Source organism: Chenopodium quinoa, unplaced genomic scaffold (assembly GCF_001683475.1).
Source record: "Chenopodium quinoa cultivar QQ74 unplaced genomic scaffold, ASM168347v1, whole genome shotgun sequence".
NCBI lineage: Eukaryota > Viridiplantae > Streptophyta > Magnoliopsida > Caryophyllales > Amaranthaceae > Chenopodium > Chenopodium quinoa.
Window position 1 is genome coordinate 951359 of NW_018744835.1, and position 71848 is coordinate 1023206.

At 35.8% G+C, this 71848-nt stretch overlaps 5 protein-coding genes and 2 long non-coding RNA genes across 13 annotated transcripts in view; 4 read left to right on the forward strand and 3 right to left on the reverse strand.

Annotated features, from left to right (window-relative positions):
* Positions 1 to 300: 300 nt before the first annotated feature.
* Positions 301 to 23507, reverse strand: LOC110704372 (chalcone synthase 2-like). Its single transcript, XM_021882153.1, has 3 exons — positions 23223 to 23507; positions 14332 to 14587; positions 301 to 1416 (listed from the first exon to the last, which is right to left on the reverse strand). Exons 1-3 carry the CDS (start codon positions 23505 to 23507, stop codon positions 419 to 421), a joined length of 1539 nt encoding a protein of 512 aa, XP_021737845.1. The 3' UTR covers positions 301 to 418.
* Positions 23508 to 23749: 242 nt separating this feature from the next.
* On the forward strand, positions 23750 to 25553 carry LOC110704345. The gene is made up of 3 exons (XR_002507914.1): positions 23750 to 24153; positions 24314 to 24410; positions 25255 to 25553. It is a non-coding gene; the product is annotated as an uncharacterized LOC110704345 (long non-coding RNA).
* A 346-nt stretch (positions 25554 to 25899) lies between these two features.
* LOC110704446 lies at positions 25900 to 27498 on the reverse strand. The gene is made up of 2 exons (XR_002507946.1): positions 27075 to 27498; positions 25900 to 26260 (listed from the first exon to the last, which is right to left on the reverse strand). It is a non-coding gene; the product is annotated as an uncharacterized LOC110704446 (long non-coding RNA).
* A 20155-nt stretch (positions 27499 to 47653) lies between these two features.
* Positions 47654 to 50177, forward strand: LOC110704346 (probable 2-oxoglutarate-dependent dioxygenase ANS). Its single transcript, XM_021882130.1, has 4 exons — positions 47654 to 48063; positions 48408 to 48655; positions 48973 to 49300; positions 49681 to 50177. Exons 1-4 carry the CDS (start codon positions 47782 to 47784, stop codon positions 49915 to 49917), a joined length of 1095 nt encoding a protein of 364 aa, XP_021737822.1. The 5' UTR covers positions 47654 to 47781; the 3' UTR covers positions 49918 to 50177.
* Positions 50178 to 59825: 9648 nt separating this feature from the next.
* LOC110704447 (protein SRG1-like) lies at positions 59826 to 68443 on the forward strand. The gene is made up of 4 exons (XM_021882230.1): positions 59826 to 60829; positions 61146 to 61393; positions 67465 to 67792; positions 67982 to 68443. Exons 1-4 carry the CDS (start codon positions 60698 to 60700, stop codon positions 68219 to 68221), a joined length of 948 nt encoding a protein of 315 aa, XP_021737922.1. The 5' UTR covers positions 59826 to 60697; the 3' UTR covers positions 68222 to 68443.
* On the reverse strand, positions 62739 to 67222 carry LOC110704448. Of its 7 annotated transcripts, none has more exons than XR_002507947.1 (4): positions 66671 to 67222; positions 65955 to 66009; positions 65193 to 65872; positions 62739 to 65110 (listed from the first exon to the last, which is right to left on the reverse strand). XR_002507947.1 is itself a non-coding variant. In XM_021882231.1 (3 exons), exons 2-3 carry the CDS (start codon positions 65287 to 65289, stop codon positions 64611 to 64613), a joined length of 597 nt encoding a protein of 198 aa, XP_021737923.1. In that variant the 5' UTR covers positions 65290 to 66009; positions 66671 to 66867; the 3' UTR covers positions 62739 to 64610. The 7 variants fall into 7 exon arrangements, 3 of the variants coding, with proteins under 3 accessions (XP_021737923.1, XP_021737925.1, XP_021737924.1); XR_002507949.1 differs by having other exon boundaries at positions 62739 to 63846; positions 64076 to 65110; positions 65193 to 66009; XR_002507950.1 differs by having other exon boundaries at positions 62739 to 63856; positions 64076 to 65110; positions 65193 to 66009.
* A 1942-nt stretch (positions 68444 to 70385) lies between the features above and the next one.
* LOC110704450 (protein RETICULATA-RELATED 1, chloroplastic-like) overlaps positions 70386 to 71848 on the forward strand; it is a 7505-nt gene continuing 6042 nt past the window's right edge. Inside the window, exons 1-2 of the mRNA XM_021882236.1 lie at positions 70386 to 70669; positions 71826 to 71848. The exon at positions 71826 to 71848 is cut by the window's right edge and continues 494 nt beyond it. Of these exons, the coding sequence (XP_021737928.1) occupies positions 71842 to 71848 (7 nt within the window). The 5' untranslated portion in view covers positions 70386 to 70669; positions 71826 to 71841. The remainder of the gene's footprint in view (positions 70670 to 71825) is intronic.

The following is a 71848-nucleotide window of genomic DNA, read 5'->3' on the forward strand; positions in this document are numbered from 1 at the left end:
AATGGTGAACATTATGTTTGGTGTGGAAGAGGAAGTATCACCCCCAACTTTGGGCATGGTATTTGGGAGTTGGGATGAGTTGGATACCTATTTATGAAGTTATGCTAGGCAAAAGGGTTTTGATATAGTGAGGGCTGCTTCTGGGTGGGTGGATGTGAAGAAGGAATTGGAAAGGAGAAGTGTTGTAAGTAGAGAAGGAATGCTAAGTGGACTTGTGACTGTTATGGTTACGCTTCAAGGAAGCGTAAACAGGATGCACTTAAGGAAGGGTTTTTGCAAGATGAGGAGACAATTCAGTAATGGAAGACTAAAAAACACAGAGAAGTATTATTATCGAATACAAAATCCCAAACATAATAAAAACACTTGAAATCACTTAGCAAAGGTTAACATTATTGTTGATTGAGCTATAGTATACTTAATCGAGCAAGGGAACACTCCTTAGAGCAAGGGCTTCAATGGTGAGTCCGGGACCAAACCCGAACATAACACCCCATTCACACCCTAACCCGGTTGTCGATTTTCCATCTTGGAGTGACTTCTTTCTCATTTCATCCATCATAAATAGCACACCAACACTAGACATGTTACCATACTCACTTAGTACATGTCTTGTGACTTTGAGCTTTTCTTTATCGAGTTTAAGCTCGGACTCAATGCTATTAAGCACGGCTGGACCACCATTGTGCGCGATCCAAAAAATCGAGTTCCAATCATTGATACCAATAGGCTTAAAAATATTGACAAGACTTTCCTCAATGTAGTCCGAGATCAAACAAGGGAGGTCCTTACGTAGGTGGAACGTTTGTCCCATGTTAATGATCTCGGAGTAGGCCGCACCATTTGTGTTAGGTATAGTCCTTTGTGTGCCCGAAATGAGTTGGAAACACGGCCTTTCGATAGAGTAATCTAGCTCGGCTCCTACAATGATGGCAGCCGCACCATCACCAAAAAGTGCTTGCCCTATTAAAGAGTCAATTTGGGTTTCAGAAGGGCCATGAAAATTAACAGCTGTGATCTCAGCACACACTATCAGTATACGGGCCCCTTTATTATTCTCCGCTATGTCTTTGGCATGGCGGAGGATATGGGGCCCTGCATGACAACCTACAAGGTACATGACAGTCCTATGTACCGAGGGGTCTAGTTCGAGGGCCTTAGCTAGCTCATAGTCAGCTCCGGGCATGGATAGAGCCAACGTGTTGTACACGATAAGGTGGGTGATCTTGGACTTAGGTTGCCCCCATTCTTTGATGGCCTTAAGCGCAGCTTCCTTACCGAGCTTCGGAAGGTAGTCGATAGTCATTTCACGACGAGCATCGTGTGATACTTCTCCATAAGTTAACATGCTTGGATTCTCCTTCAAAATCTCCTCAGTCAAGAAAATGTGACGTTTCCTTATCATGGACTTTTCACCTGACAATTACATTTTCATACATTTTAATTAGAATCTTTAGGACCACATATCAGTACGCTACTTAGCCTAATTAGCTTGTTTGGACATTTTTTGTTTTTGATTTGATTTTTTGAAAAAAAAAAAAACCGGGAAAAGGTGTTTATATCTTTTTTATTGTCAATTTTCAAAATTATCATAATTTTAATAAGTTTAACTTATTTTACATTCAAAATATAACTTATATCATAGGATTTTGAAAACCAAAAAATAGAAAATCACAGCGATACCAGACGAACCCTAAGCTAATTTAAGTATTTTTCGGTGATTAATCTCTGATTCTCTATATTATTTCACATCGTTTTATGATACTCTTATGCATAGTAATTAATTTGATGACCCATACATGCTCATATATATTTTTAAACAAACTATTAATCAAAATAAGGTGAGGTAATTCTTGATAAGCCTTCATTCTCAATAAAGACAAATAACATCAATCACACCGATGTATATTGTTAACAAGACATCGATCTTTCATTAATATAATAAATAAAAGGACTGCAATAAATAACGGTTATGATATTAATTTGCAGTTTTAAGGGTTGTAAATATAATTGTATGACAATATGAGCTGATTAGTGTAAGTAATGTTTGATGTATGTAATATTGTCACTTAAAAATCCTTTAAGTAGATTATTCTTATGAGTTCATTGCATATAATACTTTTTTTGTATTATGCAATGAATATTAACAAATCACACGTGTTGTTGAGTGAAAGTTACAAGTATGCATGACTGGTCGACAAGAAGTTTCTACGTAGTTTTATTTTGAGAGTATAAATTATCAAAAGATCGAAAGAAACGGTGTAGAAATACTCCTAAAAGAAAAGAAAAAATATATTTCACGGCCCTATGTTTTTTTTCTCCCATTTTTTATGAACAAAGATCATATGTACTGATTGAACAAACACCTTTCACAAAGTACTTTGTGTAAGTTCACTGATCATCAGTGCTTGAGAGTTGGAGATCGAAGAAGGTAAGGAGTAATCCTAACTCCCAAACAAAAATTCGAGGAGAGTGTGTGTTCCAATATTTTAATCAAGTTTATCTGGTGAGAATTACTCTTATATACGTGGTGTTTGGGTCCAATTTAGTCCAATTGGGCCTGGTCACTGAATGATCCAATTAAAAGCCCAAGGTTAAGGTTCAACTCTCCAAATGTGCTAAAGTCAAAAATCAACATCCTCAAAGCCATGTCAAGGTCAGTCAACGGCCCAATCAGCTTGGCCCAGCCCAACTGACTTCCGGGCCCAATCCGCCTCCTTCATTAGCCAAGGTATAAAAGCCAACAATTTGGTCAATTCTTGGTAAGACAAAAAAGCCTCAAGCAACTAAACTCTTGCACAGCTTTCTCTCTCTAATATACTGACTTAAGCATCGGAGGGGCCTTCCTCGGCGTCCCCCCCGAGGCTAGTTTACGTGTATTTGTTGTGCAGGAAACCCTCGGCTCCTGCGTCGTTCGGACCGAGACCAAGTTCCCTCAAGATAAAAGGATCTTCCGAGATTCGATTGTTTTCATCCGAAACAATTTGGCGCCGTCTGTGGGGAACGCTACTAAATTTCGCGTCAGTCATCAAACACTCCGGCAGTCGCCATGACTAAGAGTGGAAAGAGTTCCAAGAAGGCTAAGAAGGGAGGAGGCCGGATTACGGTGAGGGAACGCCAGCCGGTTTATCCCTCCCCGGAGCAAGCCTCTTCCGAATCGGAGGCCCCCATTTCTCCGGAAAGGGAAGCCTCAAGAGGTCCTAGCCTCCAGGAGGAGAACACCTCGCACCACACTCGGCAGCCGGGGCCATCCCCGAGACCGAGTGGCTCAGGTGCGAGGAACTCCCCGCCGCGCCATAGCGTGCAATCCAGGTCACATCCGCGGGAGACTCCTCCCTCCGGACCCTCCACCGAGGAAGTGGCCAGAGCAGTGGCCATCTGCATGGAGTTCCTTAAAGCTCAAGGGGCTCCAATCCAGATGCCTGATGATCACCAGCCGAGAAACCTGAAAAGGAGGATCGGTCAGGATGATGGTGGACAAGTTCCACCACATAGAGAGCTCGGCCAGAGGTGGCGAGGGGACACCCGAAACTCCAGTAAGGAGAGGAGGAGGAACCCTCAACCCTCTGACCACTCTGAAGCTCAGAATTCCATGGGGCCCTCCAAGGACCCGGAATTCGCCCGCCAAAGCGTTCACGAACGCTTGGGTTCGAGGGAGGTGAGTGTGCATAGCCGCCTCACCTTCCCAGAGGATACCGGACCCCACCCAACCTTGTCTCAGCCGGGGACGAAAACCACTTCCACCTCTGAGAGAGGAGGGAGCGAGGTCCCTGAGGCCGGGTACAAGGGGAAGGCGGTCATGGTTCCATCGAACTCGCCCTTCCAGAAGTGGATTCTGGAAGAGCATGTGCCAACGGTCAAAATCCCGGCACATATTACTTACGATGGTACCTCAGATCCTAAGGATCACATTGCCTCTTACGAGGGGCACATGTATCTGAACCCGAGGTCTGAGGCTACCTGGTGTAAATACTTTCCTACGACCCTCAAAGGTGTTGCCCAATCCTGGATCACCAAAGGGCTCAAGGAAGGCTCCATAACCGGTTGGAACGACCTCTCCAACAAGTTCAAGAGCAAATTCTCTACGGCCAACCGCCGAGAGAATACCACTGCAGAGCTAATGAGTCTGCAGCAGGCGGAGGACGAGAGCCTCCGCGACTATCTGACTCGCTTCAGCAACGAGTCATCCGGAATCACAAGCCTGGATCAAGGCCTGGCCGTGTTCGCGCTACGGAACGGCCTCCAAGCTGGAAAGTTCCTGGACTTCATGGTCATGCATCCCCCGCAGACCCTGGAGGAAGCCTTGGAAGCATCGGATAGGTTCATCCGAGCCGAGGAGTGGAACAGATCCAGGTCTCAGTCTCGTCCGAGAATTGAGAAGCCGAAAGGGCAGCAGCCCGAAGTCTCGGCGCAGAGGAAAGGGAAGGCTAAGGCCTCAGAACCGTCCTCTGCTGCCGAGCCGAAGAAGGAAAGACACTTTCCCTACACGGGAAGGTACGATTCATACACTCCACTCTCCCTTCCCCGTGCTAAGATTTTCAGCACGACGAAGGACGAGGGGAGATTCAAAAAACCTCGTCCGTTGCCTCCCTGGCATCAGACGAGGGGAAAGGACCAGTGGTGCGAGTTCCATGACTCACCCGGACATCGCACCGAGGACTGCGTCCAGCTGAAGGACCAGATTGAGGATCTGGTCCGCAAGGGGTACCTGAGCCAATACCTCGCGGACAGGCGCGAGGAGAAAAAAGCTGAAAAAGATTCTCGGCAGGACCTCAACTTCGCTCGGAAGAAGGATAAGGGACCTCAGGGCAAGGAGTCCCTCGACATCCTGGTTATTTCCGGGGGAATCTCGCGAGGCACAGCCAAACGCCAACTGAGGGGTCTAACCCATCAGATTCATCAGGCTGAGCTTCGGCAGTCCCAGTCACCGGCGCCGAACATCCTGTTCACAGCCGAAGACTGTGAGGGGGTGGTATACCCCCACGATGACCCACTAGTAATCATTCTGGGCATCGCCAACCGCAACGTCTGGCGGACCCTCGTCGACGGCGGTAGCGGGGCGAACATCCTCTTCCGAGGAGCGTTCGACCAGCTGAGGATGGGAGCCGAGCACCTGGCCCCCGCACCCTACCCGGTGTCTGGATTCAACGGCTCTTCCTCGTATCCTGACGGGAAGATTACACTTCCTGTCACCATCGGCGAAGGCCGAGCAGCTAGGAATATCATGGCCGAATTTTTGGTCGTAGATGCTCCATCTGCATACAACGTGATCATGGGGAGACCCCTCATTCACGGCATTCAAGGAGTCGTCTCCACGTATCATCAAATCATGATATACGTTTCAGACGAGGGACGCTCCGAGAAAATAAAGGGCAGTCAAAAAGAAGCCCGCCGATGCAATCACCTCAAGCCATCCACGTCTCGCCGAGGCGACCGTGGCGATGGGGAGGAAAAGCACCGGGACCGAAACGCCAAAAAGCCGAGAGGCTCAGACGTTTCGGTTAATGAAGCCCCAGACAACGAGAAATCTGATGGGGGCCAAAAGGCTGACTCCGCCTCAGAGCCGAACGACTCTGATGGCCAGCCGCGGTCAGGAAAGTCTGCTAATATTGATAGCAGGCCGGAATTCGAGGAATCCAACTCTAAGAGCATGGAAACGGATGACCTGACCGAGTCAATAGAACTGACCGTAGGAGATCCGAACAGATGTGTTAGCGTCGGGTCGTCACTGGAGCCAAACACCCGTGCGGCACTCGTCCAACTCCTACGGGCCAGTGGAGACGTGTTCGCCTTCTCAGCCGCAGAAATGCCCGGGATTGATCCGGACTTCGTCTCCCATAGGCTTAATGTCGACCCCTCCAGTCGACCCATTAAGCAGAAAAAGCGGAACTACTCCGCCGAAAAGAACCAGAACATCGCAGCTGAGGTCGATAAGCTCCTAGATGCTGGGTTCATTGAACCCTGTCAGTATCCGGAGTGGCTGGCCAATGTTGTAATGGTTCAGAAGGCAAATGGTAACTGGAGGATGTGCGTTGACTTCACGGACCTGAATAGGGCATGTCCCAAGGACTCCTATCCGCTGCCGAGGATCGACCAACTGGTCGACTCGACAAGCGGGCATGCTCTGCTCAGTTTCATGGACGCATTCTCGGGATACCATCAGATCTTCATGCACCCCGAGGACCGAGCTAAAACAGCGTTCATAACAAGTTCCGGGTTGTACAATTACAGAATGATGCCCTTCGGATTGAAAAATGCGGGGGCAACATATCAGAGGTTGGTTGATCAGGTTTTCGCCGAGCAAAAAGGCCGAAACATGGAGGTTTATGTTGACGACTCAATCGTCAAAAGCATAAAAGAAAAAGATCATGTCACGGACCTAGCCGAAACCTTCGCCACCCTCAGAAAATACAAAATGAAGCTGAATCCGAAGAAATGTGTCTTCGGCGTGAAGTCAGGCAAGTTCCTCGGCTTCATGGTCAGCAAGAGGGGGATTGATGCAAACCCCGCCAAAGTACAAGCTGCTTTAGACCTCCCCGAGCCGAAGACAAAAAGGGATATTCAGCGTCTAGCCGGGAGAATGGCTGCCTTGTCCAGGTTCATCTCACGAGCCTCAGACAAAGGGCTCCCTTTCTTCAAGGCGCTGAAGCTCCAAAATTCAAAAGGCATTGAATGGGGAGACGAACAAAAGTCAGCCTTTCAGCAGCTCCGTGAACACCTGGCTCAACTCCCAACACTGGCAAGGCCAGTCGTAGGAGACATCCTATACTTATACGTGGCGGTCAGTCCAGCCACGGTAAGCGCGGTGCTGCTAAGGGAAGAAGAAAAAGTTCAACAGCCGATCTATTTCGTCAGCCACACCCTGACGGATGCCGAGACGCGCTACCCATTGTTAGAAAAAGTGGCTTATGCAGTGGTGGTGGCTGCTCGGAAGTTGCGACCCTATTTTGATTCTCATCAAATAGCGGTTCTAACTGATCAGCCGTTAGAGAAAGTCCTCGGCAAGGTTGAAAAATCCGGTAGACTAGCAAAGTGGGCTTTCGAGCTCACCGAGTTCAGTATCGGTTATCAGCCGAGAACAGCCATCAAGGCGCAAGCCTTGGCAGACTTCTTGGCCGAGTGCTCCTATCAGGAGACTCTGGATGCAAGGAGGAAAATCTGGACCGTCTTCACGGATGGGTCCTCCACCGTGAACGGTTCGGGGGCAGGGGTCGTCATCACCTCTCCCGAAGGCAAAACCTTCGAGTATGCACTAAAATTTTCATTCAAAGCCTCTAACAACGAGGCCGAATATGAAGCAGCCATTGCTGGCTTAGACCTGTGCATATCGTTGGAAGCCGAGCATGTCTACCTCAAGACAGATTCTCAGCTGGTCGCCAATCAGATCCGGGGGGAGTATGAGGCTAAAGAGCCTTCAATGGCAGCTTACCTCACAAGGATCAAATCGACAATTGCGAAGCTGAGATCTTTCGAAGTAGAGCTGATCCCAAGGGGTCAAAATGCTCAAGCGGACGCACTCTCCAAACTTGCAAGCTCAACTCTGACTGAGTTAAGCCGTTCTGTCTATGTGGAGGTGCGCCGAGAAAAGAGTGTAGCCGAAGCAATATCAATCTGCTGCGCTGCACTCGAGCCGAGCTGGATGGATGACATCCTGGCTTATAAACTCAGGGACGAGCTCCCCGAGGATAGGAATTCGGCCTCCAAGATAAAGCGGATCAGTTCACGATTCCTCGTCTTCGGCGGCCAACTCCTCAGAAAATCCTTCTCCGCTCCATTATTGAAATGCGTGGGTCCAACGGATGCCGACTATATTCTCCGAGAGATTCACCTCGGCATCTGCGGAAACCACATAGGAGGGAGAACCTTAGCCCACAAAGCTCTCAGGGCAGGGTATTTTTGGCCTACAATGATCTCGGATGCAAAGAACATGGTCAGAAAATGCGAGAAATGCCAAAAATTTGCACCGGTAATCCATCGGCCATGCCTAGATCTCCAGCCAATTCTTAATCCTCTTCCATTTGCACAATGGGGGTTGGATATTCTGGGACCCTTTCCCGAGGCCCCATACAAAAGAAAGTGGCTGATAGTCGGAATCGACTATTTCAGCAAATGGATTGAAGCGGAAGCTGCTTCAAGCATATCTGAGCAAACTGTCAGACAGTTCATCTGGCAGAACATAATAACTCGGTTCGGCATCCCAAAAGTTTTTGTGTTCGACCACGGCAGACAGTTTGACAACCTGCCCTTGCGCCGATACACTGATCAATTCGGGATAAAATTGGCTTACTCCGCGGTTTGCCACCCTCAGAGTAATGGCCAAGCCGAAGCCGCAAATAAACAGATCCTTAACGCTCTCAGAAAAAGAGTAGAGGATCAAAAGTCCAAGTGGGTAGAGGAACTTCCGGGAACCCTCTGGTCACTCCGGACAACCGAGAAGGAGGCAACGGGGCATTCACCTTTTCAGCTGGTGTATGGATCCGAAGCAGTGCTTCCAGTGGAAGTGGGCTCAGAAAGCCTACGAGTGAATCTCTTCTCAGCCGAGGAAAATGAGCAGCTCATGAAAGAGTCCCTCGACTTCCTTGACGAGATTAGAGATCTAGCCCGAGAAAGGATGGCTGCACACAAGCTCAGAATGAGCAAGTCCTACAACCGAAGAGTCTATCAACGACCTCTCAGAGTTGGGGATTTAGTTTTGAGGAATGCTGCAGCTGTTCAAAAAAGTCGCATTCATGGCAAACTCTCAGCATCTTGGGAGGGACCTTATGAAATTTATCAAGAGCTTCAGCCCGGTACCTTCAGACTCAAACAAATGGATGGCACCGAGCTGAAAAACCATTGGAATGCCGATGTGCTCAAAAAATACTATGTGTAAATCCTTCGGATAGTACAATCTATGTTTCATTCGGCGCTGTCCGGGGTATTGCATAATGATGCCTTGTACCTCGGCAAGCCGTAAAACCTGCCAAAAAAAGATACAAGCCCGAAGTATTGCATAGTGATGCCTTGTACTTCGGAGAATCTGTTCCTTTGGGCAAAAAGGCCATAGACTTATCCGAAACATAGCCTAAAAAATAGGAACTGATAAAGCCCCGAAGTATTGCATAGTGATGCCTTGTACTTCGGATGAATCAGTTCCGGGTGGTAGTTGCAACTCTGAAGTATTGCATGATGATGCCTCGTACTTCAGATAAACTGCTGCCCCGGCATGGTGTTTCGGATAGTTGTTCCCTTGGATGAATTGAAGAAAGTGTCACAAGAGTACCATCTCTAGAGTGAAAACTCTCAGGTGGGAAATCAGTACTTTAAAAACAGATGTAGAAAATAAAGCAAAGTGTTCAAAGATCCTCGGCTTAGCCGAGAAAAATTATCAGCCATTCCAGAATTCAGAAGACCTCATCTTCAGATTTCTGGGGGGGCAGAGGGAAATAGAGAAATGGCACAACTGATCTAATACCCTTCAGCTCAGCCGAAGTTTGATACTTATGTCAGTTTTTTCACAAGTTGAAAACATCCGAGTACAAACGGCAAAAAGAAGTCTCAGCAGAAATGATTCTCGCTAGCCGAAGTTCTGCACTTAGCAAATATTTGAAAGATCATTCAAAGAAAGCAGTAAAGTGCGAAGACTGGTAAAGCGAAGAAAAAAAAAATACACAAGAAAGCTGAGAAAGTGAACTTCTTTGAAATAAAAATGTTGAATTACAAAAATAGTCGGCAGCCGCCCACAAGCGGAAAGTAACAGCTGCCGAAATACGTACAGGCAAAATAAAAATATAATAAGCTGTTGTACGATAAGGCAAGCTGAAGCAAAAAAAAACAAAAGGCAAAAACTCAGAAAGCGGCAAGTCTAAAGTTAAGCACATGATGAACCGCAAGATTCTGAAGACGACTGCCCGAGTTCCTATGCTTCAGCCGGAGGATCAGACTGATCAGCGTTGAGTCCCATGGTGGCCTCAGCCCCAGCAGCAGAAGAGGCGGGCTTTGCACTTTGCCGAGCCTCCCTTTCCCTCTGCTCAGCTTCCAACTCCAGTCTTTCAGCTTCCTCTTCGGCTTCCTCAGCCTTAAGAATTTCAGCTTCAGCTGGAGTTGCATACTTCATGTGAGGGTCTTCGGGATTCTGGACCCACTCAGCACATTTAGACCAGTCCAGCTTCGGCTCAGCATGAAGGCAGAGTCTTCGGCATACTCGGAATCCGTTTCTGAAACCCATCTCATATTCCTCTTGGGTGTAAACACGGACTTTGAGTAAAGCCTCAGCATCAGCCAGCTTCTTCTGGGTCTCCTCCAAGTCCTCCTTGGATTTCTTCAGCTGTTCAGCGACTTTGGAGGAGGACCCCTTCAGCTCATTCAGCTCTTGCTGAATTTGGAAAGCCTTTGTCTGAGCTTGGGCCACTTCAACTTTCTGGATCAGCAGTTGATCCTCAGCCTCTTGGAATTTAGCTCTTTGAGCTTCAGCAGCAGCAGCAGCCTCTGAGAGTTGGACGTCTTTGGCCAAGAGCAACTCTTCAGCAGCCATTCGGCTGGCTTCAAGAGCCTCTAGACGCTGCTGCACTTCAGCTTGTGCAGCAGTTCCTTCTTGAATTCGGCTCTCAATAGCAGCCTTGAATTTGGAGACGTCCACTCCCATATGCTCCTGGAGGAATTTTTCCCCTTCCATCAGTGGGGGAAAAACCTCCATCTCCATAGCATCGCAGAAGGTTTTCAGAGCTTCGGCAGCTTTTTTACCGTACTCCTCAACCTCCTGCTGCTTCTCTTCAGCTGCTGCTTGCTTCAGCTTAGCAAGCTTAACTTCCTCTTCAGCCACCTTCCTTTCGTGCACAGCAGCGTCTACCCTATCTTGTAGGGTATCAATCAGCTCTACAGTGAGAGTCTGATTGTGCACGAACTGAAAACAGGAAGACAAAAAAAATAAGTAATAAGAAAAAAATAGAGCTGAATTTCGGAGGAAATGAAGGAAAATTACCTGCATCATCAGCAGTTGGTTAGACCTGGCTGGGTCAGGAACTGATCTACTGGATTCGCCCATCCCAGCAGTGGCCTTCAGCGACCAGATCCTTGCCCTGTCTACTTCGGACATGCCAGCAAAATTGCCGAAGTAGGCTGCAGCTCCTTCTCGGTTTTGACCCCATATGAGGTCCCAGATGTGATCTGGGATTGGAATTCGGGGGGCCGAGAAACCCATTTCTCCAGAATGCAGAGTCTGGAAAGAAGGGAAGGACGACGATGGAGCTTGATTAGCTTTGGTTGTCTCAGCATCGTCCTTCTCAGAGGAGTCAAGTACTATGACCTCTTCTTCAGGGGTGAGGACGAAAGCCTCAACCTCTCTTGCGATATCTGCCGTGAAGCCTTCAGCACTTGACATCATGGCATCTTTATTTCCGTGCTCAGCAGCACTCTCCTTGATTTCTTCTTGGACCCCTCCCTTAGGTTCGGGAGTCCTCTGATCCACCTCCATCTCAGGAGGTGGCGGAGGGGTCTTTTGAGGAGATTGGGGTGTTGGCTGGGGAACCCTCGGCGATCCATTGCCTTCCTCAGGTTCCCTTATTGCGACGCCGATGGTCATCGGCCTCTGCTGAAAGTCATGAGGGCCGATGATGGCCATCCTTCGGCGCCTTTTCAGAAGGGGCTGCTCGTCCATATCTGAGTCTGAAGACTCTTGTATTTGATCTTCGGGACGAACAGGAGCTTTGCCTTCTCTGTGTCTGTTACTCTCTTCAGACTGTAACAGACAGGGGGGAAGAAGAGTGTGAGTAAAAAAAAAAAAAAAAGAAGAAAGACAAAGTTAAGTCTAAAGGCTCACCGAGGTCTTCAGCAAAGCCTCGTCTTCTTCAGCTGCCCTAGCCGCAGCTTCTTCAGCAACTCTGGAGGACCCTTCTCCACCTTCACAAGCTTCAATAACCCGTGCAACCTCTTCGGCTGTACGGGCAGCTTCAGCTTCTTCTTCCAGCAGCTGAAACAAGGGATCTCTCTTCTTCCACCAAGGCTTCTGCCTCTGATACAGAGCAACAGCCTCAATTTGGAAGTGGGAAGAGTCTAGGTGAACCTCTCGGCGCCTTGGTTCAGTGATAGGGGGAGCCCGATCAGTTACGACTCGTTCTCGGTTGACGCCAAGGCGAGCGTAATCAATGCCGACGTTGGTCTCGTCCCGTTCTGAAAAAGAAAAGGGGAGAAGTCAATTCAGTTAGTTCGGCACATCACAAGAAAGCAAAATGAAAGAAGAAAAGAGATAATTAAAAGGCCTCGGCCCCAGCCGAAGAAGATTACCATCCCTAAACTTTCGGCTGAGGCCGACAGCTGCCAGCATATTCTCTTGGAAAACGTAGTGCGTATCGGGGAGCCAAGTCTCCGGGATATGCTGCATTCGGCCGCTGCCTCCCCGGTTCGGCAGCTTGCCGAAGATGTTCTGCTGATTAAGGTTCGGGTCTGGCCCGCTATCTTCGGGAGGACCTAAACTTCCCATATCAGGATCCGGCTCGGCAAGATACCGGGGAGCGCTGAAAACGTAAGGGTGGCTCGGCTCCGTGGGTGCCCTAACCCAAATCCATTGACCTCTCCAGTCCTTGTCTGAAGAGTCGTTCGGCCACATGGTTAGGAACGGGGGCCGAGACTCAATCCGATACCACCCAGAGCCATGGCATCCGTGCCCACTTTGAATGTTTGGCACTAGCCGATGGAGCCTTTTGAAGCAATGCAGGTTCGGCACGTACCTGAAGAATTTGCAGACCCATAAGTACGTCACTACCCTTCGGATGCTGGTGGGGGTCAGCTGGCACAGGGAAATGTTGTAATGGATCAGCAAGTCTCGGACGAAAACGTCCAAAGGGAACCTCAGCCCATACTGAAGCTGTCTCGTGTACACCCCCACATACCCCGGGGGTGGACGATGGATTCTATCGGATGCTGAGGGCATTCGGCACCAATATCCATCAGCTTCAAAAATGCCGTAGTGCAACTCAATTTGCTCGGCAAATCGATATTGATCGGCGTTCTCTACCCACCATGAGTAGGGGCGGTTCTTTATCATGGCCGAAGCGACTTCGGCATTCTCCCACTCTGAAAACCCAGGGAGGATATCCCAAAGGACAGCGGGAATTTCATCGTCCCGTCCAGAAGCACTCGGCTCATCCGTTCTTTGAGGAGGAGCCGAGGAAAGGGGAGTCGCCCTAATCCCATCAGCAGGGTCAGACTCCGGCCTTCGACCATTCCAGGTCCCAATCCTATTCCTAGGATCGGGAATCGGCCTTGCTCTTCTTGGAGCACGGGCTCTACCTCTAACTCCTCTTGCCATGGACTATTTCGAAGGAAAAAGTCGAAAAAGGGGAAAGAGTGCAAAGTCGAAGAAAAATGAAATAAAATCAAAGGAATTTACCTTGATCTGAAGCAAAAGTCGCCGATTTACGAATTGGTAGTGACAAGTCTCAGCTTCTAAGCTTAATGCTCGGGGAATTTGCGAAGTTTTGATGCGGGCTCTTGAGCGTTCTTGAGAATTCTGGGTTTGTGTTGATGAATGAGTGGGGAGAGAAGACGCGCCTCTATTTATATCTCCAGAAATGGGAATTCAAGGAGTCTGCGTTTCAATTTCTCTCAAGCACCCCACTAAGTAACCGTTAAACACACGACCTTGCAGTTAAATCGCCCACTACCCGTCCAACTTCCGCAATTATCCACATTAACTGTTGTTATCTCATTAATCATGGGTTAATTACGGTTTAAATTCACATTTTTGGATTAACAAATCATTCACTTCCCTCCTTTTCTGATTAAATCAAACCCGACCCGTCATCCTTCCAAATCGGGTCTGGGGGGCAAGTTGTTTGGGTCCAATTTAGTCCAATTGGGCCTGGTCACTGAATGATCCAATTAAAAGCCCAAGGTTAAGGTTCAACTCTCCAAATGTGCTAAAGTCAAAAATCAACATCCTCAAAGCCATGTCAAGGTCAGTCAACGGCCCAATCAGCTTGGCCCAGCCCAACTGACTTCCGGGCCCAATCCGCCTCCTTCATTAGCCAAGGTATAAAAGCCAACAATTTGGTCAATTCTTGGTAAGACAAAAAAGCCTCAAGCAACTAAACTCTTGCACAGCTTTCTCTCTCTAATATACTGACTTAAGCATCGGAGGGGCCTTCCTCGGCGTCCCCCCCGAGGCTAGTTTACGTGTATTTGTTGTGCAGGAAACCCTCGGCTCCTGCGTCGTTCGGACCGAGACCAAGTTCCCTCAAGATAAAAGGATCTTCCGAGATTCGATTGTTTTCATCCGAAACACGTGGTACTTTTATATACTACAAGAATTACTCTTATGCACAAAAAGAAACTACGGATATATAGAAAACTTACATATGCGTTTGAACTTATCTTTAATATGAACCATATGTTCACGTTCACTATTTGTGACACGAAAGTAGTAATCAGGATACTCGGATTGAAGTACAAAATTAGGTGGGTTAGCCCTCCCAATTGCTAGGATGCTAGCCGCACCCTCAGCTCTCTGACCGTTCCTAATTTCATTAACCTTCTCCGTTTTCCTAATCCTAACCAAAAATGATCTTAGTTTTTTTCTTTTTTCACACTTAGCTTGTTGCACTAGTAGGTACTAGGTAGTAGTGTTGAGTGAGGTTTGATTGCGCAAAATGAATCTAGAATCCTGCGCAATTTATAGGCAGTGTAACGTACTTACATGGCACTATTGGGTGCTCGCATTTCTTGAGTAAAACTAAGAGTCAAAAACTATGGAAATACTCGCACAAAATATTTGACCAATCATATGTACTTTAGGTTATTTTCTCCAACTCACAGAATTAGACCCGGGACCCTTTGCTTTGTTTTGCCATTAGCGCATGCAATTGACTAGTTTATAACAAGGACTAGTTTATAACAAGTGTTAATGCATGAGATATATGTACTATTAATTTAATTAATACGAAGTATAATTATTATTGCTTTTATTCTCATGTTTTTATCAATCCTAATAGGGTTATCTTTGAAGATGAATAATTTTTACAAGACTAATTATGACTTATCAGTTGAGAGATGAGGTTTTGAGGAGCTCTTGTTAAAGTAAATTTTAGATGACAAAGTAATGTAAGTATTTAAATATAAGTATTTAGACATATTACACAAGTGTTTAAATATCTCAACTTTTGAAATCTAGCTAGATTTAAATTTTTGGGCAATTCATATAAGTATTAATTTTACACAAGTCTTTATATGTGGCTGGCTACACGAACATTGACGAAGTAATCCCTGTAACACTGACCAGATAACCCTCATTATGGCTGACCACACGGTGCTCGTTAGCATGATCCAAAAGAAAGTTTTGGGATTTAAAGTAGCAACTTTTTTCCAAATCATTAAATTTAGGAAAATTTGACTTTTACTACCACTAAAAAGTATCACTTTGACTTTTGTTGTCTGTCTAAAATTTTATTTTACTACCACCAAAAACACAAAAAAAAGAAAAAAAATAGATTTTGCTACCACTTAACAGTTTCAGTTAGGATTTTGTTAGTGGTCAGCCATTTAATTTTTTTTCCTCGATTTGTGTGTCGAAAAATATTCCGTTAAGATTTTAAGGGGGTCACTTTAGCTCCAAAGGTTCCAAATTGAACTCAAAATTGGCAAAAATATTAATGTAAATGCCTCATTTTGCGTATCAAAAAATATCGATTTGCGTTCAACTATTCTTTTGCCGCGAAATTTTCTCGGGTAAGGTTTTATGAGTTATTTTAGGTTTTAAGGGTCCAAATTGAGCTCGAAATTGAAAAAAAAAATAACGTAAATGTCTCGTTATATATGTCCAATCTTGTCAATCTCGAGTTCAATAATGTCGATTTAAACACACAAAACAAAATCAGTCAATCAATCAAAGCCTTAATCCCATAAGCGGGGTCGACTACATGAAACAAATTTGATTATTCCATGTAGTCATCCACAAAATCTTCCTCCTCCATCCCTTACGATCCAATGCTTCATCCTCATGCAAATTCATATACTTCATATTCTTCCTAACTCCTTCCAACCAAGTATTTATGTTAGTTTTTTGTCAATTTTGAGCTTAATTTGGATCCTTAAAAGGACTAAAATGACCCATAAGACCTTACCTGAGAAAATTACGCGGCAAGAAAAATAGTTGCTTGCAAATCGAGACACTACTTACGTTAATTTTTTGTCAATTTTGAACTCAATTTGGGTTCTTAAGAGTCAAAATGACCCTCTAAAACCTTAGTGGAACATTTTTCGGCACGCAATTCGCGGAATAAATACATTGGCTAACCACAAACGGAACTCTAATTGAAACCATTAAGTGGTAGCAAAATCAATTTTTTTGTATTTTTGGTGGTAGTAAAATAAAATAAAATTTTAAATAGCTGGCAAAAGTCAAAGTAATTCCTTTTAGTGGTAGTAAAAATCAAATTAACCTTAAATTTATAAATATAAAGACATTAGGTCAATTATTTAAGGGATTGAATTGGGGTTAAATATTTGGTTATGTGTATAAATTCACTTCATCATCTATTCCCAAAAGTTGTTATTTTGAATCTAGACAATATTCACAAGAAAAGTTTTTTCCAATATATATAAGAAAAAACATGAAGATGTAGGTTTTTATTTATTCCATTCATCTCAATTAATTCTTGTAAGAATATCATGTTTTTATATATTAAAGAAGATTTGATCATCAAATACCGGCTGATTACTCTATTCTTTTTCAACTTTTCTTTTGTATATAAAAACTCTTGTTAATTTCATTTTTGACACTTTAAATGAGACGGAGAAAGCACTTAAATCCACCAATAACTCAAGTACTCAACTCGAATTATGTTAGAGATTTGACATCAAATCGTATCGGAAAATATGTGTGTGTGATATATATTTTTCATATTGATATTATCATGAGAATAATATATTTAGGATTATTTATTTTAAAGACATTATTTAGTGAATATATCTTTATGATTTATAGTTGTGGTAGTATATCTGTTAGAAAAATTGTTTCCTATATTATGATCTTAGGTTTTGTATACTCTATCTATTGATGAATAACAATAAATCTATAAAGCTAAACTATTTAGCTCTTTTCCTAAATATGTCATGATATCTGTTGAGTCCCTTAGGTTTTGATTGATAGTTTTGAATGATGACAAACAGCTAAGGGAAACAGGTCTTTGAAAGTGTTCAATACAGTTGGGGGAACCAACTAAAATAGAACACTGTTTTCCTAGATAAGTTATTGATTATATGAGTTATCTATTGAACTAACTTATCTATATACAGGAAACAGTTAGATGATAAATGTGCTATGTACTGGTGGGGAACCAGTATGAACCGTTTCCTTGACTGCTATGCGGAAAAGCAGTCACATACTCTTTATTGTGCATTAACCATGTTACATGTGCAGTAGTTGAGTTGATTCCAAGACTTGGAGCATAGAAGCCTTTCGAAGATATTTCGAAGAAAGATTGTTTGCTCATAATAGAAGTATTCAAGGAAGATTCAAGTCTTGAAGATTACATGAAGAAAAGACGATTTATGCTTTAATATGTTATCTAGGTTTTCATGTAATATGCTCCGTAGTATGCTTGCATGTTTGGGTTATATAAGTGCTTAAAAGTATATTGAAGTATGATATGAAATCTGGTACAAAGTTGGAACAGGTTTCATAACATGTTTCAATTCAGGGAACCAGGTCGGGGAACCAGGTTCACTGTACGAAATATTCGAGCTGCCGTTTTGGAAAAAGATTTTACAAAAAGATTTTTTCGAAAAGATTATTTTGAAAATATTTTGTGCAGCTGGAAATAAGATGAAATATTCTTGGTTACCTAAAAACTAGGAGTATTTATCTTAATTGATTCTATCTTTGTGATTAAATCAAATAAGATAAATACTTTCCTAAAATTACAATATATCTTATTCTCTAAGATTGTGTGATTTAAGGAAACTAGGTTTTAGGAATCTAAGCTTATATAAACTCATCTTATTTCACATATTTCGTGTGCCTCTCCAGAAATTAAAAAGAGCAATTATTTGAGAGCATATACTTAAGCACTAATCCCATTCATCAAGTCATATACAAGAGCATTCTAGTACAAAAACATTTTCTCTTAATTAGCTTCGTAGAAGTGAGATCAAAGGAGAGTTCTTGATTCTTGTATTGAGTCTTTAACAAAGGGGTTAAAGGCTGGGTGAGTGTTTGTGAGTTCAAACACATTGGGCTTACGAGTGTAAGTCGAGAGCACACTCGGAGTAGAGTGTGGGGTAGACTGGTTCCCGGAGTAGGGAAACAGTAGAGTGTTCTTTGTCTTTGTTTTTCGGAGTAGATTAATAAAGGACTTAGGATAGGAGGACGTAGGCCTGAGTTGGCTGAACCTCGTTAAATTTGTTGTGTTCTTTATTGCTTTGTTTTATTCCGCTGCATAAGGAAACCAGCACAACTGGTTCCTTACACATAATCCGAAAAGAAGCAAAAATCGCTAACGATTACTTAACACTCAATTCACCCCCCCCCCCCCTCTTGAGTGCCCATTGAACCTTCAATATCATAGCAGGTTAGATCTTAGGAGCGTTCGCAGAAAAATTTCCCCCTACCCCTAGGTTATAAAATTAAACCCACCTGTGCATGAAAAAATTGCTTTAATTTTTTTTTACAGTACGTACATTTTATTAGTTGGAAATATACTTGCATTACCTTTGGGCTTGTGCTGCTTGCTGCAATCTAGTCATGGATTCATGGAGGAATATTTTTTGTGAGTTTGTTGACAAGGTGAAAACAAGGGTCTAACATTTGAGCTGTGATTTTGTTTTATTTATTTTTTTAAAAAAAAAGTAAAAAAAAAATCGACTCTCTTATGTCGTGAGACAAGACATCTAAGTTCTCCTTTTACGTGACATAGTTTATATTGGTTCTTCTTATGCTGTGAGACAAAGGTTTTAATTGATTTGAGTGTGGTTTGCTCAGGAAAAACCAAAATACGATGATTGGAGCTCGGTTTTGCTTAAGAAAAGCCAAAATACGACAAGTTCGAGAAGAAGAGACGTTCTAGTTGTAATGTTATATTTTCAGGTTACGTTAAAAAAGAATATAATGACATTCCTGCTTGATTGATGAGTTCGAAAAAGAAAAAACATCCTCATTTTTGAAAAAAAAAAAAAAGAATTTGAAGGCGGCATCACCAGAGTAGTGCATCTCGACTTCAACCAAAGCAAAAATGTCCAATCGCAACGTTCGTGTTATTGTCGTTACAATTGCGGGAGGGTGTTAGTGATTTGAGATCAAATCCTAGTAGAACATATATATATATATATATATGTATGTATGTATGTATGTTAGAAAGATTATTTTCTATCTTATAATCTTAAGTTTTGTATAAATAATCTACCTATTAATGAATAATTAATAAAGACATACTATTAACTCTTCCCCTGAATTTGTCAAATTACAAGGTTTAAACATGGATGGCGTGAACAAAAAAATGCTATCTTCGTTACAATATCTTGAGGGAGACGTCCCATAATTTTTTTATTTTTTATATTTTTTACGTCCCATATTGTGCAATATGGTACATTTTAATAATACAAACTTAATAAAAATAAATAAATAAAAAAAAAAAGTAAAGAAAGAAAAATTCACATTCTTTTGGCTCTTCCGTAAAACATCAATATCCAATATTATTGACTCGACGAGTCGACGGTGACCGTAAAGAAGGATTAACTAATAGCCTCATTCAGAGGAGAATATTCATCGACCATCAACGTCTAATAACGCAAACGAATTTGAATTATATTGTGTATATAAGTGTATTTTTCTTTTGTAATGTATATAGATTCTCCAAAATAGTTAAAAGACAAATAAAATGAGGTAAAGGGCGGTGTGTTATTGTTTTCATTGCTTGGATCTTGTCAACGAACATCCTCGGGGCGTTAGTAATGTATGATCACGCGTCAATCGGTGTACTTAATGTTCATATTAATTCAATGTTTTTGCTTTTAGTTATATTATGCAACGCCTCGAGATGTTCATTAGCTTTTACTTATATAATTAGCTGACACATGTTGACTTTTCCCCTTATTCATCTATACAATACAGTGTTGTTTGGTTGGAAAATAATTTCCTTGGATATGGAATTTCCTAGGAATAATTATAATGAAGGTGTGTTTGGTTGGAGGGAAATAAGGTAAACATGGGAAATAGCAATTCCAAGGGAAATAGAAATTCCCACAACCCATGGAAAATTACTCACCAAGTCCTCCCTTGGTGAGTTGAATTTCCTAGAATATGCAATTTCCTATGGTGTCAACCAAACAATTTAGTTTAATTTCTAGGAAAATTATAAGGGAAAAATTTCCCATGAAATATAAATTCCCATGGAAAATTAATTCTCATGTGAACCAAACGAGCACTACGTTTTGCTAACTTTTGTGTTTTATTAGCACGAGTAAGAAAAATCATAGTAATGTGGGGTGTTGTTAGGTCCTCTAAATGTGGATTTTTAAAAAATTGAACTTGTTATAATTGTTAATTAGCTTTTTTTTTTCTTCTTTTTCAGGGATAAAGAACATCCTCACTGGCACGAATTGAATAAAAGAAACACGTCAACTTATAAACAAAAAAAATAGAGTAACCAAGTAATTTTAACTAACAAAAATAAATTACTTTGTATGATCATGTGAGAATTACTTAGATATAATTTGTTATTAAATGTGTATTTAAAGTTTTAATTATCCTACTACAAAAGCAAAATTGAGACATGATTAGTCTTTCCCATTAAAAATACCACTTCCTTTGTTATTAAATAAGTGTAATATATATTACATATCTCACTGGCATGTATTCCGTATTTAATAAGAAGGTGATTAAAAGAGGTAAATGACCAAATTAGCTACTGTAATACTTCATATAATTTGAACACCAATAAGATAGACAAGTGTTATGAGTGCTATCGATATGTTGTGCAAAACGTCACATTATATTATAAACTAGATGGAAGTCTGTGCGATGCACGCTTTTTTTCATCTAAGATTTTTAATTATTTGATTTATTATATTTAATAATTTCAGACAAAATTACAAAAGTTTAATATTTATTTATTTTTCTATAATTTATAATAAATTTATTAAATATAAATAAATTGTAAATGTGATATTTTTTCCGTTATATAAAATCTTTAATGTGAAATGATAAATTTTTAATAATTTAAATCCTTAATCATTATTCATTGTTTTATCATATTTTTTTCCAATAGAATCACCAACCTCGTCCACAACCAACTTACTACATCAATGGATAAATTGAACCATGAAATGTTAGCCAAATTGAAATTGATATAAATTAAATCTTTACATTTATATAAAACAAATCAATATATTTACCAATAAATGAAAAATTGTTGCGATATAAAATCAAATCTATGCATTGGAATTTTTTCACCATCTCCAAAAATAACCAAAGCCATCCATATATCAAGTATACAACATCTAATCGTATGCCATTACATAAACAAATAGTCGTTAAGTATCCTAAATAAATACAATGTAACTAATAATTACAAATATAAATTTAAACATAAGATCTTAAAAATTACCCGGACATTGATGATTTAAAACTAACACAAAATTACTAACACAAAATTCCCTTGATGGGGTTTTGTATTGATACAAAATTTTATTTGTGTCGTATGATGTGTTAGATCTGCATGTAAAAAAACATTTAGTAAATAAAACATAAACATATAATCGTTGAGTATCCCAAATTATACAATGTAATTAATAATTAGAAATACTAATTTAAACATCGGATTTTAAAAATTAAGCTAAAAATTACCCGGCCATTGATGACAAAAAATTAACACAAAATTATTAACACAAAATTCGCTTGATAGGGTTTTTTTTATTGATACGAAATTTTGTTTGTGTCATATGATGTGTCAATTTATAATGGTAGGTATCACAAATTTTAATTTAATTATAATTAACGAATAATTTGTATTTCTTATCATAAATACCATCAAAATTTATTTTATAATGGTAGGTATCAAACGTTATTATAAGCGTTTTTTATTTAAATATTTTTTAGTATATTTTTTTTGGATTTCTTTTACTCGTAGTATAGAGTTAATAAATTTATCTTTTCCTATATTTTTACTTTATTTTTTTCATTAGAATAATTTAATTCTTGGATTAAAATCTATGTGGCATTAAAATTTTAGATATATCAAATCTAATTCGTTACTTTTATCTAGGTGGCGACATAATTTTTTAATTTAAAGATAAAATACAAATCTTTCTTCTTATTGGTCGAAATAAGTATATTTCTTACGTGGCGCTCCGAATGCTCTCCGAATGTATATATGTGTGTGTGTATATGTATATATATTAGATTTTCAAAAATTCAAATTTTAAATGTGATAATCAATAATGCACATTTAAAGATAATTGAGGATAAAGAACTTCCTCAAGGATTATTAAAAAATAAAAAAACAAATGGTGTAATCATTTAGTAAAATAAGAATTAGATAATAAGTCAAAAAGCAATTCTTTCAAAAAAAAAAAAAAAAAAAAAGAAAAAAGAAAAAAAATTCTAAAAGCAATGGGAACAACGGTTAGGTAAAAAAGAGTAACATTAAAGCATTGGAAAAGTTTGCGTGCATATGATTTGGTTTAGTTTAGTTAATAATGGATAACTATAGGCGCATAGTTACTATGGATTTAGAAATGTATAAGATGGCAATTGTGAAATTAAAATGAAGTTTGGTGAAGGAAAGTGGGTCATGCCTTTAACGATACAGTGAAAGCAAAACGGGGGAAGAAAAAAAGAAAAAAAGAAGCGGGAATTGAAATGTACTCACTTTTGCCAATAAATGGTAGGGAAAAAAAAATGGGGAATGGAAGCTCATGAACAATGGCGACATCATTGTTCTCAAATTCTTGAATTCTAAAGACCAAATTGCAAATAATTTGTGGTGAAGTAGATTATCAGGATGAGAAATCAGTTAGCCGACATTTTGGGTGTCGATCTAGCCAAAGCATTGGTGGAAGATGGCGAAGTCGGCCATGGATGCGCAAGGGAATTGCGATTCGACACTGAGAATGTAAGTATTAACCTTTGTTAATGTTGTTTTTTGAGATTTACTATTAGAAAAACCAATAGTAGCAACAAAATCTGCAAACCACTGATATTAGGCCCGAGGAGCCTATTTGAGGCCATAAAGAGATTTCTTAAGTAAACACACATGATCAAGGCGACTTTTATAGCGGAACCCCATGGGTTGATGCATATAAATTGTCTTATTGAGATAACCATGTAAGAAAGCATTCTTGACATCCCACTGGTGAATAAGCCAAGATTTAGAGATAGCAATGCTAAGAACAGTACGAATAATGGCCGATTTGACAACCGGACTGAAAGTCTCATCACAATCAACACCCAACTGCTGTGTTTTTCCATCACCTACAAGACGGGCTTTATGCCGCTCAAAAGAACCATCAGATTTCTTTTTATGACGAAAAATCCACATAGATCTAATTACATTCACATTCGGTTGCCTAGGTACCAATTACCATGTTTTATTAGAGCATTAAACTCTTCTAACATTGCATTTTTCCAATTTGGGTCACGAATAGCACTAACCGGATCTTTGGGTAAGGGAGATATGTTAGTGGTAGACATAGTAGTAAAGTTGGAAAAATATTTAGAATTTGGTTTATAGATGCCTTTTTTGCTCTAATTGTCATGTGATGGGAGGGAGGACTTGGTAGAGATGTGGGTGTGGGTTGGTCTAGGGAGGTTGTATGGGCTGGCCCAGTCAGCATAGGGGAGAGAAGTGGTGAACTGGGTTGCTCTACGGGGTTAATTGGTATACACTAGACCCTAGTGTAGGTAGGGATACCTACACCCCCCTCTAAACGATGCGTTTATCATGTTACCCACATCCCATAACCCACTAACCTACTGTAACTACCTACCATTCTCTCTAAAACCTTCTTCTTCATTTCTCTAGACTTTCTCTCTCATCAAAACTAGAAAATATGAACCAAAATTGCTTCAAAATACTACAAAATTGCTTCAAAATACTACGAAATTGCTTCAAAATATTGCTAAATTCCTTCAAATGTCTACATTTGCGAAGAAATTCAACAATCGCAACAACATTCACAGAAAGAGTAAGTAATTTTACTAATTTTTTTTGTATGAACCTATTTTTTCTACTACGTATTTCATTTTGAAATTACATGTTCAGAAACATAATCTAACTTGATTAGAACTATTTTATGCAAAAATCATTAAAATCTACTATGTTTTGTGTTTTTTTATTTTTTACAGAACCGAAAAATATATTTCGAATTAGAGAGATAAAGAGAATGATGATTCAGAGAAGAATCATGTTCGTTGAACATAACAAGGCATAGTCTGAAGAAACGTAAGTATTATTTCAAAAACCTATTTAAACAAGAGTAGAAATTTTTTTTAAAAAAAAAACAACGAACAAAAGTCTCAAGTTGTAGATCTAGAACTTTTAAAAGATATTAAAAAGTCTTATGGTATAGATGTTAACATTTCTACGATTCCGAGTTAATATATGAACATATATAGAATTATAAATGTTCATTTGTATATTTGAATTTATTTGAGTTTATATTTGACTTTATATGCCTAAATAAATAATGTTCATTTTTATGATATGTTATGCACATTTATGAAATGCATAAATAATCATTCATTTGAGTTGAGAAACTGACTTATTTATTCTATCAAATCTTTTGATCATTTATGAAATTCATAATGTTCATTTACATATAAAGTAATGTTCATTTTAAAATATATGTTAATATTGGTTCATTTCAGTTTACATATATATTTATATGCCTAAATAACGAATGTTCATTTCTTTTATACATTATCCTCATGTATAATATTGAGAATGTTCATTTGTATGCATTAAAACTAATATCTTACAACCAATCTAGCTATATTGTAGTGATGTCCAAAGTTACACATTTGATATAAATTTTCACATGGAATTGAAGAATACGTAGTTGTTTTGGAGAAGATAAAATGGCTTAACAACGCTGATTATACAAACTGCGGAGTATAAATTATGAAGCATATAGAAACATTCACTACTAAACTTAATGAGAGTTAGATTTGTGATTTGAAACCAAATAGTGTAAAAGTGATAAATGTTCAATAATGTAAGATATATTGTTCATTTATAAAGTAGTGTATATAATAATTAACATTTGTTAATTCATTTTGTTCAACAGGTGAACCAAATTAGGAAGCAAGGATGCGGAACTGATGCTATTTGAAGAAAAACACTAAATATAGGTTAAATCGAAGATAAGCAAGGAAGTTTGCAAATGAATAGTACATGTTATATGTTCATTTATGAAAGTGTATATGTTCATTAATGAATGTGTATATGATCATATCTTAAACTTCCTCCATTTCTTTTTACTTGCAACACAGCCTTGTGGCACGTGTTTTGAGGTCGGGTTTATATAATGTAAACGGATAAATTATTCATTATAATTTTTACAAATGATACTTAACCCTATTCTAATCTTCGTGTAAAAATTATATTGATAAAATAGCTCGTTTACCCTCACTAATCATCTCCTAAAATTGCGTGCCTAAAAGGTGTGTTGCAAGTAAAAGAAAACGGAGGAAGTATATAGTTTTATAGATGATTTTTTTTGGAGGAAAATAGACTTATAGATATTATTTGTTAAAAAAATTATTGTAATTGATATTTCATTTTAATCTTTATTTGTATGAAAAAATATATATAATTTTTAGGTTTTATGAATTGGTTGTTGGTTCTTTACTTTTGTTCATTTTCAAATTGATAAATAATCATTTACATATGTTGAATTTTAAAAAAACAATATACTAAAAAAGGTACTATATAGAAACAAATTCTTATGTCTTTAACACTTGAAGAACTTTGAACAAGAGCACCTTGATCATTTATTGGAACCGTGGGAGGAATAACTTAAACATTTGTCGATTGAACATTTCTGGAATGGGGTTTAAACATTTCTAGATTGAAGTTTGAACAATCCTGAGTTGAAGTTGGAACAATGCCAAGAACTACGGGTGGAACAAAATATCTAGTTTGAGATTTTGTAGACGCATTAGTACTCTTGGATTAACTTGAGCATCATTTTTAACACCAGCACCACCTTTATTTATAGGAACATTACATTGAGCTTGAGCAGCAGAAACACCAGCAACACTTTTATTTATAGGAATATTTAAATCCTTCGACTGCAAAACAAATTAAATGATCATATTAAAATATATAAATGTTCAATTACAAACACTTAAATAAACAGATAAGAAAAACAAAACTTTAGCAAGATATGAAATATCAGCTTTTTTTCCCACTGCACAAAGTTTTAATATACAATTATAAATGAACATAACAAGTTTCAAAAAATGATCATATTAAATCCTTTAAACACTAAATCCTTCGCCTTCAAATAAAAGTTAAATGATCATATTAAAATATATAAATGTTCAATTTCAAACACTTAAATAAACAGATAAGATCAAAACCTTAGCAAGATATGAAATATCAGTTTTTTTTCTCATTGCACAAAGTTTTAATGTACAATTATAAATGAACATAACATGTTTCAAAAATGAACAATAATTAACAAATACAATGTTCAATAGCAAAATTGCACATGATCAATATGGAAAATTTTGACACATAATATTATCAAGAAAAAATGGTAAAAACAAATAATCATATATGACATAAAAAAATTAAGAAGTACAAATGATAACACATAATTGATTAATTTTAAATATAAAAATGATCCAAAAAAAAAAAAAAAGCATAAAAACAAAATCACGCAATTTTCAAACATAGAGCAATGAAATAAATTGAAGCAGCGAAATATTCATAACAAAGTATGAACAATCCAAAAACGTTCATCATAATCATAATCAAATTTTGAAAATTGAAGCAACGAAAAGAATAATAATACATAAATTAAGTTGAAATAAACAGAGCATTATAACACAACAATGTATTGATGATAAAAATTACAAAATTATGATTGTAATTACTCACATTGTTGATGAACAAACGAATCAATCAATCGAACTCTAGAAGACGGAAACACACTTTCGTAATCACGATCGAAATTAGCAGAGGAAGAATCAGCCATTGACGATCAACAACAATTATCAAAATCGTAGGAAAAATAAACGGCAAAATTAGTATAAAATCAAATGAAGAAGATGAATTAACTAGAGAGAATGTAGGTAGAAAAATGGAAATTGATCAATTGAGGAGAGAGAAAATATTGGGTTTAAAATCATTTATATACATAGCTTGAATAATAAGAAACAAGGAATTAAAAAAATAAATAAAAAAAAGGAAAGAATTGAAGCATGAATTAGCTCGTGAGTACTCCCCGCAAGCTACAAAATGGCGTAGCATCAGGGGGTGTAGGTAGACCATCCTACACTAGGATGTAGGGTATAATTTTCACTACGGGGTCTTGTGATGGAACAGTGCCGGGTATAGGTGGGCTTGATGAGAGTGTACCAGCAGAAGAAGGAGAAGGTGAGGTTGGGCTTGAGGAGGCTGGCCAGCAGAAGAAATAGAAGGAGACGGTGGGCCAGTAGGCGTCCCCTTTGCAGTGGGGTACTCCGTATGATTAGAGGTAGTATTTTGGTGATTAAAGTGATGGAAAATTAGATTAACATCTAAAAATTATAGTCATCTTTGTGAGGAGGGTGAAGCTTAGAAAACAGGAATTCGGTTTCAACAAATTTCACATGACGAAAAATTATAATTTTACCACTTGACATATCATAACACTTAGAACCTCAGCTCTATGATTTGGAGCTGGACCAATATAGACACAAGGAGTGGACCTTTCTTGCAATTTGTGAATAGAAGTGGATGGGAATAAGGGAAAATATAGACAACCAAAGACACGAAATTCCAAGTATATGGGATCACATTGGTATGAAATTTGAGTTGAAGACTTAAATATAATCCTAGTACTTTGGTTGGAAGAATGTTTAGAAGATATGTGGCAATTTCTAATGCATGATGCCAAAAGGAGAGAGGCAAAGAAGCATGAGCAAGTAAGGTCTGAATGATGTTGTTTATGGATTTTATGTGGCGTTCGACTTTTCCATTTTGTGGTGATATATGAGGACAAGAAAGTCGGAATAGCATGCTATGGTGATTAGAAAAAAAAAAAACCTTCTTAAATGTGTCATTAATATATTTCGTGCCATTATCACATTGAAAGGTATTAATATTACGATTAAATTGTGTACGTATGAGGCTATGGAAGAATTTAAACAAGTGTTTGACTTGGGATTTCTTAGCAATAGGAAACGTCCACAAAAATTTACTGTAACCATCAAGAAAAAGCACATAATGACAATGGCCAGCTAGAAGAACTCACAACAGGCGAAGTCCAAAGACCACTATGTATAATATCAAAAGGAAAAGCAGTGTACGACATAGAATCATGAAAAGGCAACTTAGAGTGTTTCCCAAGAGGACAAGATGAACAAAAAGTTTTACAAGCCTTATTACAGTTAATAAAATTTTACTACTAAGTGATCTTAGTACCGCATCATCGGGATGTCCTAAACGGTTATGCTAAAGATTGGAAGAAATAGCAGTAAAAGCGGAATTATTGGCTTGAGTGTTTGAGAAGATAGGATAGAGGTCACCAGCACTGTCACATCTCATTAGTCTGACTGCTGTCTGTAAATCATTCACTGAAAAGCCAAGAGCATCAAATTTAATGGAAACTGAATTATCAGTGGTGAATTTCCGGACAGATATTAAATTCTTTATTAATTTCGGAGCATATAGCATATTTCTCAAATGAAAGGAGGTATGGGAATGGCAAAGTAGTACTACCGTGACCAACAATTAGAATTAAATGTCCACTACCCACAACAATGTTATTATTTTTAATGCTCAAAATTGAAATAAGAGGAAAAAATACCCTAATCCGAGGTCATATGAGATGTGGCACCGGTGCCCATGTAGAAATTCCTGTCAGGTTGAGAATAGGAAAAAGCATGCATTGGTGCCTCAATATCCGTTGGTGTGTAACCACTAGATGGAGCAACAACCCTATAGGATTGGGGACGTGAGCCTAGGATGCCTGGCCCAGTTGAATGAGGCCTAACGTTTAGAGTAACAGCCTGTTTTAGAGCCCAAGATGCAGCAGATTAGAGGCAAGGAGGCAGGTTGAGCCACTGAGCAAGCCAGGGAGCCCAGGCAGCCAACGATTGTTTCCAGTTGAATGGCACAAGGCCGAACCCAGATGGTTGTTGGGCTTGCTGCCCACTATTGTTTCGGCTCTTCCCATAACCTTTAGAGGAGTTGGATTTCTTTGATTTTCCCCCTTTAGAGCTGGAGCGAGACGAAGAAGAAGACACAAAGTTGATGTCCGTGCCGGTGCTTGTCACGAGAGCTGCTTGGTTGCGGTTGCCGGACCTTCCTTCTTTTGCCAAGCGATTCTTGATGGTCCGTTCAGCAAGTTTTAACCAAGAGCGATAACTCTCGAAAGAAGGCAGGGGCTCTTAGTTATGGATGATGTCCACCCTGCCGGCGTAAGCTTCAGGCAAACCAGCCGTTAGCTTAAGAACCAATTTGCTATCCAAAATAGGAGCATCAACATCAAGAAGTCGATCAGCGAGAGATTTGATATGATCGCAGTAGCCATCAATAAAAGAAGATTTCTCGAAGTCGAGAACCGCTAGCTCTTCCTCTAGGTGAGTAGCACGAGAGGCTTTGTTGTATTGGAACATCGACTCGAGACGAGCCTAAACCCCTTGAGCGGTGTCATCCTTGAGGAGAATAGCATGAAGGAGGTCTGTGGATATGGTTCCATAAATTCACTGTAAGACCGCATCGTCGAGGCATTTCCAAAGAGTTGGATCCGCATCTTTAGTTGCTTGATATGTGGCTATCTCCTTCACCTTCATAGGAGGATATGGTGATGTAAGTCATGAACCCTAACAGGAACTTTAAATAAAGCAATCCAAGAATGATACATGCTGTGTTCGGCATCTAACGTCACCTAATAAGGGATTTGACGTTGGTGATCGTCAAGGCTGGACAAAATTTTGGAGAATCAGAAGACACGATTGACAGAAGCAGCAAAAGATAAGAGAGGTGGGCTAATGTTAGGGAGATAAAGGCTTAGATCGAAACCTAACTGATACCATGAAAGAACGTAATTGCTTGCCTTTGACATTTGACATTAGCAATGTAAGAGTTATATACAAAATACAAGAGTGAAGTTAACCTATAACTATGCTAACAAACTAGTAAAGGATATACATCAAATATACACTTAACAAACTTAGTGATATATACAAAATCAGAATATATTATGAATATATTCTAACAATACGTAATTGGGTAGTACAAAGTATATCCGATCCTGTGTAAGGCATTACATGTTAATATGTTATACTACCTCCGTTTCTTATTATTTGTAACAATGAAGTTTTTTATGTATTACAAATAATACATCTTTGTTGCAAATAATTAAAAACAAAAGTTGTATTTCTGTTATTACAACAATATATTGTAATACCCCGTATTTTTGAAACGTATGTATATTCTAATTAATTAATTAATAGTATTTTCTTATAATACATTGGTGGTAAGGTGGTTAAGCTACCGGCACCTATCTGGTCCGATCGTTTAGCGGCTTTTGTAAGAGACGGGAATGTAAATAGAAAATGTCGCCTGGGAAAGCCTCACAGCCTGGTGGTCGGCATAACAATAATGACATTTGTCGATATGCCACCGCCTGTTTACTAAGATCATCATAGATGATTAATGCGTGCATTCCATTATCGCGGAAATATTCTCCCATAGCACACCCGGAATATGGGGCCAAAAATTGAAGAGCGGCAGGATTCGAAGCGGTGGCTACTACAAGAATGGAATATTTCAAAGCATTCGCTCATGAAAGAATTTGAACTAATTGTGCCATAGAGATTGCTTCACTTCTTCGATCTTATGCAAGGATATTTTTGCCAAAATCCATCTTTCCAAAAAATTTTATTTTCAATTTTATTTATTTTTTTAAAAAATTTGGATTAGCATGAGTGGATTAATTTCAACCTTGAATATGATAGTCACTGAAAAATGACTTACACTATTGCTATTTGGCATATGTGGAGACATATATAGAAACACTGCTATCTTTGATTTGAAAATGTTTAATTCTGGGGTTGTTTTTAGTCGATTTATTGTGGATTATCAATGCACTAATCACATTATGCAAGGAAAAGCAATAGGAATTGCAAATGCTAGTAGTTCAAACTCTCTCAAAACCTGGAGCCCTCCCCTTACTAGGTGGGTTAAAGTCAACACAGACGGTGCTTGGACCTCAATCAATGTTGTTAGTCCCCGTTCACTTCACCTTATTTTTGCTGAATTGAAATTATTTTTGTTAAACTGAAATTATTTTTACTGAACTGAAATTATTTTAATTTGCTGAACTAAAATTAATTTTACTGAACTGGAATTATTTTTACTGATTTTCACTAGTAGAAAAAACTAAAAAGGCACCCCCCTTATGGCAGCGGTTCATGAAAACCGTTGCCAACTAAAATGAGCGCCAATTAAAATTTCAGAGTTGCCAACTGTTTCTTTTTTTTTTAAAATAAATAAATAGGTTAGAGTTGGCAACGGTTAACCGTTGCCAACTCTTAAATTTTGGCAACGGTTAACCGTTGCCAAATACTTACTTTTAAAAAAAAAAAATTAAAAGGGTTAGATTAGGCAACGGTTAACCGTTGCCAATTGTGAAAAAAAAAACCCGGTTTTTCCTTTCTCAAGCCTCCTGTATACTCCCTCCTGTTCTTCGTTCTTCTTTAATTCATTAAAAAACATTGACGCGTGTTTTCCCTCCCCTCTTCTTCATTCAGCAACTCCCCTCTTTGTTCCTCCATTGAAGCGCTGCGAGCTTTCTCACCTCCGTTGAAGACAATACTCGCGTCGTACTCCGGCAATAACTCCCTCCATTGAAACATCTTCAACCGAAGGTAAGTAGCAATTAGGTTTTACTTATATACTTCCATTGATGAATTCGTTCGACTTTTTGGTGGATTTGATTTACAATTTAGTAATTATAAGTTCCTGTAATCTAAGGTTTGTCAATTGAAACAACTATAATGGACTTGAGCCCTATGTGACTATGTCGGAATTTGGAGAGGTTGGCGCTTTGCAGTAGTGAGTAATACTAAATTTGAACCCTAAATCCCTAATTGTTCAATAATCAACTCAATTTCAGAGAATTTTGCATTATCTGAATTGTGAATTTTGCATTATTTGAATTGTGAATTTTGCATTATCTGAATTGTGAATTTGTGAAATGCTCTCCTAGTCTCCTGCTCCAGCCTCCAGTGCTCTGTGCAGCTGTGCTTTGTCCTCTGCTGCTCGCCTAGTCGCCTGCTCCAGTGCCTAGTCGCTGACTTGCTGTCTTGCTGAGTGTTGGGCGTGGCCCTGCTGCAGTGCTGCTCCGCCTGCTCCGTTGCTCGCCTCAATCATTCAGCGCCTGCCGCCTCCGCCTAGCAAGTTAGGTAATCATCAATTGATTCTTTTTTTTTGGTGAATTTTTGATCAAATTTGCATTTCTTGTCTCTTAAAATTAGTATATACGGTGAATGTTCATTGAATTTGCATTATTTGTGTAAATTGTGTTTTGACTGTTAAATTGAACTTGTTAGTTTATCTGTTTATGTCATTATGTGAAATTGTGAATATGTGATGCCGGACATTGTATAAGACAGCAATTAGACTATTAGTGTAAGGAGGATTATAAATTTATAATTAGATTACAGTGTGGACTGGTTAGTGCTTAGTGGTGCTAGTCGCATATTCGGCTGGAAGTTCCGTATAGACTAGTGGAGATATTAGTTTGTTGATTTTAGTCTTGTCAATTTTAAGCTTGTTAATTATTAGTTAGTATTGTAATCTTGTCAATTTTCTATTTGGATGATCTTTGTAAATAATTTTTCTGGGGAATATTGCTTGATTTAGTTGAATATTGCTTGATTTAGTTGAATATGAACCATCCAACCAATTATGAATAGGGGTAATTCGTTGTTGGGGTTATTTGCATATGATTCATACTTGTGATTTCATTTGTTTTGTTAACTTTGTGTTTGATTAGGTTGTTGAATTTATATGCAGGGAAGACTCAGCGTATCAATCATTTTCTGATCAACAAGAGTTGGTATATTGTTAATTTGCCTGGATATGGGTGAGTCTCTGTAATTTTGGTTTTAATTTGGGCAATTTCTGTAATTCTTGAGTCTATTTCATGCTGGGAATATTGTATACTTGTATTGTGAATCAATTGTTATTCGTGTTTATTCCTGATCATATGCTTGAATCATATTGAAGTTCCAAAAAAGGATTGCTTTTACGCCTTGAGGCATTGCTTCAAAATTATTGATCATCCTGGAAATAGCAGTGTTCGTGTTGGGAATTATCCCGCGTTGTCTAGGAGGTTTTCGGTGTCTGGTGCTCAGCAGTATGTTGTTGATAGTGCTGATGTTCAAGCAGCAAAGCAGTTCACAGAAAGGAAGTTTAATTATTTCATTCCATCCTTTTTATGGTATTTATATATGATACATTACATGCTTTCTGCTTGTTTATTTATCTATCTGTAGTTTCAAGAAGTTTTTCATTCCAGTTATATGTGAATGTTTATTTGATTGATTGCCACTTTGAGAACAAGGCTATTATTGTTCACTTAAAATAGGATGTTTCACAGGAAATATTGTCTCACTCACAGTTCTTTATCCATGAGAAGGAGCCAAATTGAATTTTCACACACTTTTGTTTAATTTTCTAATATCTTTTGTGATTATGTGTAAATGATTACCATTCACTTGTGCAGAAATATGATGTTTTGTTTGAGAGGAATGGCAAACAAGGGAGCTTTTACCTCCAATAGAAGGTCATTCCTACTAACTAACCCCAATTATTATTGAGCCATTTATGATTTCAATAGACAAGAAATATAGAAAATAGGCATCCTAGTAGCCAAAATGGCCTTACTTGAGCCGTTTTAGTTGAAATTATAAACCACTTAATTGCTCTTTTCTTGTAATCTCAAGCATTAGGAACCTATAAATAAGTGATTATGACATGTTTTAACCACTTATGATTTCAGTATACAAGAATTATAGAAAATAGGCATCCTAGTAGCCAAAATGGCCTTACTTGAGCCATTTTGGTTGAAATTGCGTTCCAAGACCACTTACTTGCTCTTTCCTTGTAATCTCAAGCATTAGTCACCTATAACTAAGTGATTATGACATGTTTTAACTAGTTATGTGTTCAATAGACAAGAAATATAGAAAATAGGCATCCTAGTAGCCAAAATGGCCTTACTTGAGCCGTTTTGGTTGAAATTGCGTTCCAAAACCACTTACTTGCTCTTTTCTTGTAATCTCAAGAATTAGGCACCTATAACTAAGTGATTATGACATGTTTTAACTAGTTATGATTTCAATAGACAAGAAATATAGAAAATAGGCATCCTAGTAACCAAAATGGCCTTACTTGAGCCATTTTGGTTGAAATTGCATTCCAAAACCACTTACTTGCTCTTTTCTTATAATCTCAAGCATAAGAAACCTATAACTAAGTGATTATGACATGTCTTAACTAGTTATGAGTTCAATAGACAAGAAATATAGAAAATAGGCATCCTAGTAGCCAAAATGGCCTTACTTGAGTCGTTTTGGTTGAAATTGCGTTCCAAAATCACTTACTTGATCTTTTCTTGTAATCTCAAGAAATAGGCACCTATAACTAAGTGATTATGACATTTTTTACCCAGTTATGAGTTCAATAGACAAGAAATATAGAAAATAGACATCCTAGTAGCCAAAATGGCCTTATTTGAGCCGTTTTGGTTGAAATTGCAATCCAAAACCACTTACTTGCTTTTTTCTTGTAATCTCAAGAATTAGGCACCTATCACTAAGTGATAATGACATGTTTTAACTAGTTATGATTTCAATATACAAGAATTATAGAAAATAGGCATCCTAGTAGCCAAAATGGCCTTACTTCAGCCATTTTGGTTGAAATTGCGTTCCAAGACCACTTACTTGCTCTTTTCTTGTAATCTCAAGCATTAGGCATCTATAACTAATAACATGTTTAAACTAGTTATGATTTCAATATACAAGAATTATAGAAAATAGGCATCCTAGTAGCCAAAATGGCCTTACTTGAGCCGTTTTGGTTGAAATTGCGTTCCAAAACCACTTACTTGCTCTTTTCTTGTAATCTCAAGCATTAGGCACCTATCACTAACTGATTATGACATGTTTTAACTAGTTATGATTTCAATATACAAGAATTATAGAAAATAGGCATCCTAGTAGCCAAAATGGCCTTATTTGAGCCATTTTGGTTGAAATCGCGTTCCAAGACCACTTACTTGCTCTTTTCTTGTAATCTCAAGCATTAGGCATATATAACTAATAACATGTTTTAACTAGTTATGATTTCAATATACAAGAATTATAGAAAATAGGCATCCTAGTAGCCAAAATGGCCTTACTCGAGCCGTTCTGGTTGAAATTGCGTTCCAAAACCACTTACTTGCTCTTTTCTTGTAATCTCAAGCATTAGGCACCTATCACTAACTGATTATGACATGTTTTAACTAGTTATGATTTCAATATACAAGAATTATAGAAAATAGGCATCCTAGTAGCCAAAATGGCCTTATTTGAGCCATTTTGGTTGAAATCGCGTTCCAAGACCACTTACTTGCTCTTTTCTTGTAATCTCAAGCATTAGGCATATATAACTAATAACATGTTTTAACTAGTTATGATTTCAATATACAAGAATTATAGAAAATAGGCATCCTAGTAGCCAAAATGGCCTTACTTGAGCCATTTTGGTTGAAATTGCGTTTCAAGACCACTTACTTGCTCTTTTCTTGTAATCTCTAGCATTAGGCACCTATAACTAAGTGATAATGACATTTTTTAACTATTTATGATTTCAATATACAAGAATTATAGAAAATAGACATCCTAGTAGCCAAAATGGCCTTACTTGAGACATTGTGGTTTAAATTGCGTTTCAAAACCACTTACTTGCTCTTTTCTTGTAATCTCAAGCATTAGGCACCTATAAGTAAGTGATTATGACATGTTTAAACTATTTATGATTTAAATATACAAGAATTATAGAAAATAGGCACCCTAGTAGCCAAAATGGCCTTACTTGAGCCATTTTAGTTGAAATTGCGTTCCAAGACCACTTACTTGCTCTTTTCTTGTAATATCAAGAATTAGTCACCTATAACTAAGTTATTATGACATGTTTTAACTATTTATGAGTTCAATAGACAGGAAATATAGAAAAAGGCATCCTAGTAGCCAAAATGGCCTTACTTGAGCCGTTTTGGTTGAAATTGCGTTCCAAAACCACTTACTTGATCTTTTCTTGTAATCTCAAGAATTAGGCACCTATAACTAAATGATTATGACATGTTTTAACTAGTTATGATTTCAATAGACAAGAAATATAGAAAATAGGCATCCTAGTAGCCAAAATGGCCTTACTTGACTTGTTTTGGTTTAAATTGCGTTCCAAAACCACTTACTTGCTCTTTTATTGTAATCTCAAGCATTAGGCACCTATAACTAAGTGATTATAACATGTTTTAACTAGTTATGTATTCAATAGACAAGAAATATAGAAAATAGGCATCCTATTAGCCAAAATGGCCTTACTTGAGTCGTTTTGGTTGAAATTACGTTCCAAAACAACTTACTTGCCCTTTTCTTGTAATCTCAAGCATTAGGAACCTATAACTAAGTGATTATGACGTGTTTTAACTAGTTATGATTTCAATAGACAAGAAATATAGAAAATAAGCATCCTAGTAGCCAAAATGGCCTTACTTGAGCCATTTTGGTTGAAATAGCGTTCCAAAACCACTTACTTGCTCTTTTATTGTAATCTCAAGTATTAGGAACCTATAACAAAATGATTATGACATGTTTTAACTAGTTATGTGTTCAACAGACAAGAAATATAGAAAATAGGCATCCTAGTAGCCAAAATGGCCTTACTTGAGTCATTTTGGTTGAAAATGCGTTCCAAAACCACTTACTTGCCCTTTTCTTGTAATCTCAAGCATTAGGCACCTATAACTATGTGATTATGACATGTTTTAACTATTTATGATTTCAATGGACAAGAAATATAGAAAATAGGCATCTTAGTAGCCAAAATGGTCTTACTTGAGCCATTTTGGTTGAAATAGCGTTCAAAAACCACTTACTTGCTCTTTTCTTGTAATCTCAAGCATTAGGCACCTATAACTAAGTGATAATGACATTTTTTTTAACTATTTATGATTTCAATATACTAGAATTATAGAAAATAGGCATCCTAGTAGCCAAAATGGCCTTACTTGAGACATTGTGGTTTAAATTGCGTTTCAAAACCACTTACTTACTCTTTTCTTGTAATCTCAAGCATTAGGCACCTATAACTAAGTTATTATGACATGTTTTAACTATTTATGATTTAAATATACAAGAATTATAGAAAATAGGCACCCTAGTAGCCAAAATGGCCTTACTTGAGTCATTTTAGTTGAAATTGCGTTCCAAGACCACTTACTTGCTTTTTTCTTGTAATATTATGAATTAGTCACCTATAACTAAGTGATTATGACATGTTTTAACTAGTTATGTGTTCAATAGACAAGAAATATAGAAAATAGGCATCTTAGTAGCCAAAATGGCCTTACTTGAGTCGTTTTGGTTGAAATTGCGTTCCAAAACCACTTACTTGCTCTTTTCTTGTAATCTCAAGAATTAGGCACCTATAAGTAAGTGATTATGACATGTTTCAACTAGTTATGAGTTTTATAGACAAGAAATATAGAAAATAGGCATCCTAATAGCCAAAATGGCCTTACTTGAGCCATTTTGGTTGAAATTGCGTTTCAAGACCACTTACTTGCTCTTTTCTTGTAATCTCTAGCATTAGGCACCTATAACAAAGTTATAATGACATTTTTTTTAACTATTTATGATTTCAATATACAAGAATTATAGAAAATAGACATCCTAGTAGCCAAAATGGCCTTACTTGAGACATTGTGGTTTAAATTGCGTTTCAAAACCACTTACTTGCTCTTTTCTTGTAATCTCAAGCATTAGGCACCTATAAGTAAGTGATTATGACATGTTTAAACTATTTATGATTTAAATATACAAGAATTATAGAAAATAGGCACCCTAGTAGCCAAAATGGCCTTACTTGAGCCATTTTAGTTGAAATTGCGTTCCAAGACCACTTACTTGCTCTTTTCTTGTAATATCAAGAATTAGTCACCTATAACTAAGTTATTATGACATGTTTTAACTATTTATGAGTTCAATAGACAGGAAATATAGAAAAAGGCATCCTAGTAGCCAAAATGGCCTTACTTGAGCCGTTTTGGTTGAAATTGCGTTCCAAAACCACTTACTTGATCTTTTCTTGTAATCTCAAGAATTAGGCACCTATAACTAAATGATTATGACATGTTTTAACTAGTTATGATTTCAATAGACAAGAAATATAGAAAATAGGCATCCTAGTAGCCAAAATGGCCTTACTTGACTTGTTTTGGTTTAAATTGCGTTCCAAAACTACTTACTTGCTCTTTTATTGTAATCTCAAGCATTAGGCACCTATAACTAAGTGATTATAACATGTTTTAACTAGTTATGTATTCAATAGACAAGAAATATAGAAAATAGGCATCCTATTAGCCAAAATGGCCTTACTTGAGTCGTTTTGGTTGAAATTACGTTCCAAAACAACTTACTTTCCCTTTTCTTGTAATCTCAAGCATTAGGAACCTATAACTAAGTGATTATGACGTGTTTTAACTAGTTATGATTTCAATAGACAAGAAATATAGAAAATAAGCATCCTAGTAGCCAAAATGGCCTTACTTGAGCCATTTTGGTTGAAATAGCGTTCCAAAACCACTTACTTGCTCTTTTATTGTAATCTCAAGTATTAGGCACCTATAACAAAATGATTATGACATGTTTTAACTAGTTATGTGTTCAACAGACAAGAAATATAGAAAATAGGCATCCTAGTAGCCAAAATGGCCTTAATTGAGTCATTTTGGTTGAAAATGCGTTCCAAAACCACTTACTTGCCCTTTTCTTGTAATCTCAAGCATTAGGCACCTATAACTATGTGATTATGACATGTTTTAACTATTTATGATTTCAATGGACAAGAAATATAGAAAATAGGCATCTTAGTAGCCAAAATGGCCTTACTTGAGCCATTTTGGTTGAAATAGCGTTCCAAAACCACTTACTTGCTCTTTTATTGTAATCTCAAGCATTAGGCACCTATAACTAAATGATTATGACATTTTTTTATTAGTTATGTGTTCAATAAACATGAAATATAGAAAATAGGCATCCTAGTAGCCATAATGGCCTTACTTGAGTCGTTTTGGTTGAAATTGCGTTCCAAAACCACTTAGTTGCTCTTTTCTTGTAATATCAAGAATTAGGCACCTATAAATAAGTGATTATGACATGTTTCAACTAGTTATGAGTTTGATAGATAAAAAAAATATAGAAAATAGGCATCCTAGTAGCCAAAATGGCCTTACTTGAGCCATTTTGGTTGAAATTGCATTTCAAGACCACTTACTTGCTCTTTTCTTGTAATCTCAAACATTAGGCATCTATAACTAAGTGATAATGACATTTTTTTAACTATTTATGATTTCAATATACAAGAATTATAGATAATAGACATCCTAGTAGCCAAAATGGCCTTACTTGAGACATTGTGGTTTAAATTGCGTTTCAAAACCACTTACTTACTCTTTTCTTGTAATCTCAAGCATTAGGCACCTATAACTAAGTGATTATGACATGTTTTAACTATTTATGATTTAAATATACAAGAATTATAGAAAATAGGCACCCTAGTATCCAAAATGGCCTTACTTGAGCCATTTTAGTTGAAATTGCATTTCCAAGACCACTTACTTGCTCTTTTCTTGTAATCTCAAGAATTAGTCACCTATAAATAAGTTATTATGACATGTTTTAACTATTTATGAGTTCTATAGACAAGAAATATAGAAAATAGGCATCCTAGTAGCCAAAATGGCCTCACTTGAGCCGTTTTGGTTGAAATTGCGTTCCAAAACCACTTACTTGATCTTTTCTTGTAATCTCAAGAATTAGGCACCTATAACTAAGTGATTATGACATTTTTTAACTAGTTATGATTTCAATAGGCAAGAAATATTTAAAATAGGCATCCTAGTAGCCAAAATGGTCTTACTTGAGTCGATTTGGTTGAAATTGCGTTCCAAAACCACTTACTTGCCCTTTTCTTGTAATCTCAAGCATTAGGCACCTATAACTATGCGATTATGACATGTTTTAACTAGTTATGATTTCAATGGACAAGAAATATAGAAAATAGGCATCTTAGTAGCCAAAATGGCCTTACTTGAGCCATTTTGGTTGAAATAGCGTTCAAAAACCACTTACTTGCTCTTTTCTTGTAATCTCAAGCATTAGGCACCTATAAATAAGTGATTATGACATGTTTTAACTAGTTATGATTTCAATAGACAAGAAATATAGAAAATAGGCATCCTAGTAGCCAAAATGGCCTTACTTGAACCATTTTGGTTGAAATTTCGTTCCAAAACAACTTACTTGCTCTTTTATTGTAATCTCAAGCATTAGGCACCTATCAATAAGTGATTATGACATGTTTTAACTAGTTATGTGTTCAATAGACAAGAAATATAGAAAATAGGCATCCTAGTAGCCAAAATGGCCTTACTCGAGTCGCTTTGGTTGAAATTGCGTTCCAAAACCACTTACTTGCTCTTTTCTTGTAATCTCAAGAATTAGGCACCTATAAATAAGTTATTATAACATTTTTTAACTAGTTATGGTTTCAATAGACAAGAAATATAGAAAATAGGCATCCTAGTAGCCAAAATGGCCTTACTTGAGCCATTTTGGTTGAAATAGCGTTCCAAATCCACTTAGTTGCTCTTTTCTTGTAATCTCAAGCATTAGGCACCTATAACTAAGTGATTATGACATGTGTTAACTATTTATGATTTCAATATACAAGAATTATAGAAAATAGGCATCATAGTAGCCAAAATGGCCATACTTGAGCCATTTTGGTTGAAATTGCGTTTCAAAACCACTTACTTGCTCTTTTCTTGTAATCTCAAGCATTAGGAACCTATAAATAAGTGATTATGACATGTTTTTACTAGTTATGATTTCAATATACAAGAATTATAGAGAATAGGCATCCTAGTAGCCAAAATGGCCTTACTTGAGACATTGTGGTTTAAATTGCGTTTCAAAACCACTTACTTACTCTTTTCTTGTAATCTCAAGCATTAGGCACCTATAACTAAGTGATTATGACATGTTTTAACTATTTATGATTTAAATATACAAGAATTATAGAAAATAGGCACCCTAGTAGCCAAAATGGCCTTACTTGAGTCATTTTAGTTGAAATTGCGTTCCAAGACCACTTACTTGCTTTTTTCTTGTAATATTAAGAATTAGTCACCTATAACTAAGTGATTATGACATGTTTTAACTAGTTATGTGTTCAATAGACAAGAAATATAGAAAATAGGCATCCTAGTAGCCAAAATGGCCTTACTTGAGCCGTTTTGGTTGAAATTGCGTTCCAAAACCACTTACTTGCTCTTTTCTTGTAATCTCAAGTATTAGGAACCTATAACTAAGTGATAATGACATTTTTTAACTAGTTATGATTTCAATATACAAGAATTATAGAAAATAGGCATCCTAGTAGCCAAAATGGCCTTACTTGAGCCATTTTGGTTGAATTTGCGTTCCAAGACCACTTACTTGCTCTTTTCTTGTAATCTCAAGCATTAGGAACCTATAACTAAGTGATAATGACATGTTTCTACTAGTTATGATTTCAATATACAAGAATTATAGAATATAGGCATCCTAGTAGCCAAAATGGCCTTACTTGAGCCATTTTGGTTGAAATTGCGTTCTAAGACCACTTACTTGCTCTTTTATTGTAATCTCAAGCATTAGGAACCTATGACTAAGTGATAATGACATGTTTTATTAGTTATGATTTCAATGTACAAGAATGATAGAAAATAGGCATCCTAGTAGCCAAAATGGCCTTACATGAGCCATTTTGGTTGAAATTGCGTTCCAAAACCATTTACTTGCTCTTTTTCTTGTAATCTCAAGTATTAGGCACCTATAACTAAGTGATTATGACATGTTTTAACTAGTTATGATTTTAATATACAAGAATTATAGAAAATAGGCTTCTCAGTAGCCAAAATGGCCTTACTTGAGCCATTTTGGTTGAAATTGCGTTTCAAGACCACTTACTTGCTTTTTTCTTGTAATGTGAAGCATTATGCACCTATAACTAAGTGATAATGACATGTTTTAACTAGTTATGATTTCAATATACAAGAATTTTAGAAAATAGGCATCCTAGTAGCCAAAATGGCCTTACTTGAGACATTTTGGTTGAAATTGCGTTCCAAAACTACTTACTTGCTCTTTTCTTGTAATCTCAAGCATTAGGCACCTATAACTAAGTGATTATGACATGTTTTAACTAGTTATGATTTCAATATACAAGAATTATAGAAAATAGGCATCCTAGTAGCCAAAATGGCCTTACTTGAGCTATTTTGGTTGAAATTGCGTTCCAAAACCACTTACTTGCTCTTTTCTTGTAATCTCAAGCATTAGTCACCTATAACTAAGTGATTATGACATGTTTTAACTAGTTATGAGTTCAATAGACAAGAAATATAGAAATTAGGCATCCTAGTAGCCAAAATGGCCTTACTTGGGCTATTTTGATAAAAAATGCGACCTAAACCTTCATATTGCTATTTTCTTGTAATTTCATTCCTTAGTCACATATAACTAAGTAATAATGTCATGATATTATTATGAGTAAGTATGAGTTCACTTACGTTTTGTGTATTATTCCAAGTTTTGTTTGGGTCATTCCTACTAACTAACCCCAATTATTGTTTATTCACTTCTACTAACTCACGTTTTGTGTATTCTAAGTTTTGCAAGGGGCAAACGGGACAGCCATACACGAGCGAGGAACTCCATGTAATTCGAGAGATGTTGGCGACGTACATCACATTTAATTTGTAAATATCGTTTACTAGCTAGCTACTTCATCATTCCTAGCCTTAGCTTACTTATTATGTACTATATATTATTATAACTAATTAAAATTATTTGTAGGTAACATGACACATTTTTCTAATTAATATCATTTCTTGCGATTGTTATTATTATTTATGTTTTGTTATTAATAATACTAGTTATTGTTACTATTATAATAATAATAATAATTATTATTATTAATATTAAATATTATAATAATAATTATTATTATTTAACATGTATATATTATTATTGCAACAAAAAAAAAAATACAGGTCAATGACCGTTGCCAATTTTTTTTAAAAGAAAAAAAAGGCGCCATTGTAGTTGGCAACGGTTAACCGTTGCCAACTCAAGCAATTGGCAGCGGTTAACCGTTACCAATTGCTTGAGTTGGCAACGGTTTTGAACCGTTGCCAAATATTTTGGGATTTGGCAACCCTCAAATACGCAACGGTTCAAAACCGTTGCCTTTGCGGGGGTTTGAACCGTTGCCAATTTGCTCTTTTCGTGTAGTGTTTCTATTATATTTCTTCTTTAAAGTTACTGCTTTTAACTGAATTGAAATTATTTTTACTAAACTAAACTTATTTTTACTGAACTGAAGAAAATATTTTTACTGAATTGAATTTCTTTTTTACTAAACTGAAATTATTTTTACTGAATATTATTATTTTAAGGTGAAGTGGACAGGGCCTTACAGGTGGAGGAGTTTTGAGAAGAGATTATGGAACATGGATATCATGGGATCTTCAAGTAAGTACAATGCAATTTCTGCATTTGCCACAGAGATTCTAGTTGTTAGAGAAGGTTTGCAAATGGTGAAAAGGCTCAAAATGAAGGAATTGGAGATGAAAGTTGATGTGATGTCTATTAGAGTCATGCTCCATTATGCAGGAAAGAACTTACAACATGTAATGGTTGTGGTAATCAAGGATATTGAAGAAACTATTGAGTAATTTTTTTTATTACATTAAAATCAAGTATGTCAATAGAGTCAATAATGTTGTTGCTCATGAATTGGCTGCTCTTGGTCTTTCAATGGCTGTTGGACATCGCCTGCATCTTGCATCTCCAGATTTAGTTAAGTTCATCTATAATGAAAAGCTCGCTGCTCTTGCTGTTCTTAAAGAATAAGGACCGCCCAGCTCTTTTGCTACTTATAATAACTTGTGTTAAAGGACCAATTTAACCAAGAACTTAAGCTGATGGTTGAGGCCTAGGAATATGTTTTATACTCTATCACGCCCTCTCACACGATTTGTGTCACGTTGGCTCTATTACCATGTTAAAGGACCAATTCAACTAAAAAAACTTAAGCTGATGGTTGAGACCCAGATATATGCATGTTATACATTTCAGTCTATTCTATTTTGGATAGGTTTAATAAAGTTCCCCATATATATTTTGCTGATCTTAGTTTTATTATTAGAAGAGCCTCATATTTTTCTCATAGTTTGAGGCATGTATGTAACAACGTTCTAATAGCTTCACCTTTTGAACAATCTTTGAAGCTCCTAGCTGTAATATTTTATAATTATTAATACTCTCTCCGTTTTTTTATAGGGAAAATTGTCCAGAACAATCCCACCTTTGAGGCGTCCGCTAAAAATAATCCGACCTTTATACCCAATTCGCTCAAAATGTCCCTACTAGTCATGTAACTTGTTATAACAAGTTACATGACATGTGTCGTCATCTTATTGGTCTAAAAAAATAAAAATAGAAATATTTTTTTTATGAAAAAATAAAATAAAAGAATAGTAAATTTTAAAAAAATTTTAAGAAAAAAAAAATTATCACTTAATTGATTAAAAAAAAAACCTACCCCCACCAGCCCAACCACCTACCACGGCCATCAACTTCTACCAACCCGACGCTTGCCTGACCCGTAGCGCCGGAGCAGCGCGCCTCCCCCGTTCTCCTTGAACCGCTAACTCCCCTTCCCCTGAGCCACTAACCACCGTCGAAACCCTTCCCCGTCCCGATCCCGACCTCCCTTCCCTTCCCCCGCCAAGTTTTCGGTCGACCGACTCCCTCCCCTTCCCCTATCCCTTTTCCGGCCCCCTCCCCTTACCCTCGCCCCGATTTCGGCCACGCCGACCTACCCTGTCCCCCATTCCGACCGCGTCGTCCTCCCCCGACCTCGATTCAGGCCGCGCCGACCTCCCCAACGTAACCCATTTCCTGGGGTCTAGTTTGGTGGGTTTTCGATTTTTCGAAGGGGGTTATGGGGTTGGGTTAGCTGGGGTGGGATCCCGATCGACGCGTTAGTTTCTAGGTGACGGTGGTTGATATGTCCATTTTATATAATGATTTTCCCCCGTCCCTTGGTTATATTTAGGAGTATTTTTGGCTCTACGGAACTACTTTTATTACTAGTATGCGTTTTCTAGTGCTTTCGTAGCTTTGGTATTGTTTTATAGGAAATTGCAGATTTAGAGCACTTTCCCGGATTTATTTGAGCCATATAGAGCATTGGATTGGGATCGCATACATATGACCACTTTCCGTAACCCAAGGCCGCGTTGGAGCAATCAAACTGGTGATTAAGGGCTCGGCGAAGAAGAAGAGACCAAGGCAATGGACCGAGTCTTAAAGCCCCAAAGAGGAAATCTGAATTGGGCTATGAAGGAGCCCAATCGGAGAAGTCCATGATGCCCGAGATCTTGCCCGATCGGGGAGTGCCCTCGCCCTGAGGCGCGCCCGGCCGGGCGAGGCAGAAGGAAGAAGCAACCCTCCACCCGAATGCGTGCCCGGCCGGGCGAGCGAGGAGAGGAGCCTACAGCCGAAGGCGGGCCCGGCCGGACGAGATGGCGCCCGACCGGGCGCGTGATTTTGAGGATGATTTAGGATTTCCTAGCTTAGTATAAATACACTTTTGTTAAGCGAGTTTTGGGACGTCATTCATTAGTTAATTTCCAGATTTTGATTTTAAGCTTTTGATTAATACTCTTGTTCTCTCAACTCTTTTGGTTTATGCAATTCAATATTTCCGTTTATTTTGGTAACGATTTATTTCCCTTTTATTTTCAGTAATTTAATTGCATTGCTGTGTTCAAATCATGTCTTGTTTTATTGCTTTGCTTAGTTTAGATTTCAATATGTGTGAGTAGTTTATTTCTAGGGTTTGTGGGGATACGTAAATAATACGAATGGATAATTTATTATAGTTGATTGTCAATGCTTGATTGATTTCCTATTGATTGATTTACTGCCATGCAATTAGATTAGGCCTGATTTAATTGTATGAGTTATGCAATATTGATTTGAGAATCGACAGATGAGAATTGATGTTTAGGCTTAGTTTCAATAGGCAGGTTAATTTATAAATGGTTAAGTCAAGATTCGAGATATGCGATTTAATACCGCCTAAATTAATTCTTTGATTGTAATACGTAGCGAAAGCCCTTTATAATCTGATTGATTGATGCATTGATGATTGATTATTGTGTTTTACCTTGTAGTATTATTTATTGTTGGTGAACCTATACCCTAGGATTTGATTTATTGATTTCTCCTTAGTTTTATTTTCTTTAGTTCATTTATTCTCCTTAGTTTAATTCTCACAAATAACTTGGTTACTTGATAGTTTAGATTATATTAATTATTTAGAAATATAAAGACGTTGTTTTCCTGTGGATTCGACCCTACTTCCCTATCTGCTTTAGTTAGAGGATTTAGGTAATTCTTTTGATTAGGTGATACGACTAAAACCTGTCAGTGGTTTCGGTTCTAGGTGGGGTGGTGGTTCTGGGGTCTGGGTTTGGGTGGTGGTGGTTTTTTTTTTTACTTTATTTTTTAATTTTTTTTTCAATTGTGGACAAATCAAGTTGTGACACGTGTTAAATTAAACTTAATAAAAAAAAAACTACATCTTCAACCGGTTATTGGTCATTCGGGACCACTTTGAACGAATTGGGTATAAAGATCGGATTATTTAAAAATAACACAAAGGTGGGATTATTTTGGGCGGACGCCCCAAAAGTGGGATTATTCCGGGCAATTTTTCCTTTTTTATAAGCTTTAGTTGGGATTTTCCACTATTTATATATCATCATTGACTTACTTTTTTTTTTATCAATATATAATATATAAATATGATCATATAATACATTGTTGAATTTGCCATAATGTCTACTTTAATAAATTAATTTTTTCATAATTTTTACTAACCTCTAATTAAAGATATTGATGTCTCGACAAATGTGAAAATCCAATTGATGGTTAAAGTTCCACTATCTTATGTTTAAAAAAGAAATACTAGTACAAGTCAACGTTAGAAATCAACGGTCAAGCGCACTAAATTGATTAACCATCTTGAATTAAAACCACAAACTTAATAACTTTTGTCAAAATAAGCTCAATTTTCCTTTTCAAATTATTTTAAGTCCAACATTCTAGATTTCTAGTAAATCAATAAGAAATCCACTCTTATTATGTAATACCAATAATAATAATTCAATTCACAACCAAATTAACTAACTTCTAAAATTATGAGCATGTCTTCATACAAAGTTACCACGAATAATGTACAAGTTACTCCAGAACTACCTTCCCTGCCTATTGTAGATATCCTAGAAACCGCCGGCGAAGATGTGCTGGAAATGTTTACTAGGGAATCCGGTAATCGAAACCTCGCAGCCGATCCCTCTGCCCTTCCTTGGATGGACTGCCCCGTCATTGACATGTCTCTCCTGTTGTCATCCTCCGAGGGGGAGGCTGCGGAGGAGCTTAGAAAACTTCATTATGCTCTTGTTTCCTGGGGCTCCTTTCAGGTCACTACTTCTCTTATTATAGGAGTATTTTTTTTTTTAATTAAACTTTGTTAATTATTTATTTACGTTTATATATAGTGGCATGGGTAGATTAAATACTGGGTAAACGTTTTCATATATAAAGGTTAGATATTGAATTATTTGTAAGGTTTAATTAAAAAAAGTATCGGTCAACAACTGTGCTTTTAGGTTCAAAATTGCCACTTTTATAAAAGTCATTTTTTATAAAGTAGTTAATCCGTAATATAAAATATTCCTTCTAACAAATATTTCAAAACTTTATTTAGTTGAAACTCAATGAAATTTTCTTGATTATCTTAAATATTATTTTCATGACATTGCAGCTCATAAATCATGGAATAATGGAATCATTGTTGAATAAAATACGTGAAAATAGCAAAGAATTCTTTGTACTTCCTGTCGAGGAGAGGATGAAGTATTTAAGGGCACCCAATGACCCTGAAGGCTATGGAAACGACACCGTGTTGTCGCGAAATGTTCCTCATAATTGGAATGATCGTTTGTATCTAAACGTCTACCCTGAAGATCGACGAAGGCTAGTTTTTTGGCCTCAAAATCCTTCTGATTTTAGGTTAGAAACCCTTTTTTTCCTCATCAGTTAATTTCTATTGTATAATTCATTTGATTATATTGGTTTTGACTCTTGAGTTAGCTTAGGTTTAGGATACATGGTAAGAATTATGTGCTTGATTTTAGGAAAGTTGCATTACTTTTTCTAATTCAATCAATCAATGCTTTAATCTCATAAGTGGGGTCGCCTACCTGAACCAAAAGTGATTATTCTGTCTTCTTTCTTCATCCCTTACGATCAAAATATCAAATAACACACTCTCATGCAAGTCCATATGCTTCATATCTTTTCTACCCAATTAATACTATGAATTTCAGGGGAACTTTGCATGAATTCACCATGAAAGTCAAAGAAGTGAATGAAACAATAGTTCAAGCAATGGCTCGATGCTTAGGCTTAGAAGATAATAGCTTCCTTGAGGAATATGGTGAAAGCGTGACAATACAAGCAAGAATAAACCATTACCCTAAGTGTCCATTTCCTGAACTAGTTCGCGCCTCAAGAACACATTCGGATGCATCCGCCATGACTTTCCTCTTGCAAGATAAACAAGTTGAAGGCCTTCAAGTTCTTAAAGATGATAACTGGTTTAAAGTCCCCATTATCCCTAATGCTCTCTTTGTTAATGTTGGTGATCAAATGGAGGTACACGTTTTTTATTAAAGATGCTAATCGATTTAAACTACATTAAAATGTAAACTAGTCCATAAAATTAAACTCCAACTAGCTAGTTACGGTCATTTTGAAATTTGACTATTAAAACTTGAAAAGTCGAAATCATCATATATTCTATATCTAAGATCTTGTATTAATTTTTAATATAGTATATAGACTTGCAAAAATTAATCATAACAATGACAGGTAAGACCAAATAAAGTAATGTAAAATTTTATTGTTAAATAATTTTTTTTTTTTTAACAATTATTGTAAATAAATAGTACAACGTAGAAGTAACTCTAGTAACAAAGATTGTATAAATTTTAATTAATTAATTTAATAAGTTGTTTTTTTAATAAATTTTGTAGATAATGAGTAACGGGATATTCAAGAGTGCTGTCCATAGAGTGGTTGCAAACTCAGAGAAAGAAAGGCTATCTGTAGCAATGTTTTGTTCTCCATGTTCAGAGATGGAAATTGGACCATTTAAGAAATTGGTGAATGAAAATCAACCTCCTTTGTACAAGACTATTAAACAATACGGGCAGATTTTCTTTCAGTACCACCCCAAAGGTGAAAGGCCAATTACATCCATGAAGATTTAACTAGTATATATACATTTCGGCGTCCTACTAATCTCTCTCGGACTTTTTGAATACTAGCTAGTTAAGGGTAAGTACATGTGTTGCATCTATTCGCTACACATGCATACAATTGAAAATTTCGTGTAATAATGTTGTTTAATACTTAGTATGGCATAATAATATAGTGTGTTGTTGTTGCTACACATTTTAATAGATTTTTTTGTCAAAAACAAGTTAATAAAGTCCAGATTTTGTGAGAAACTACCTATTAAAAAAAATGTTGTAAGAAACTACCTAATAAAAGGTAAAATGTTGTAAAAAACTACCTATTCAAAGGTAAAATGTTGTAAAATTCTAGCTTTACCGGAGTTTCCCCATTGACCTACCTCAAAACACCCCCGAAACCACCACTTTCTTTTCCAAAACTATCACAGCATGCTTGAAATTGCCTCCACCACGCCGAAACCACCCTCCAACCCCAAAAAACAACCTCTAACCCCAAAAACCAACATCCCAATCATGAAGCTATCGTCACCAACTTGGAATATCCTCCAACCATCCCGAAAATAATCTTATCACCTTGAAAATCAACCCTCGTGGTGGTTTCGAAGAGATTGTTATATACACCCGGGTGTACCGTACACCCATGAGTATTTTATTCTCATTTTGATGGTTGTTTTTCATTTAATCATCAAATGAAGAGCAAAAACCAACTTTGGGTTAGTTGGATGTATGGTGCACCTGGGAGTATATAACAAATTCCAGTGGTTTCGAGGGTGTTTTGAGGTGGGTCAACGCCATAAAATTAGGTCAACGGTAGAAATTCGGCCAAAGGTATTATCTTACAACATTTTACCTTTTATTAGGTAGTTTCTTATAACATTTTTTTTATTAGATAGTTTCTCACAAAAGTTAGGTTTTATTAGGTAGTTTTTGACAAAAAAAAAACCCAATTTCATTTATAACCCAATATATGTCATGCATAATTGCACACATACATAGAATATGCCAATACATCTCTTGAGTCATTAGTAAGCTCAATCTTTGTTTTCTCTAGGTTGAATTACAAATGCTTTGCTCTTAAACCATCATCACTCATGGTATAAAAATTTATACAATCTCTCTCTCTACCACTTTCTCACTCATCCACATTATTTATACCACAATACAATATACTTTATCCAAAAATCATCCCACCCATGGTATTAAAAATGTTTACCACCACACTTTCTCTCTCCTATATATATATATTAATTATACACTTAATTTAATTATAATTATATTTCAGTTTTTTATTGGAAATAACTACTCCCTCCATCCCCTTTTGTTTTCACTTTTGAAGGAAAATCATGGGAATTAAGATGGAGAATATAAAGTAATGAAAGTATATGGGAAAGTAAAATTCTCAACCAATAAAATAATAAAAGTGCATGGAAAAGAGACATTTTCAATTAAAAAAGTAATTAAAGTACATGAGAAAGAGAAATTGAGAGATTCAAGAGTGTAAAACATTAAATTAGTCAAAAGTTGGCACAATTTTTATGGCAAATGTTAGGGTAAAATAGGAAGAGGACTTAATAAAGATAAAAAAAATGAGGGTATAAAAGTCTTTTTATGTATCTTAATAATTATGAAAATATAAAATGTGACAAACATTTAGGGGCACCTAAAATGACAAAATTGACAAACAAAAGGGGACAAGGGGGAGTAATTAATATTTTTTAAGTTAATTAAATAAAATAAGCAATTTAGGTAGTAAAAAGCATTCGAAAAATATATAAAACTATATCAATATGGGTGTCTATGTATAGGTTTTGAAAATTTATGAATAATGGTAATTTTTTCATAATTTTTTACTTTATAATTTTTGCTTAAAATGCAATTGAAAAAAAAATAAATAAAAGATACATGATAACCCGGCCACATGGCCTGACCTAGTTGGTTCATGTTTCACGGGGACCAAAGCAAATGTTTACCATGTGATGGTATATACCATCAAATGGTATAGTTTTATATCACCAATGAAGTAAAAATTTGCAAGATTTTGATGAATTTTTACTCCGTGATATTGAAACTATACCACGAGTGTTAATGCTCTTAGGAAGATTTATGCGAAAGCTCACCTAGTCACAAATTTTTATAATTTTACAAAATTCAGAACATTCACCCACAAACAGGTCAAATCAAACTCAAAACGAATGCCTCTAAATATCTACTACGTATTACATTAAATTTAAAATTTATCTCACACAACGACTCATTCAACGCATGTGAAATAGGCTGTAATATCAATAACTAACTAGCTAGCTAGTTGAATCATGTTGTGCACATGGTGTTAACCCAAATTGATATTAATGAGACACATTAACCACCTTATAAGCTTGAGGAGCTACTATGATCTTCCCATAACTAGACCAATCGGTTTTGGGTGGAACATCATTAGGCCTGGTAAAATATCCAAACTTTGGTATAAGATTTGATAGACAACGGAAGAGGTAGGGGAGCAAGTCCGTGTTCAACTAGATACATCCACCCGATAAGAGTTTGACCACATATATGTTTGTTAATCTTTCTCACCATCTAATTTTTCAACGATAGACTAGTATTTATTACTACGGAGTAATATGTGGATCATTTTTCTAACAATTGATCAGTTTTCTACTAATAGTACACGTAAAAATCTAAAATATACTTCGTTTATGAAGTCTGGCCATATCGACATAGTAAAAGAATCCCCCCTTGACAAAACTAGTCATAATTGTATTAGATGCGTGAAATGATATTCTAATCTGATAATTTTATCTTATACTAGGGTAGCTAATGCGCGTGATGCGCACTAAGTCATTTCTGGAAAACTCTTTTGATTTAGCCTTATGTTATAAATTTAGTTGTTGGTAGGAGTAATGAGGGAAATTATATAAACAAATATTTTTAGGGGTATAACATAGGCACACTATTCTTAAAAAGTTCAAAAAAAGAGGCAATTAACATTAATAAAGGCAATAAGTAAATAAACATTTTAGAGGGTATAATTATCCTAACACTATTCATAAGAGTTAATTCAAACTTTTTAAAAGGTATGGATAAATAATCACTTTTTAAATTAGCTATATTATGTCCTCCATAATATATAAGTACCCTTTTAGCTCTTCCATTGACTAATACAGCTAAGAGATTGCCTTGGTTAGCCAAACTCTATCTAAATGTAGAATGATCAAAGTTATACAATAAAGTTTTATTTTTATACAGTTTAGGTGATCTAATGTCAAAAGAACATATTTTTATATGCGACTATAATTTGATGGGTTGTGGATTTCCTCACTATTGTTAATTTAGAGTATTATTTTATTTTGTTTTTGAAAATTTTGGTTATTAATTAAGTACCATGTAAATTTAGAATAATCATATTTTTTTTTTTTTGGTAATCAACCAAGTACCATTGAAATTTAAGGAGCTTTTTTTTTGTGATCAAGTACCATCTAAATTTAGGGATTTGTTTTTATATATAATCTACATTTTACCCTTTTATAATTTTAAAAAGTTTGCACAAATTTTTTTTTGTAAAAAGTTATTTAAAACATTTCAACCCTTAGACAGGTGATTCTACAAAAGAACTTTACCTGTCTATTAACATTTATCATCAATTTCAACGCCTTATTAATTAGTTTCATCTATTATCTTCCATTTTATTTAGCTTGTCGGTTTCATCTCTATTTCAATTAGTATTGCCAAACCTAACGATCACATTGTAAATCGAATGTAATCTAATATTATATAAATAAAGTAGGCATTTTTGGAGAGTATTCGGAACGCCACGTAAGAAATATACTTATTTTGACCAATAAGAAGAAAGATTTGTATTTTATTTTGAATTAAAAAATTATGTCGCCACCTAGATAAAAGTAACGAATTAATAAGAAGAAAGATTTGTATTTTATTTTTGAATTAAAAAATTATGTCGCCACCTAGAGAAAAGTAACGAATTAGATTTGATATATCTAAAATTTTAATGTCACGTAGATTATAATCCACGAATTAAATTATTTTAATGAAAAAAATAAAGTAAAAATATAGGAAAAGATAAATTTACTAATTCAATACTACGAGTATAAGAAATCCAAAAATAATATACTAAGAAATATTTAAATGATAAACGCTTATAATAAAATTTGATACCTATCATTATAAGATAAATTTTGATAGTATTTATGATAAGAAATACAAATTGTTCGTTAATTATAATTAAATTAAAATTTGTGATACTTACCATTATAAATTGACACATCATACGACACAAACAAAATTTCGTATCAATAAAAAAACCCCATCAAGCGAATTTTGTGTTAGTAATTTTGTGTTAATTTTTGGTCATCAATGACCGGGTAATTTTAGCTTAATTTTTAAAATACTATGTTCAAATTAGTATTTCTAATTATTACTTACATTGTATTAATTTGGGATACTCAATGATTATATGTTTATGTTTTATTTACTAAATGTTTTTTTACATGCAGATCTAACACATCATACGACACAAATAAAATTTCGTATCAATACAAAACCCCATAAAGCGAATTTTGTGTTAGTAATTTTGTGTTATTTTAGGTCATCAATGTCTAATTTTTAAAATCTTATGTTTAAATTTATATTTGTAATTATTAGTTACATTATATTTATTTAGGATACTTAACGATTATTTGTTTATGTAATGGCATACGATTAGATGTTGTATACATAACATATGGATGGCTTTGGTTATTTTTAGAGATGATGAAAAAATTCCTATGCATAGATTTGATTTTATATCGCAACAATTTTTCATTTATTGGTAAATATATTGATTTATTTTATATATGTTAAGATTTAATTTATATCAATTTCAGTGTGGCTAACATTTCACAGTTTAATTTATCCGTTGATGTAGTAGGTTGGTTGTGGACGAGGTTGATGATTCTATCGAAATAAAAGATATGGTAAAACAATGAATAATGATTTAGGATTTAAATTATTAAAAATTTATCATTTCACATTAAAGATTTTATTAACGGAAAAAATATCATATTTACAATTTATTTATATTTAATAAATTCATTATAAATTATAGTAAAAAATAAATATTAAACTTTTGTAATTTTGTCTGAAATTATTAAATACAATAAATCAAATAATTAAAAATCTTAGATGAAAAAACCGTGCATCGCACGGACTTTCATCTAGTAAATGTATAAAAACAAATTATTAGTTATATACACATGCCAATAACAACTACTTTCCCAATGAGAGGGTGATTTTAAGATTTACAAGTATCATATGCATGTTCAATATAAGAAATCTCCTCTATATAAGAACCCAATCTTATATAAGAACCAATCTTAGTCGTTTATTAGTTTTGATCTAACCGTCCAAAATGATGCTCTACTAATGACATTTTTGTAATTTGGAGGAGTTTATTTAAATTCCTTTTCCTCTTCCTTCATCTCGTTATTTTATGTTCAACAGATTGGCGAATGTTCATCAAATTCATCACGATATTTTCACAGATTATGGATTAATTATTGTAAGTTTATTAATTTTATAATCAGATTTGTTTTAAATTTAATGATTTTTCATGCGAATTTGATGCGATTAATTTCATGCGATTTGGTGAAATTTTACGATTAGTTCTACGATTGTGGATTATTATTGCGCTTTTGATGAAAATTTTCGAATATTTTCTGCATTTTTTTATCCATTTCTTTAATGTGCTTTCTGCGACAACTTCAATTGAAGAATTTTCGATTATATTTGTTGAATATCTACCCTAAGTTTGATTATTTTCTATTATTTAATTTTTTGGTTGCTTTGTTTTTTTTTTTTTTTTTTTGCGTCATTTTACAAGTTTTTTCGTTAATTTTTGGATTTTTTACGTCATTTTATCAGTCTTTTTTATTTCTTTTGCAATTATTTTGCTACCTAGGTGTTCGAGTGTTTTTTTTTTTTTTTTTTGAATAATCTATGTTCGATTATATGCTAATCTTTTTTTCTTCTAAAATGACTTATGTGAATTGTAAATTAGTTTAACATATTCTAAATTATAATTTTGTAGTTATAATTAAGACCACATGTTTCTAAACTCTTGTTAAGCATGTTCTAAATTAGCGAAACCCACTTGTTGTGTTCTTAATTGTTAGTGATGGTTTCTTTGTATTCGTGGATGGTTGGTGCTATTCTTGATTATACTCAAGCTGTTCCCAATAAGAGGGTCCTTGCTTTCATAGGTGATGGGAGTTTCCAATTATTTTAATAAATGAAGTTTTTCCTTGTGTGTTATCCTAGCTAAATTTGGTGGTGAAGCAGAATATATATGTATATATATATTTTTGAAATATAATTGATCATGTCCTAAATATTTGTGCACATGCTTGTATGCTATAAAGTCTAAACTATGATGTGTATCTTCTAGATGATATTTACGTCGCTGTAGACACATATTAGTTTAGATATATTCAAATTCAATTCTGTCAAATGATTATATGATGAAATTATTATTCTTAATAAGAGTTGGCAAGATTGTGTTATAAATACATGCTCGAACTTGGTAAAGCTGTTATTGATTTTGACTGTATGCATTTGAGTATCTAGCTTCAGAAGAACTTATTAATGTTCGCAGGAGTGTGTAAGGGGAGCTCTCAAAGACAAAACTGTGCTGCTTTTAACCCATCAAGTTGACTTCTTGTACAATGCAGATCATATATTTGTAAGCTTTATGCATGTTTATAGTGCTTTCAAATAAGTTCTCATGTTGTATTTGTAAGATGTATGCATTATCATTATATTTATATGCATGGTTATTGTGTAAATGTGTCCCATGCTTCATGAAAGCTTAGTAACCACTAATTGCATGGATTATTTCAGAAGTATTGCAACACCTTTTGTTTTATTTACTCACACATTAGCCAAACTCTTATAGCCTTATATGCATAATACAAATCACAGTGTTACTTTTACTTTAGCTTGATATTTCTCCTTCACAAAATCAACACCGGTTTTGAACAGGTGCCCATTTACACTTTTCTACTAGTGAAAGTTATCCTTTTATGTATTAAAGTTTTCTTATATGTTCTAAATTTTACTCTTTATGTTCTAAAGTTTACCTTATAATTTATAAAGTTTCCCTTTATGTTCTAAAGTTTAGCATATATGTTCTAAAGTTTATGCTTTTAAGTTCTAAAGTTTACTTTTATGTTCTAAAGTTTTCTCTCTATGTTCTAAAGTTTATTCTATGTTTTATATGTTTTAAAGTTTAAGCCAAGCTTTCTCGGAAAAGTAGTGCAAACCGCCTTATATCTTGAAAAAAAATTAAAGGGGCCCTTATGTTTGTAGCCATTGGCATAGAATCACTATTATCATATCCACTTAGAACTTATTACTTTGACGTTGCTGGTTGTAACTTGTAAGTTGATATGATGGATAAGAACATTATACTTCAAGAGAGTAGTGCACATGGAAATTGGTTGGTTTGATAGCTTAGACAAAGAATAATTCAAGTGGTGCTATAATAATTAGTGATTAGGTTCTATGTAACTAGGAATTGAGGCGAATGTAATTTTGAATAAGTATTATTCTTCAATTATGTCGATGAGGTAGTTTAGTGTAATGTAAGTAAAGGTTTGGGTTCTAATGTTTATATACATTAGCCTACTAGCTCAATGAGTAGAGCATTGTACAAAAGCACAAAAAATGTGGGTTCGAATCCCACGTAGGTTCATTTGTAGAACTAAGAAAGATTTAGAACGTAGGAAAAAAAAATTTGAACATAAGAAAAAATTTAGAACATAAGATGAAAAAAAAAATTTAGAACATAGACAGAATAATTTAGAACATAAGTAGACTAATTTTAGAACATAAGCCGAAAAATTTTAAACATAAGATGAAAAAAAATTTAGAACATAGTTAATAATTTAGAACATAAGTAGAAAAATTTTAGAACATAAGCAAAAAAATTTAGAACATAGGGAATAATTTAGAACATAAGTAAATAAAATTTAGATCATAAGCAGAAAAATTTAGAACAATAGAAAAAAATTTAGAACATAAACATAAAAGAATTTAAAACATAGGAAAAAAACTTAGAACATAGAGTGTTCTTACATAAAAAGTGTTCTCACGTAAAGAAGTATTCTTTCCTAAGTTATAAATCTATGTTCAAAGCCTATGTTCTAATTTTGCTCCATATATTCTAAAATAATTTTATATGTTCTAAATTATTACATTATGTTCTAAATCAGGCTATAATGAGAAATAATTAGGTTTATTTTTGAAGTTTTTTTTAGTTATTTATAAAGATAGCCTATGTAGGATTTGAACCTACATCCTCTATGCATTTGCATAATACTCTACCACTTGAGCTAATAGGATTTAGCCGTTTGTTATTGATCACCACCCCTCCCATACGGAAGAAAACAATCACATGTAGAAACTCAAATGCCCTCATTACTTCTACAACACATAACTCTCGAATACCCAACACATTATACATGCTCACAAATTAGTGAAATTACCCAACACAACTACTACTAAGAAGTATGTACGAGTAGTACGTGATTACATCGGTCAAAAGGAGGAAAATATAGTTGGCTGTTGATCCATTCCTATAAACTAAGATGCAAATTTATCTAATACAAAAGTGCTAACCTAATTTCTTACCATTATACTCTCATTTTTACATGAATGGACCTAAATGGCTAAATTTTCACAACTCACAGTAAATTCTTCAATATTATTTGCAATCTTATATGAACTCTAACAATGAACTATCCAAACCAAACATTCCATTATAATTTTCAAAGGTAAATTAATAAGAATGAAAAAATCAAAAATTCCTCAGAAAGTTACAGTACAAAATCGAAGAAAATTGCAGTACAAAATCAAATAACATTGCAAGGCAAAAATACTGGAAATTCGAAAAAAAAAAGGACAAATTGCAATTGAAAATTCGAACTACAAATTCGAAAAAAATTACTAAAAAATCGAAAAATAATCGGTCAAAATACGAGCCCTAAAATAGCTGAAATTAAACTGTTGATGCAATTTCGAACAATCAAACATAATTGATGCGATGTCGTAACAAATTCCTTAAAATTTCGGAAAATAAAAATATCAAAAACACTGAAAATAAATTGCTTAAACAAGCATACCTTAATTTACTGAATCGCGAGAGAATTGACTGGAATCGCTGAAAAGTCTTTCAAATTGCTCTAATAATGGAGAATTTTGGGAGTTTGAGGAGAGATAAAATGATGAGAGAGAAAATAACGACAACTTTTTGTGAGAGGAGAGAGAAAATTAGGGTTTATATGGAGTATTTTCTTATTTCTTGATTTGATTCAATCTAATCCTCGGATTAGATTGGTTCTTATATATACTAGTGTTCTTATATAAGGAGGGATTCTTACCGAATCCCTCCTATATATATATATATGAATGTTCAATATCTTTGCTATTAAACTGTTTTTGGTTGTATGATTTTACAGTCATTTGATATAATAATTGTAGATTATCTGTTTTTTTTTTTTTGAATAGTAAAAAAATTCATTAATAAAAGTCATACGACATCTACAAAAGAGCTTCGGCTTTAACAAATACATAAGATATTGAATCAAATAACAATTTCCTTCATAAAAACTACGATCGTCGAGTAGATCTTGCAATGTGGAACATCTCCCGCTTATATCGCTAGAAAATACAGCCTTGTTGGAGAGACAATCTAACGATCCTTTGTAGCTGTGAGGATGTTTTCCTTCTGATTCATCTATCTGTATTTGAAAGCTTGACAACCCTTGCGATCTCGCATAATTTTTCACCAACGAAATAATTTCACAACAATCCATTACATCTAATATCATGGATTCAAACCTAAAAAGATTCTTCCCCGAAAAGAGGAGATAAACCTTGTCTTTCGAAGGAGGTCGAGAAGCCCTTGTCTTTCGAAGGAGATCGGAAACACTTTCTTTCAAGGGAGAAAAGTTCCTCCCAAAAGGAGGAAACATTATTATAACCTAAAAAAAACTTTTAAAGTAACAAGGATGGGGGCTTTCCACCGGTTAAAAGATGATGGCTCTCCACCGGTTAAAACCGACGGAAGCCCCTTCAAAAAATAACAATGGAGACTAGAGTTGAGAAGAGAGGAAGGAGGAGAGAGGAGAGAATTTTATTTATTTTTTTTTATTTTTTATACTTAGTGCGTATTATTGTAGATTATCTTAAAATTAGCTAGTAATATATATACTAATTAATTAATTTTTTAATGTATCACGGAGTATTATTTTTAATTTTTTAGTATTTGGAAAAAAGATAATAATAAACAAAAATGAGATAAAAAAAAATTAACAAATAGGCTGATTTAAGTAATTTTCCCCTTTTATCCAACAAAATTGTCTTAGTTATTTTATATAACAGAATTTGTATGTTTTCTAGACCTTCCTTTGAGCTTTGACCATGAGAGTTCTTATTTGTTAGGCTGTTACCTGACTTCTAATTGTAAGAGTTGAAAAAACAGAATGAAGAAAATTTTAAGAACATAGAATTTAAGAACATAGAATTTGACAAAAAATAATCAAACAAACCAAGGAAAAGAAAATTGGGGTCGGAAGATGAAAATTATCATAATGAAATTAGTATAAATTAGGTGATCATATCACTACTATAAGTTCAAGGCAGTTAATTACTACTACTAGTCTAATACTGAGCGAGCTAGCTTATTACTTAACAAGCAAAAATCTTCTTAAATTTTGCAGCACCAAAAATCAACATAGTTGTAACAATGGCTGCTGATCTTCCATACATGGAAAACCATGTTATCGATTTTTCTCTCCTCTCATCTCCGTCTCCTGATGTGGTGGCCAACGAATTGAAGAAACTTCATGCTGCTCTCAGCTCATGGGGTTGCTTCCAGGTGAGCTGATAATGAATTTTCCTTCTTTAGTTAGTTTAGGGCATATTTACGTTGTATTTGCCTTTATTTGTAGGGTTTTTCTTAGCGCAATCTATATTTAAACATGGATGAGCCACTCTGATAATAACGTCTGTAAAATAAATTCTAATAAGAGGGTTTTGTAAGGCTATTTTACGTAAATTTTGTTACAGAACATTATTATAATAGTAACTATTTATTATAAAATAGAAAAAGTCATTCTGATCTCACAAATTTAATTATTTGATGTATTGTATGTACTAATGATGATGATCTTATCTATATATGTTTTTCTTAGCTTGTAAACCATGGCATGTCTGTGGAATACTTGGACAAAGTTCGAAATGTTGGGTTCGAATTCAATCGAGTGCCTCAAGAGGAGAAAGAAAAATATGCAAGGACAGCAACAGAACCTCAAGGTTATGGCAATGACTCAATCACTTCAAACAATGTACCTCTCGTATGGCAGTCTCGCTTACGGCTCACAACCTACCCTTTTGAGGAACGCCAACTTGAACGTTGGCCTCAAACTCCTCAGTCTTTTAGGTATACTTTTATATATATATTATGTTTTGGAACAATAATATGTATACTTCATTAAATTTAGGAAATTCTGATTTTTAACACCACAAACAAACACGAAAATGGTTCTTAACACTACAACAAAAAAAAAAAAAAAAAAAGCTTTATTTTAAGACCATCAAAAACCTTAAAATTTTGTTTTTACCACCACGTAACGGATTTTAAGATGGAATCCGTTAAATGGGGCCACAATGCCACTTGTCTCCATATAGTTGGCTAAAAAAAAAGAATATTAAAAATTATAATTAAAAAAAAAAAACAAAAACAAAAGCCCAACCACCCCACCACCACCACAGGCACCCTTTTCCCCACCCAACCAACGCAGCCCCCGCCCCCTGTCCCACATCCGGCGAACCCCCTGCCCAGGCCGACCACCGAATACCTCCCCCGACCCTTTCCCGCAACCCTAGCCTGACCGACACCCCTATAACCCACCTAAACGGCCGGCCTTCCTCAAAAGCGGCCACGAAATCAGCCACTAATGGCCGAAATCGGCCAGTTTAGGGTCAAAATCGACCACTCAGCCCCAAAACCGGCCGTTTTCGACCGTTAGTGGCCGATTTCATAGCCATTTTGGGGATACATTGGGTGTCGGTCTGGCAGGGGGAGGTGGTTCCGGGCGTGCCGGAGTTAAGATTGGGGGCGGGGGATGTGCAGGTAGCGTGGGTAAGAGGGTGGCGGTGGATGTGAGTGTCGGTGGTGGTGGTAGGGTGGCTGTATTAGGTTTAGGGTTTTTTTTTAAAAAAAAAATCTTTTTTTAGCCAACACAATTGTGACACGTGTACTTTATGGGGCCCACCTAACGGATTTCATCCAAAGATCTGTTAAGTGGTGGTAATATCCAATTATGCGAATTTTTTGTGGTTTTAAAATAAATTTTTTTTTTATAGTATTAAAAACCATTTTCGTGTTTTTTTTGTGATGTTAAAAATCAAAATTTCCTTAAATTTAATTTATTTTCACATGCATATGTCAAAATGCAAATACTAAGGCTCCGTTTGTTTTGACGAAAAACAAATCTAATGGAAAATGAATTTCCATGAAATCCATTTTATGGAGGGAAACTCAAATTTGGTTTAGTTTTCCTTTGTTTATTTGTAAGGAAATTCATTTTCCAAGAATCCCATTTTCCTTTGTTTGTTTGGAAATTCATTTTCCACGAATCCCATTTTTCTTTGTTTGTTTGGAAATTCATTTTCCTTTTAAAACAATTTTCCTTTTGTTACTTAATATTGTTTGTGAACCTAATTGTTTTTAAATTAAGCCGTAAATTAAGCCAAGCCCAACCCTCGACTGTAAGTCAAGAAGAGAACATGAAAAACACCCTTGTAAATGATTTAAAAGCTAAAATTCTATAGTTCTTCATATTTGATCTACAAATGTTAACCACTTCAAACTAATAATAAAAAACTTCTGCTAATACCCAAGAATACAAATACCCAAGCCAAACAAACAGCGAAAAAATAAGAAAAGAAAAATGGTTGTAGAAAGGACAAGGGCAGACCAAGCAGCATATAGCAGCCAACAGCAGGAGAAGTAGCTTCCAGCAGCCTGAAGCAGCAGCATAAACACCAGGTATCAACCAGGCAGCAGCATAGCACTTATAGCAGAACAGCAACAGGAAGTATGAAACATAAGGCAGAGAAAAATGCACCAAAACCAAGAAGCAGATTGCAACCAGAGCAGTAACCTTGAAGACAGCAAGAGCAAACTACCAGAAATTGGAGTAAAAGTAGCTAGCAGACTTTAATGTTTATGGTCTTTGACAAACTTTTCGATCCAAAGTTTGCATAGTGGCAAGCTTTTTGTCAAAAATGCTTTTGCAAGCATTTCGCGCTCCACCAAGTGATCAAAAGCCGCAACACGCACCCCTTCTTCAATGTCCTCCATCTTCATAATTTTGTCATAAAGCTTCTCCACATCAAGTTGATTGTTTGAAAAAATTTTGAGAGCACTAACCACTTCTTGAAGTTGTGCTGAAATGTGTTTCATTTCCGATCCTTCGTCAATTCGAGACCTCTTTTGATGTGGCCTTGAGCCCAACGAGGTACCACTCTCTTGGAAGGCACACTATCATTAGTCATACTTGGTTGTCCACTTTCCATTGAAGCATCAACATCGATGTTGGCAAATGTCTTGGAGAAGTTCCCCCGTGCTAAATCTTTACCCACTACTATAGCCATCTCTTCATACATATCAATTTTTCGATTCAAAAACTTTTCATATTTTGGATATTCCTGCAAAGATCAGATTATAGGGCCAAAAAGTTAGTTTGTACAGAGGTTGTATCATATTAACATCCTACATTGGCTACTTGATAGAGCTTTAAGTTGGAAGCTGAAACATAGTTACCTCACAAGCCTGTTTCAAGATTCAGCCACTAATCTCATTGTCACTTTTGGACCATTTCCTTTTTCCTAGCAACAGCTAATACATATTCTTAGACAATTAACAAATAATAGTAATCTATTCATATAATGCAGGAAGTATGCAAATGAACAATATTGGTCAGTGCCTTATCATATTAACATAGATCCAGAAGCATAATTACAGCTAAGCAAAACAAGAAAAGAGAGAGAAAATGGGGAGGGACAGTTATTTAAGGGTGAATAATAACATGTTTCTAGGTGTATAAAACAGCACTACCTTAACATAAGTAGCATATGCTGTGGGAGATGCTGTCACCATCTTCAAATTATCGTTCCATCCAAACCCGGAGTTGTTTCAGACCGTTGATATAGCCACCCATGCATTCCTCACAGTTTTCATACGATTCTCCACATGTTCTGAGGTGCAATTGGTTTGAAACTTCTCAGAGATAATCTTTGCAGCAGTCACAAAAGAACTTGTTCGAAATGTATTATTAGGCCGGTTTCCCTTTTTAACTTCTTCGGCTAAAAAGTCGAGTAATTCCTTTGACATGTCCTTTGACCAGCGAAAGTTGGCCTTTTTCTCTTCTTTTATAACCTGGAACAATCACTTTAGCATTAGAATCTGGAAAAAAAAAACAACATAATAATATATAAGAAATATAAAATTGATGCAGAACACTAAATAAATAAGTTGAAACAGGTAATAACTCTAGTAAGGTATCACATATGAAAAAGTTGATAGAAAATACATAATCACTGGAAATATTGTCTTTAAAAAAATAAAATGTTATAGAATTAAAATACATAATTTATGAACTAATTATCTTAAAAATGCATATGCTAAGCCCATCAAATACAAGTCTTCTTGTATAAGTCCACATCGCCATTGCAATGGCCTTTCTCTTTCTTTCGATTTGTTGATTTTCTTCTCGCTCTTTCCTTCGAGTACGTACTTCCCCCATGTGTTGTAAATCTTGTGATGCCATCTCTACTTCAACTTCTCTTGTAATTGGGTCATTTGGGTCAACACCTCTAAGGTAGTTATGTAACACGCAACATGCTAGAACTACATCTACTTGGGTTTCATACGGCCAAAATGGCTCAGCATCTAAGACACTAAATCGCTTCTTTAATACTCCAAATGCTCTCTCCATAACCATTCTTAGTGAGGAGTGTCGAAGATTAAATAATTCACGTTCATTCTCAGGTGGATTGGTTGTATACTCTTTCAAGTGGTAGCGAATACACATATATGGAGACATGAATCCTTTACGGTCACCATACCCCGCATCAGCAAGGTAATACTTTCCTACAATTTAAAGAGATTTGTCAAAGTTACTAACTTATAACCAATGCATAAAAGAAACCAGAAAAAATAATAATATTAATACCTTCAAGAACCTTAAATCCCCTTTTGAGTGCATCTTGCAAGACCTTTGAGTCATGAGCGGAACCCTCCCAACCGGCCAGCACATACGTAAATTTCATATCAAATCAACAGCAGCTAGCACATTTTGGGTTGTCCCACCCTTTCTACCACGAAAGCGACCTTGCATTTCAATGGGGATAGATGCACGTATATGTGTCCCATCTATAGCTCCTATGTAATCCTTAAACCAAGGAAAAAACCTAGGGTTGTTTTGAATTTCAAAAGGAAGTGGAGAGGCTTGTGGTTTAACAAATTCTAGGTACAATTTAAGGATGGCTTTAAGAACAACATGGAAGTAATGATGTATGGTCCAAATTGATCGGAAAAATCTTCCCCCCGCTGCCCTAAATCTTACATCAACACCTATTCGAGTATTTTCTTTCAAAAGTCCTCTTTCAACTAGAATTTTACACAAATTGAAAAATGCTTGAGGCCTTATACGGATCTGACCCAAACAATGAGTATCACCACAATACAAAACACTATTAACAATCTCCGACCTCAGACTATCTCTATTAATGAAGGTTGCCTAATTATTCTTAGCCTTCTTGTTTTAGACCTACGCTCGTTAAGAAAAGCAAGAGTACAAGCAATAACAGCAGCCACAGCGCCAATAACAATGCCTTTAATATCATTAGTCATCTACATCAATTCCATAAAAAAAAAAGGTTAAGCATACTTATATGTATATTAATTCGAAAGTGGTTTTTGGGCAAAGTTATACCTTAGATGATTTATGGGTAGACAATCCACGCTTCGGTTCCATAACTAATACTAATCTGAAAAAAGAAAATTATGGTGATTGATGGTATTATCAAAGTGATCAATCTAACTAGTACATGAATGTAAACCATTATCTTTTCGATTCGTTTATTGCAAAAAATCACTAGATTACCATATCCAAATTAAACCTCACACCCAACACTGCGCCCCTTCCTGCTTCTAAATAAAGTAAAAAATCCAACTAAATTTTCACCACCAACTTCATACAGCAGCACATCATTGCACATACAAACAGCGAGCTAAAATCAATTTTGCTCAAACCACACTAGAAGAAAGCAGACGACAGAAGTCCAAACTAGAGCTGAATTTGCGCCGCTAATGGAAATTTACAGCCAACATCATAATAAGCATATTATCGATTATCAAATAGTCACATACATATATACACAGAAGCTTCATCACATTACACTGGAAGCAGCGAAAGTACAGAAGTCCAGCAATTGATTTTACGTGCAAACCCTAATTCCCAAATCAATAGCAAAAAATCAACCAAATTCCAGAATTCTTCATTATTACTTAACTTGTTCTTTAATACAGAAGAATATTAACAAACCCTAATTAATCACAAACCTAACCTAGAATTTCAAGAGCAGTTGAATCAAATAAAGAAGCTAAGCAAACAATTTAAGAGAAGAAACCGAATAAATTGGAAATTACCAACAGATCTTCACGCCGCCGAGAGAGCACGAGCTTGAAGATGAAAGAGAGCGCACGAGCTTAACGATGAGAGAGAGAGCGCACGAGCTTAACGATGAGATAGAGAGCACGAAGATGAGAGAGAGCTTGAAGATGAGCGATGCCAGAAAACATGGAATACCAGGTTTGTTTAGGGAAAATGATTGGGCCTATATGGAAAAGTGTTTTTCGGCCCTATTTTCCATTTTATGGGCCGGTTTAAAACAAACAACAGAAAACAAGAAATCTGTTTTCCGGAAAAGGCTTTTCCCTTGATACAAACACGGCCTAAGAGACTAAAAAAACTCTTGGTAGGCTGGTAATAAAAAATAGAGGTGAAATTTAGCAAAATTTGACCCATGCATGAAGATCATTTTCTAAATATAAAACATTCTTTGATTAAAAAAAAAAAAAAAAACCAATTAATACAAACACCGTGTTTGACGTACCATGTTTATTTTGTATGGATTACTCGTTCTAAAACGAGTTTAAAACTCTACACCATACCTCGTACAACTGTTAAACCAAAAATCCCTCCCCTCTAGAATAATGGACGTATTCTAATCTAATTCTACTAAGGTTTGGTATGAATTTTTTTGGTCTGGTTTGCTGTAGTTGGACCACCTTTCAAGTAATACATCATTTCAGGGAGTAAACTTGTTAAATTATTTTGTTCTTTTAATTAGTCCATGTTATCTATACTCAATTTAAATAGATATTAGTCCATTATATCTACTAATAAATTTTATGAACAAATAAAATTGATTGAATTGCAGGGAAGTTTTGGAAGAGTACAGTATGAACGTGAAAACGTTGCATGACAAATTGATCCAATATATGGCACGATGTTTGAACTTGGAAGAGAATAGTTTTGTGGAAGAATATGGAGGAACATTACAAGTGATTTCGAGATTTAATTTCTACATACCATGTCTTTATATTGACCAAATTCGAACCTCGAGCAAACATGCAGACTCGGCTGCCATGACTTTTCTATTGCAAGATAAAGAACTTGAAGGCCTTGAATTTGAGAAAGATAACGAGTGGTTTAAAGCTCCCGTTCTTCCTCATGCTATCTTTGTCAATGTTGGCGACCAAATGGAGGTACGAGTGTTTTTTCGGTTTTTTTTTTTTTTTTTTTTTTTGTTACGTTGTATTATTGTTTTGTTATCCATAGAGAGCCACAAAGTGCAGTATGAAAATTATATAGGGTTTGATCTAGTTGATTAGTTGACGGTCAAACTCTAGCTGTGCCTAATTTTTGAAATTCATGATTTTAATTTGCTTGTGTAGATAATGAGCAACGGCATCTTCAAAAGTGCGATACATAGAGTGGTGCCAAACCCGGAAAAGGAAAGGATCTCTCTACCATTGTTTTGCGGCCCTGCTCAACATAAGGAAATCGGACCTCTGAAAGCTTTGATAACGAAAGATCAACCAGCTATTTACAAAAGCGTGAAAAATTACAATGAAATCTTTTTTCGCTACCATCCCACGGGCATTAGACCCATCACAACTGTTAAGATGACCTAAGCTAATTGAAAGAATATAAAACCAACCATTGATTGGTTTTATTTTCCATCACTATTATATAATATACTTTGATACAATGTTCTAAATAAATGTTATACAAATATACATGAATTTGTAGGTTTCATGTAATATGTAGCTACCTTTTGTAGTTTTGCACGTATAACCCTTGCATTTGTTATGTAGTTGTGTATGTACCAAATAAATTATATATGTCGTGGTTTAATTATGGATGTTGAATAATACTCTGTAACAATAATACTTTATTGTAATTTGTTATAGTAATAAGTTTACATGTTGTATTGAAAAGGAAAATACAAATTTTAATGAGGGTGGATTGGACTAATCAGAAAAATCTCAAATACTTGTGCATGTATAAACTAATAGACCATCATGCATAATCGATTGGCTTGACATTGAATTGCAATTGTGATATAATTAGTACTACATTGTAACGCCTATAGTTACCAAGCATGACCTAAATTAGATTTTAATCACATGCAATGGTTTATATATCGTATGTGTACATCTAAGGTAGAATCTCTTTAATTAGATCGATGTGTAAATGTATATAGATTTATTGATTGATCTTGGATGGGTAGTTAGAGTTATTAATAAACATATGCCCTACTGCCTTGAGGTTCTGGTGAGAATCACCTTTAGGTGAAAACTTTTTATGGTGCAGATCTTAAGATTTGACAACGGTTCGATATATCTGACGGTCACGATATAAAACATTTCATTGATTGTAGTTTTTGTAATATTGAAGAACTTTTAACCAAAATTTATGAAAATACCCTTAATGAAACTTTATATCAAAGAGAACACGATCTAAGTTGGGTCTAATTAATTAAAATTCTCTAATACAACGTGTATATTTAAATCGTTACGTTTTCTGTGTGAGAGTACCTCTGAAGCCCTGACTGGTCGAGTAACCACTGACCGACCAAGTAACCCCTAACCGATCAAGTAATTCCTGATTAAATAACCCATGACCGACCAAGTAATCCCTGAATAAGTAATTTCTGCCACACGGTGTGACCAACCATAAATAAAAATTAGGGAAATTATCAATAGTACACCCAAGGTTTGGGCCTTTATCAATAGTACACCTGCTAAACTATTGTTTATCAGCGGTACATTTAAGGTTTTATACCATTATCAGCCGTACACCTACCGTTAGACAAACGTTAAAAAAAACGTTAGTTTTGGCTTTTTTAACTTAAAACTTGACACGTGGCGGCCTGTGATTGGTCCAAAAATAATAAAAATAAAATAAAATAAAATAAAATTTTAAAAAAAGTTAGATTAATAAAATAAGATAATTTTTTATAATTTTTTTAAACAACATTATTTTATTTTTTTTCCTTTTTTTTCCCTACCTCCTTCCTTTATCTTTCCTCCATCCTTCCTCCTCCTCCATAACTTCCAGCAGCCAACCAGACATCCCACTCCCCTCTGACCACCCTTCCCCTTCTCTTTCCTCCTTCCTTTCTCTTTCCTCTTCCCTTCCACCACCATAAATTCCAGCTACAAGTAACCAAATCCGGCGCGAAGTGTGGATTGAACGATGATGGTGGGTGGTGAATTGTGGTGGTGCGAAGTAGAGATTGGGTGCAGGGGATTTGGTGTTGCTATTGGGTATGTTATTTGTGGTCGAAAGTGGTCGGACGGTGGACAACTTCTACAATTGTCGGCCACTGATGGTGGGTGTTGAAATGGAGCAGCGGTGATAAGGGCGGCTGCTTTGGTGGCTGCTGGGTTCGTGAATTGGTGGAGGGTGGTGGTGTTGTTGGTTTTGTGGGGTAGTCGGGTGGTTTCGAGGATGGTGGCTACGAGAAAGGGGAGGGGCAGCAAGGTGGTTGTTGGGGAAGGGGGCGGCAGCCGGCGAGGAGGGTTTGGCTAGCCAGCACCGGGGACAAGGGGGTTGGGATGTCTGGGTGGGCTGCCGGAAAAAAAAAAAAAAATTATATGTTGTTTAAAAAAAATTATTTAAAATTAAAAAAATTATCTTATTTTATTAATTTAACTTTTTTTAAAATTTTATTCTATTTTATTTTTTTGGACCAATCACAGGCCGCCACGTGTCAGTTTTTAAGTTAAAAAAGCCAAAACTAACGTTTTTTTTAACGTTTGTCTAACGGTAGGTGTACGGATGATAATGATATAAAACCTTGAATATACCGCTGATAAACAATAGTTTATACTATTGATAAAGGCCCAAACCTTGGGTGTACTAATGATAATTTCCCTAAAAATTATTATAAATAAATAAATAAAATTAAAAAATTAAAAATGATTCCAAAAAAACCTCAGTGCTGCACTGCACTGCTGCTTATACTCCAACCGCGGTCGTGCTCTCCTCCATTGCCAGTTGCCACCCTTTTCTCTGCTCCTTTCGAATTCATCAAATTTCTCCCTTCTAAATGTTCTGATCCTTCGCGATTACTGGTTAGTTTTTCATTTTTGTTCTTTGATTCTACTTTTTTTTTTTTTTTTTCAGTGATTATGATTCTGTTTTCTGCTTCTTGTAAGCATGTGTGCTTCCCCCCCCCCCCCCCCAATGTTTCATGTTTTCATGTGAATGTTAGAGCCCTTATTCTTGTAATTCATTGCAATGGATTCATGATCTTGTATCTTGTATTTATTTATATATTTTTATTTTTATTTTTGGGTGGAAGACTCGATTTTTAATTGCCCAAAGTGGTTGAATTGCATCCCCTTGTTTTTTAAATTTTAAATTAAACTATTAGTTTCAAGATTATAATTTTTGATTTGTGAGATGATTGAAAATTGAAATAATTCCCATTTTGAAAAGAAGGGAAGGAATTCAACATTTGAGAGGAATTTTTGTTTAGCTAACTAGTTAAAATTTGATTTAAGTAACATTGTTAGTGGTTTTAGTATTTAAACTCTACACCACATGAATTGAAATGGTGGTGATTTCATCCAATATTACTCAACTACAAGCTGAATGCAGTCATAGTATTCTTGTTGTTTATTCACAAACATTTAGGGGTGTAATAATTGGGTGAGAATTATCAATAGTGTGGAATAAGTAATTATTTTTTGCGTCTCTGCATTGATATAGACGGAATTTGATAACAAGTCTTATATATTGCCTCGGAAGACTTTACCAACTAAATTAGCCATCACAACTAGGAATAAGGATTGTTGATTGGATAAATATGTGTTTTTATTAAGCAAAGGGGATGTCCATTGGATTGGAGATGCTCAATGGAGGAAATATTATGGTTGGAGGGATTACAAACACCTTGTGACAAATGTATCTTTGGACAGATAGTGTATATTTTCATTCTTTGTTGAGGATGTAGTTTCTTATTTGGGTCTTTGGTCTAGACTTGTTTGGAGGAGAATTGTGTGCATTTGGTATTTTGGTCCTCTTTTCAACTATCCAATGACAAGTTACATTCTTCGTATATGATGGATATTCTTGTGCTATTTAACAGTTTTTGAGGTTTCACTTCTTTTTTTGTATATGATTCTTGGCCTTATTTCAACTTTTTTATTGATATTAGATATTTTTAAAATCCTCTTACATATTTATGTATAATTTCATTTCTTTCTTATGTTACAATAATGATAGAGTTCATTGAGAAGCAATGTCGG

Coding starts and splice junctions, on each gene's coding strand:
- LOC110704346 (XM_021882130.1), top strand. CDS start 47,782: ATGAGCATGTCTTCATACAAAGTTACCACGAATAATGTACAAGTTACT. Junction 48,064..48,407: donor TTTCCTGGGGCTCCTTTCAG/GTCACTACTTCT, acceptor ATGACATTGCAG/CTCATAAATCATGGAATAAT. Junction 48,656..48,972: donor CAAAATCCTTCTGATTTTAG/GTTAGAAACCCT, acceptor TATGAATTTCAG/GGGAACTTTGCATGAATTCA.
- LOC110704448 (XM_021882231.1), bottom strand. CDS start 65,289: ATGAAATTTACGTATGTGCTGGCCGGTTGGGAGGGTTCCGCTCATGAC. Junction 65,111..65,192: donor GGGATTTAAGGTTCTTGAAG/GTATTAATATTA, acceptor TTTAAATTGTAG/GAAAGTATTACCTTGCTGAT.
- LOC110704372 (XM_021882153.1), bottom strand. CDS start 23,507: ATGTGGATTTTTCGTCATAAAAAGAAATCTGATGGTTCTTTTGAGCGG. Junction 14,588..23,222: donor ATAAAAGTCGCCTTGATCAT/GTGTGTTTACTT, acceptor ACTACTACCTAG/TACCTACTAGTGCAACAAGC. Junction 1,417..14,331: donor AGATAAGTTCAAACGCATAT/GTAAGTTTTCTA, acceptor TGTAATTGTCAG/GTGAAAAGTCCATGATAAGG.
- LOC110704447 (XM_021882230.1), top strand. CDS start 60,698: ATGGCTGCTGATCTTCCATACATGGAAAACCATGTTATCGATTTTTCT. Junction 61,394..67,464: donor CAAACTCCTCAGTCTTTTAG/GTATACTTTTAT, acceptor ATTGAATTGCAG/GGAAGTTTTGGAAGAGTACA. Junction 67,793..67,981: donor ATGTTGGCGACCAAATGGAG/GTACGAGTGTTT, acceptor TTGCTTGTGTAG/ATAATGAGCAACGGCATCTT.